This window comes from Gymnoscopelus braueri, assembly GCF_963280865.1.
Source record: "Gymnoscopelus braueri genome assembly, chromosome: 7".
Taxonomy (NCBI): Eukaryota; Metazoa; Chordata; class Actinopteri; order Myctophiformes; family Myctophidae; genus Gymnoscopelus; species Gymnoscopelus braueri.
In genome coordinates, this window is record NC_137608.1 from 38172705 (window position 1) to 38230869 (window position 58165).

Below are 58165 nucleotides of genomic sequence, written 5' to 3' on the forward strand. Positions count from 1 at the left end.
AAGAATAGTAGTGGAGACATATTTTAATTTAACTAACTAAGCTCTTAATAGTAACGCAAATCAACAACAGATCAACTATATATTTTTAAACTGTATTTTCTGGATTGTTTTCTATAATAGGTTTGTTTATGACAGTATTTTTGTAAACACTGGAGTAAAGCGTAAATATTTTATTTTATTGCACTCAGCAGGCATGAGACGCATAGCACGTGGTGTTAATATACAGTGGTAATCTACATTCTACAGTATAGTGAAATCTGTCAAGAATCAGCAAAACGTGCAGATTTGAATATGATTAAAAAAATGTTTGGCACCGCTTTTACACCGCATAACAAGAATGAGGTTCATATTTTTTAGAACACTGCTTATTCCATGTTATCATTCTCTCAAGCACACCATCCAGGGAGTCTACACAGTAAAATCCTCTGTTAATTTTACTTTGAGTGTACAGAGATTATTGCATCAGCGAAGCCAGCTGTCTTCAGTCGAGTATTTCTCTGAGAAACCCAAAACTGTGCCACATTATAGGAAATATAGTTTACTTTTCAGCACAGCATCTCCAATGGCTTCTAGATATGTCGTTCTAGAAGTCAATTATATTTTTGCTACAGTACACCATCTTAACAGCCTCAGATGAAAATCGATCAAATTCCCATCCTGATCACAAAGAGATTGTTGTTCCTTGGATGGACTCTGCCCAATAGTGCTTTGGTAAAGTGTTGAATAAATGGATCACCCTATGACTATGTCTGTGCCTAGTTAATCAGTCAGCTAAGAAACATGGCCATGCTTCAATTTGTGCAGGGTCACTTCAAGTTACTGGTTTCTCCAGGCCAATTCTCTTGTAGTTCTACGGAAACATACTGTAGTTTGTAGAGGCCCTACTGCTGTGTACGCTGTATGCCCAAATATTGGTGGTGAACAACCGCTTTAACTGGTACAATGGTTTATCCACTTGCAACCTGGCATCCCTATTATGGCAAGTCATTAGGCGAACATATATATATATTTTTTTAATCAATTCATAATCCACCCTTTGTTATTTTGAAATAGGGCTTAAATGGTTTAAATTTTGAACACACAAAACGCACAATACAATAGAACTCCACATCGTGGTTGCAACCAGTTGCCGTTTACATCCATGTCCGTCCAGACTCATATACTGTCTGTACCTGTACGTAGTACAGTATGTGGTGAATGAAGACTTTAAAGGAATTTAATTAACATTATGGTCACAGTGATTTCAAACTAAGGCAGGTGACCATCTACTTCTAATCAGTTCATCATTGAATGTGCCAAATGTAATACAATTCCCTCAAGAAATTCCTGAGATATCACGTTCACAAGAATGTGAGAGACATGGAAGTCACAGTGACCTTTACCTTTGACCACCTACTCCTACAGTACTTAATCAGTTCATTCTTGAGTCCAAGTGGACGTTTGTGCCAAATGTCATGAAATTTCTTCAAAGCGTTCCTGAGATTTCACATCAAGGTTTGGACTGACGGATGGATGGACAACCCAGAAACATAATACCCCAGCTGTTGCCAGCAGAGGAATAGAAAGAGAAAAAACTAGAAAAAGTGCTCCTCGGAGACACAGGTCTCTGCCAGGTCAGGTAGGCTATTGTGGCCTCCTGGTGGCGCTATAATAGGGCAACGTGAAAAGGGTACCATTTCTTCTTAGGCCTTGCACGACAATCGGACACTGACTGCATTCATGATTTGAGGCATTTTGTTAAAAACATTTGTTTCCCTAAATTAGACCAGCTGGTGGCGCTATAACAGGCCAATGTTAAAAGGGTGGCATTTGTTCCTCAACATAGTGTGAATGTGCGTGCAAAGTTTGACCGCAATCGGACTCATTGGAAACAAGTCCGCAAGGACTTTTATGAACGGACCTGTTAGACAAAGTATTTTAAATGTAACTGTGCTGTTTTACATTTTTTTGCCTAATAAAATATTCAATAATCAATCAAAGGACGGTGCGTTCATGATTTGCGGAATTTTGTTCAAAACAAGCCAATAATGCAAACTTTAGATGTCAATCTTAGCCAATCAGTATGGAATATGAAAAGTCAAACACATCCGTCGTGATCACATGACTATAGAGATCATGTGTACCGATTTGCGTGAAATTGTTTAATAAAATTGGAAGGAGTAGTATAAAATAATGTGTTTTACATAAGTCGGCCTCCTGGTGGCGCTATATAAGGCAGATGTGAAAAATGCAGGGCAAAGGTTTTTCCTTGACCTCTAGGGAGTGTGCATACAAAGTTTTACACAGATCGGTGCAGTTATAGGTAAAAACACAAATCGGCCTGTTATAGCGCCACCATGAGGCTGATTTGAAAAAAATCTAATGGTAGTTCTTTCTCTGCCTAATGGGAATGTGCGTGCAAAATTTCACGGACATTGCATGCTGTGTTCATGATTTGAGGCATTTTGTTCAAAACGGAGCACTCCTGCAAACTTTGGAAGACATTTTTAGCCAATCAGGATGGAATATGAGAAATCTGAAAGATCATTTTTGTTTAATGACTATAGAGATACTGTGTACCGATTTGCGTGATTTTTGGACAAAATCTGTAGGAGTACTGTCAAAACATGTGTTTTGCACAAATCGGCCTCCTGGTGGCGCTATAAAAGGCCCATGAGAAGAATTGGTGCAGAGGTTCTGAATTGGCATCCAGGGAGTGTGTGTGCACAGTTTCGCTGCGATCAAGACAACGGTGCCGGAGATTAGCTGGTCACAGACGGACGGACACACGGACGGACGGACAGGGGGAAAAACATACTCTCTCACCATGCCTTTTGGCCTGGCGGAGACAATAAGAAATACAGAGAGAAAATGAAAGACATTCCCAACTAGAAACGGGTGCACCACGGAGCACATATCTCCATTCTCCACCCGGCTGGGTTGCCTATACAGAGCTGTGCAAGTCATGGGTTGCAGCTGTCAGGACACGAGGAAGTGCAGGAGGATATAGCATTTGTATTACCTATACGGCAACGTTTCACATTTGTGGTGCCCGCTATGGGCAGAAGTGAAAGTGCTTTAGGTGCGCTCTATAGAGGGTCCTCAACATGCAATTCCGAAGCTATAGTGACTTGGCTGGGTGCTCCAACTAACACAATTGGCCGTGTTCGAGGATGGTAACCTGGACAGGGGGGTTGGGGGGGGGGGTCTCTGTTGCTGCACTAGCAACTTCTACAGGTTGGTCAACGTGCCTGTTCAGCAGGGAGAGAAACTGGGTCAGATTGTATGTTCCTCCGCATGCGTTATGCCCTCCTGGTGAAACTCCTCACGTCAGGTGAAAAGAAGTGGCTGGTGACTTCTTGTGTATTGAAGAAGACATGGGCTCCTTTAAACCACACACATGACTGAACTGTAGAGGTTAGCAGTGACATGACACGAGTGTGGGATAAATTGGCAAAACGACTAAACCGAGAAGAAAAATATAAAAACTATCACTATAACATTATAAATATAAGTGGGAATATAGTTTAACACCACGTCTATGTTTCAGAATCCACAGTATAAAGTCATACAAAGTCATAAGACAAGACGTATCGATCAGTAACGGCCGATCTACACCAGACTTTTCAAAGCGCGCGTATGCGTGGCGCGTAGAGTGCGTTTGTTTAGATCCAATTGATATCAATGATAGCGGCTACACCAGGCGCGCGGATACGCGAGTCCCGCATACGCAGGCTTTAAAATAGGACTGGATCTAAAAGTGCGTATGTGCGTGTGTGCGTATATGCGTGTGTGCGTGAAAAAAGTCTGGTGTGTTTCCACCGTAAGACAAAGTAACATTGATCACTTCCATTTTTATTTGAGCTCCAGTGTTACATACTGTAGCAGCATTTCCACAATCATTTAACATTAATTTTCTTAATTCCAAACATTCTTGAATTGTAAATGGCACTCACAACACCCAAATCCCCTATAATTGCAAATAGCAACATGAAGATGTGATCTTTCCTTTTGATCAATATTGTCATCCAATAGTGACAGGGCAAGTTCATAAAACTTGATCAAAATCTGAGAAGAATGTCTGAAAACAAAAATCTACAAAAGCTATTTGAGCAGTGTAAATCACTATGGTGAATTAAGAATAACGTCATAAAATGTATAGGGGAATGAGCACGTGTATGGTTAACAATTTAGATTTACTGTATAAACCAATGAAGAAACCATTTTAACTAGATTAGGCTAGATTTAAACATAGTCCTATCAAAACGTTGAGCACCAGCTTCTACCCACCAATACCAATTCTAATTATTATAATAAAAGGCCCCATGTAGCCCTTACAAATCATTAACCAAAATTTAAATTATTGTATTACTGTAGTATCAGATTAAATATTATGAATACCATGATCCATATTCAGCTATTTGATATGAAAGCTGAAATATTGTAAAACCTATAGGGAATGGATGGACAAGAGGAAATTGTTTTTTCATAGCAGGTACACAGTAATCTCCATTTATCATTTGTACACTCTCAGAGTTACAATTAACAATGAGGATTTTACTGTGCAGGCACATAAGCTCTGGTCCACAAACCAATATGTTTAAAAGTAAAATGCATAGAAAACAATGCAGATCTTTGGGATTCTAACATAACCTACCTTACAATAGTAACAACAAATCCTTTAAAAAGTTGTGAGTGATCTAAATCTGACAATGTGACTTTCACTAGTAAAAGACAATGTAAGCATGTAATTGTCAAAGTCAAACAAACAAATCTTGGTGGATTACTGGCATATCAATATCTGAAGGAATGTCTCTTGACAGAGTGGAAAACAAGAGAGCCAGGAGGTAGACAGGAAATGCACAACTAAAACGGGACAAAAATGTTGTAACACTGCTTGCTGGCCAACTGATTAGGACAAATTGACTGGCTTCGTGGATTGGAGATGTGTGCTCATCATGATCCATTTATACGCCACCATAGAACAAGGTCTCGCCAAAAATTGCAGATCTACAAGCTTGTGGATCGCCTGATTTTGGTATGTGACATGATCGTACGATGAATTATAATCAGGCATTAGCTGAGGGAGATGACACACAGTAAGAAAGGCCTACAGGCTGACTCATCATTGAAAGGGGCTGCTTTTCCAGGATGTATCTGCAAAACCTTGTCTCATAAAATGTTTAATGTACAAGACATGTCCTCCACCTTTACTTACGCAGACAAGAGAAACGGTTCACTCATACACTAAATATGAACACAATCACACATGTATCTGAATGCTGTGACAACTTACAAGGCCATAATCTGAACAGCCCTCAATGTCTGAGGTTTTAGGAACTGCATAATGAAGTGTCATTGAAACAGTCACTCAAAAAAGAACACATATATACACACACACACACACACACACGCACGCACACACACACACACACACACACACACTATTGCCTATATATTTATGTATATACTTATGTATAAAAGCTGCCTTCTCTCAGCAACATATAGGATTTTTTATATTATACAATTTTTGTGCGTGATTCAAGAGCATTGTAGTACTGCACTTAAACAAGGCAAATAATTGGACCGTTACGGTCTACACACTTTTGATTCTGAGAGAGATGATCTCTCTGGAGAGAAAAAAGTTAAACAAAACAAATAATGAAAGGGGAGGGATAAGTGGGGTTATGTGAGCTATGACTTATGAAAAGGGAAATAAATCTACTCCATTTAGCACTTATTTTTGACGGCTTATGCAATTAAGACATGGATCAGGAAAATCATGGGGCCTCATTCACTAACCTGGCTGTAAATTGTGTGTATAACCTGGTCGTAAATGTTGTGTATATCGCATAAATCAATTCTGAAGTGCGATTCATGAAAGGGGGTGTAGAGCCTTGATGTGTTCGGATTACAGGTGTATCTCATTTTTGTGCACTCCCGTGGAGATCATTTGCATTGTTCCAAGCCCCATTTAAGACCATAAAAGGTAACCGGAAACATCCAAAGTCAAACGAAAAACGCCATCACTCATCAAAATGAACTGATCTACAAGCTTACGTGTCGGAACGCACCCACTTGACAACTTGTAGATCAGCGTATTTTGGTAAGCAAGTCCCTCACGCGATGGATCCGCTGAACGTTAATAAAGAAGGCTAATAGCCGTAATGAGAATACGTTTACAAAGTTTAACCTCACGACCAATGGCTAATAAGTCCTTTCTAGAGAACAATTAATCGCTCACCTTTGCCGAGGTAAAAAGATTATGCCAATATCCAAAATAAAAATGATCAGAGCTTTATACTAGATTACAGAGGGGAAATCTGTTCTTTGGACGAACATATCCTCCACTGTCCTACATCGGAGAAATTGGAAATGGACACTAGATTTCATCCATAGTATACTGTATATCCTCATCAGATGTTAAGACTGCGTTTGTGATGTGGTCAATATTATAATTAATAGCGCAAGTTGGCATGAAAGCCCAATACGCAAAAATGGCCACACTTGCAGAAACGGAAAACACGCAGAGGGACCTAATAATTCAGCTCTAATGAGTCAACTGAAAATGAATAAGAATCGGTTGCATTTGCATCATGTCTGTAATATGCATCCAAGCAATAGATCGTTTTACATCTTTTCTGTGATGACAAATGTTGGGCACATGAATATTTTTTTATCAATTATAATTGATTTTGCATGAAGAATAAAGCATTCTAATGTCATACACAAGCTTTGGTTCCATATAAGTCTGCTCCCGAGCAGACGCGAGTTAGAGTGTACTTCCGTCAAAGTTCACGGACAAATAACGATTGATGAATCAGTATCTGAATGTGGAAAGTTGCGGAGATGCGCATAAGTTCAAATTATGAGCGGACCCAGCTTAGTGAATGAGGCCCATGGTCCCATGGTATTAGTGAAGCGCCACTATATTTGATATATTTCATCAACAGAAGATGCCCTTTTGATTGCAAAATTATAATTTCCCCAATATTTCTGTCAATAATGAGAGAAGAAAACAAACAAAAAATGTGTTGAAGCAGAGTTCAAAATTCAAGAGGCACTTTGAAAGTGCAATTCTTCTGTTTACTGTGCACCCAAACTAAGGAATGTGTCCTAATATTTCTTTATAAATACACACAAAAATAAAACAAGCAAACAGCCATGCATTTCTTCCACAACCATAAAATGCAAGCCTTGAAAAGCTAATAAAATAAATAAAAAGTTCCCATATTATGATAAACACATCAATGAAGGCAAACGTATTATTCATACATCCAGTCAAACATAAATGATGCGAAAAGGAGTGTTGGGAGTGTTCTGTATGTTATTAAGGGGTGATTTGGGGTGGGACCATCTGTGCTCTGCGGACATTACTGCGCTCTCTAAGCTATGGGGCTTGATGCAGCGGATGTATAGAACGGGCAACCCCGTCCACCGTCTGTCTCGACCTCAGAACTTTGCAGGAGCACAAATGGGTTTTTAGAAGGAACTGCCTAACTAAGATGACCTTTTGAAATTGTTTTGTAACTTAAAAAGAAATAACAGCCTCCGTTGCATTTCCTGTTTATGTTAATACTGCCATTCCACTAAATATTTAGGTACTGTAGGTCAGTGAGAACATACGAAGGCTTGGTGGATGGGTGGAATGTAAGGAGTGCTGCCCTCCAAGTGTCATCACCTCATCTCAGTGACTTCCCTTTGAGACAATACCCCCAGAGGTTATTACTCAGCAACACAGAGACAAACACCCACACACACAGCCTCCAGGCTTCGTGCCTTAATTCCAGTCAAGGAGTGACTAGTGTGACTGCCGTCAAGGTGCGACTAGTGTGTCTTTACCCCTCCCACCCTTTTCACACCTTCTGCAATTAAAGAGTGCGGGTGCCTGCCTCTCGCTCCAGCTGTTGCTGGGTCAAAAAGTACTTGAAGAACTCGTAGACTGACCAGGCAATGGCGGTGGAGGGCATCTGATAGATCACCCGAGCTTGGACCCCTTTGAAAAAGGCTGCCATACCGCCAAGTCGGTACACCGTCCTGAAAGCATTAGCCATCCCTGACAAATGGCCGCCGACGTGCACGGAGTTGAGCACTACGTTCTCCTGCGTATTGAGCAGGGTCTTGCAGACATCTAGTGGAGTGGTTAGGGCGGCCGAGATGGCCCCTGCCGCGGCGCCCGACACTATGTGGCTGCCGGGGTGGTAGTGTCTATGGGGGTTTAACTGTTCCTGCATCAGCTCATACGTGATGAAGTGCAACGCCTGAAAGGGGATGTTCATCGTCAGCTGTGTGCTGTAGCTGCGATAGAAGGCCCCGATGCCCTCGGTGTGCGTTATCGTCCGAACACAGTCCAACAGTCCACGATACGGAGAGTTGTACATCTGCATCCTCTGCTTCACCACTGCAGCCATGCAGGAACAGAGAGGAAATTATTTAGCAGGCAAAAGAACACACCCTCACACATTCTGCTCATCTCATGCCCTCTCTTTACTGGCAACATATTCATGGAGGACCCAGTGTGATGATTCCCTAACTGAGAGAGAGTGAGCAAATGATTAATAAGTTGATATGGAACATATGGACACATGAGTGACCATTTCATGCCCAGACACACAGATCCAGATCACGTGATCCCAAGGTTTATTCCTCCATACACTTCCTTGTTAATCGATTTAGAAAAAAGCCTGTATCTCGCCTCCCTGGTTTTACTCTGAATTTACTCTTTTTGACGAGACGGTGGTATATTCAACGGCGTATAACAAGCGAACGGGGGGTCTCGATGACATTTCTCTCTTTTTTTCGGGGAAGCACGGTGAAACCCTCCATGTTTAGCTACGATCGGGGGCTCGATCATACTGGAGATAAATATTCTGTGACTAGTTGAAAGATAAGGAAAACACTGATTTTGGCTGGCAGTGGTGTAGCAAATGATGTTTTATTTCTGGCAATCAATGACTCAATAATGAAAAAAACACCTACTTCTGCACACCTACTTCAGGGGACAGGTGCGTAGGAGCAGGCAGTCAATGCATGACAGGGAAAAATAATTAAATCCTGCACACCGTCTTCACTTACAGCAACAAAATAAACAATATGCAAATACGTTTCGGTCGCACTGACATTCATGGGGTACCTGATGAAGGTCAGTTCGACCGAAATGTAAAACTCAAGCATTTAACAAGCATTAAAAACCTTTTTTTGCTCTAAGTGAAGACGGTGTGCGGGATCTCAATGAAAAAAAAGCTGCCACTTATTTTGTCACATCACACGGTCAAAATAGTGTGACTATGTTCTTGGATCGGCTGTCTATCCGAAACATTCATGAATACTACTGTACTGTCAGTGCCTATAAAACAAGACACTGAAAAGTAGTGTGCATCGACAATGAGCAAGTCATTATTTTATGTACAGTATGCGCTGAAAACGAAGAATGAAAGACTGAAGCGAATAGTTTCCAGCAAGTGATCTTTCTTTGATTTTTTTCGGCGAACACTCCACTTTTCATTATGTAATACGTGGACATGTATGTAAAATGGACAGGTCCATTTTCTGCTTCAATCAAGGGAACACAAATTAAATCTGATTCCACCTCAGAGTCTTACCTTCAGCTGGGTTCATGACAGCATCATGGAGAACGGTGGCCACACTGCCTGCCATACCTGTTAGAACACAGAAACATGTGCTAGAACATTGATCATAATCATCAATTAATTTAAGACCTAGTGCCAGGTCATCATGTCTGATCCAAGTGTTTAATAAGAGTTTGAGCTGAATTGTGTATTGAAGTTGCAATGAGAGAATGACAGGCTACCATTAGCTAAATGGCTGTTGCCTCCTCCTTTATGAAGGACATCGCTTAGTGAGCGTTTGACCCGTTCATAGCAGGCGAAGTAGAGTGCATGAGCCGGTCCTGCTCCCAGCATGGTGATGTTGAGGCCTCTGAGCGGTCTGAAGATTCCCTCCGTCCGAATGATCCTTTTCAAAGCCTCGTACACACCACTGTACTGGGCTTTAGGGTCGGGCTGCAGACTCTGCATCCTCGTCTAAAAAAAACAAAATTAATACATGAACATGTTTTGTATTTTATATCATTTGGTTTAGCTTAGTCAGGGTGGGATGAGAGCTGGTATGTTTGTACAGAGCAGCATGTGCTTCCTAAAGTAAGTACTCAATATGAAAACTAGAGAGGCCTCTCTGGTTTGAGGGTGGTAAACGTTAATGTTTATAAGCAGTGCAAGTGATGGATTCTCAAGTTTAACAGCTGGCGCCAAAGGACTAAAACGATGGGCCTAAAGAAATAAGATGATTCTGAAGAAGGCATGAAAGCCTAAACATAAATGTAATAAAGTAAACCACTTTGGGAGCTACTTTGTAGTTGGGCTGACAACCCACCACAAGAAGAATAGCTTTTATTGCATCTCGGTCTGTGTGTTCTATCCAGTCTAGATGGTTCTACAAAAACATTAAGAATATCTAAAAATGTAGTGTGTGTGTGTGTGTGTGTGTGTGTGTGTGTGTGTGTGTGTGTGTGTGTGTGTGTGTGTGTGTTATGCACACACACACGAGACCTAACAGTCTAAATGCCCTGCTAGTGGCCCCTAGAACCCGTGCTGCTCCATACACCTTGTGTGACCCGAGTGGCTTGAACCTAGCAACAATGCCGTTCTTAGAGTCCTGCACTCTCACTAGCAGGGCTAAAAAAAAGTTACTGCAAATAGCTCCAAGTAGAAAGTAAGGCACCAGGAAGAAGCCAACTCATGACATCTTGCATGTATTGTTCACTGCAATGCTGTCACAGTTTTCTGTCAGCAAGTGCCGTTTGGCAGCACTAAGGTCCTCTCTGAGTGATGCGTCACTTCCAAGCCTGGGGTGAGGGAGGGAGTGCATGCAGCCCTCTGTTATACTCCAACTCTACCATGCCAAGTTATCTGGATAGCACAAAGCATGTTTTTATTTGCCAAAGTGGTACAGAGGCTGCTCCGGAGATAGGCCAAGTCTATCTCCCTCAGCATGTTCCCATGTGTTTCCTTCCTTCTGCTTAACAATATAATATCAATTTCATTTCCGTTTGATACAGATTTTGGAACTTGAGGGACACAAAGCTATATGCTATATGTGGTTACTTAGGTAGTTCATGTTTAAAGTATACAACCGAAAATAGTACAAAATGAATTTATTTTCTCCAGGCAGAGCATAGGTCTTGGTATGAACTTGAGGTCAGGTCTAAGACTAAATCATCCAATCCTCTTAAACGCCCTCTAGAGGGTTTATAGTGACGTTAAAGAGTTAACCAAGTTAGTGACTCATATTAATGCTTTGCACTTGAGATGAACTATACTGGTTCCAAACCAAACAGTCAGTAATTAAATCTTTAGTGTCCTTACAATTGGGCCTTGAAATGTTTGGACAAAAAACAATTAAGGTACATCATCATTATTAATATAATATATTCTTAGTTGGGGCTTTTCTGCTTTTATTGATAGTACAGTGGAGATTTGACAGGAAACGGGGAAGAAGTCAGGGAGTAATCTCTCAAGACAGATTGGTCGGGGAGTGACTCACAGCAAGGGTCCGACGGGCTCGGGAACTGTGACTGACTGACTCTTATTTAAGGTTATTGTTTTTGGTTTTCAAGCCAAAAAGAAATGCACCTGCCATGCATAACTGTCCCCTTTGTCACACCCCTTTGAACTACAGCCAGATAACACAAAATAACCCATACTGTAAGAAGAAGGGAAAACAATGCTATAGTTGCTTGTTACCCCAACTCAATATTCTTCAAACTAAGGTTGTACACAATACAAATGCAAGAGCAACTTTTGTGGGACTCAATCAACAATTGCCTGGAGTGCTGTGTTGGCACTAGATATAACAAATGCATTGTCTGCATATAAATGACCATAGTTGGTCTTAGCCAAGCCAATTAAGTATACAATTAATTATCAGTATCCCTTTTGGAATACTATTGTGGTAGATGGCTGAATCATATATACTACAATACTGTTCTACTACTATTTCTGCAATTCAGTATTAGCAGAAGTTAAGTGACAGTTTACTAATCATTAGTACAGGACAGCAATCATCCACACACCCTTTTTCTGTGTGAAGCTGATTCCAAGAGTGTGTGTGATACTGATAAGATCCCTCCTAGCATCAGTACAAGACACAGGCTACTCCCTGTGTCTTCTACATGTGGCTTTACCTCGTTGTGTTAGAAAGTCTAACTGAGGCTCACTGGTTGGTTTGTTAGGCCATTTGTACTATTGCTGTCAATGTCAATTAATACAATGAATCAACACCAGTCTTTTGTAATTGATGTTTTCTTATGTTACAAACTTCCCTACGCTATTAAGAAACACTGCAGGTGTAGTAAAAAGTAAGAAATGTATTTCAGGAAATACTAACATTTTCATAATCGCAAAATGCGTATAGCTAATGATTCTTTGTACATTTAATAATAACTGAGGTTGTGAAAATCTAGAAAAATGTTGACATCAGTGATCATTTAGATATGGACCTTAATGTTCCACTAAACCCATATTTTCACGTGCATCTTCATCATCTAGCTAAAATGTTATGTCCAGGGATGATTTAGCCTCTCAGTCGGAATTATTACATTTGAGGTGCATGTCCTTTTATTCAACATCAGTCTATTAGACTATTACTTTATTTGACTTGTTATGGAAATCCATTCACAATATTATGTCAGTACTAAATTATGTCAGATATAGTTTGAGAGTGAAAAAAACTATAAAATCCACACACCAGAATGCTGCTCTAATCGTGGATATAGTTTGAAGACCATGTAAATAGTATCCATTCGTGCAATTATTTCTTCAGCTCTGCTTTTCCTGTCATACACTGTAATTTCAACAAACTCAATCATCTAGCACACTCCTTTACGTCGTAAAAAAAAACAAATGAAAACGTAGAAACCTCAAGAGGAAATTGAGACAACTGATTGCGTAATGCTATCGAGTAGACCAAACACAGGAGTTAACTTACAATATGGCAAGATCACTGCATTGAGAAGTGGAGAATATCATGACAGTTTGTTAATGTATCAACGTTATTTGCATCAACGTTATTGTCAGGGTTAGCCAGCAAGCCAGAAATGATAAAAAAATACTGCATTGTTGGAAAACAATAGCTGACCAATATAGAGGGGTTTTCAGGGGCAAAGTTCACAATCAAGCAAATGGTTTGCACTTTCTTGTGTGCATACAAGCTTACTTCTGGTCATCTCAAATCTACCCAGTAAACCCATTTGACAAAAACCTGTGTCAGAAATAAATGTATTTATAATGAGCAAAATGTGTTATTGAATGCCTGGTGTTAGGTTTGAACAAATACTGTGAAATCCTAATTAGAATGTCTTTCATTGGCTAGTCAATTTCTTAAGGCTAGATACCTACACAAGGTATACAAGAGGCTATTACACAAGCTCCATTTGACAAAACAGTGCCATAACCTGTGTCAGAAATAAATGTATTTATAATGAGCAAAATGTGTTATTGAATGCCTGGTGTTAGGTTTGAACAAATACTGTGAAATCCTAATTAGAATGTCTTTCATTGGCTAGTCAATTTCTTAAGGCTAGATACCTACACAAGGTATACAGTACAAGAGGCTATTACACAAGCTTGACTATTGTTCTACATATTATTCCAAATATAGCTTTCCCTGGCCTTTAAGATGACCACAGGCATTCACAGTGACACAGTGGTTTGACATAAGAGATTAACATGACAACCATGCACCTGACCTTCAACTGTTTCAATGGCAAGAACAGGACACTAGGAACAACTAACTAATGTCATGTCATGTCATGTCAGTGAATACAAATCTAGAAAACAGTCAGCATTTGACAATTGCTCGCAAATTGCTAAACAATGCAGTTTAGTTAAGAGTTAAGTGTATATTTTAGTGTATATTTTAGCGCTCAACGTGACGAGTTTGTAGACGGCCAACGCCAGGCAACATAGCCTGGGTTTACTGTAGACACGCTATGTTCGGTTAAGAAAACGTGAGTGAAGCATCAACAAATTGGCCAAGTTCGGTGATTAACGATGAGTGGAGAATTAAGAGAAGGGACGTGGATAACTCGTGTGTATCGTCCCCATCTAAACGCGTTATGAGGTTCCATTTAATCCAGCCGTTTTGACTGGCTAACATTACATCTGTGGCCAGTTAAGTGAGCAACATGCATGCATTTTGTGTCGCGTTCAACTCGCTACAACGAAGGTTAGCTGAACCAGGCATCATCTCCTGTGTGTTTTTCAAGCCACCGTTAGCCTGGCGTTAGCATGTAGCAATGTATCCGAATGCGGACACGATGCATCCGAACTGACACATAGGAGGAATACAAGAACACTCGCCCCAAAACACGCTCGCCCCGGGCCAAATCCGGCGACCTCGGAACGGTCGCCACCAGGTATTCCTATACGTAACCTCAGTGAAACTATGCCTATACCAAACCTTATTCCTAAACCTAACCTCAGTAAAACGGTGCCAAAACCTAACCTTATTCCTAAACGTAACCTCAGTGAAACTACGCCTAAACCTAGCCTTAGTCATTCCTGACCTTAACCTCGGTAAAAAATGGTCCACGAAAAAAAGATGGGGGGGGGGGACTGTGTTTTGGGGCGAGTATTCCGGTTACCCATAGGAGGGCTGGCCGCGCCACTAGTAGGGTGGCAAAGTTTTGGAACGCTGTCGCTCACAAGCCTCGTTTCCCCCGGTAGCAGGGTTATTATACCGCCTCCGAAGACTCCCGTTGGCGTTTACCTTGACGGAGTCCACGGGGTACATGACCGTGTGCTCCAGGATACCAGCCACGGCGCCCGCTGTCATGTGGGTCATCATAGAGACATGAGGTGGCAGACTCTCGTAGTGGTCGCCGTCAGGGGAGGGTTCGCCGCCGCCGCCGTCCTTACTTTCAAGCTCCGACATCTCCTGTGTTGCCAGCACAGGGCGTGCACTCAACTCCATGCGTGGTACACAGCGTATCTAATAGACGCCGTTGCTAGAGATAACAGTCTACAACCAGCATGGACAACCACAACATCATCATCATCACCACCATCACACTGGGAGTTCCAGCGCCCATGCCGACGTCAGCAGCGTGAGCCTAGGACCTTGCCTGTCTTTGAACCAATCACATTCGCGACTCACGAAAAATGAGGCGGGATATCGGCCTCGGTTGGCCAATGAAAAGTTGTCTTATTGGGTTCCCTCTCACCAAACCTGACCAGTGTTGCCATGTCCGCTTATTATAAGCGACTTTGTGCTTGTTTTTCTGTGAAGTTGCTTGCAAATATTGGTAGTCAATTGATTGATTGATTGATTGAATGAATGCTTTATTAACAGTTTGCCAAAAAAAGCACAGAAAGTACAGTTTTAAACCCAAGAAAGCACTATGGCTTGTTTCCATTGGGGTCCATGTGTATTCAATTCATCGAAACATTTAATGACAGACAAATATACAATACTATGCAAAAACATCATATAAACGAGTAGTAACCAAAAATAAAAATATGTACAGTAAACAGTTCAACCCCTTGTTTGAGCCAAATCTGGGTTGAACGTGATTTGTGTAGCGCCCTCTGGGTGTTGTTTGTGGACGTCTTTGACGTTTTTGAAGTAGTTTGACAGGTACATGGGTGTCTTTGTGGTGTAGTGTATCTTGTAGAACAGGCCCATTGCAAGTTGCTGTACTCTGTACTCTACCCTGAGCCATCCCACCCTAGCAAAATGAGCAGGGGTTAGATGAGTTGTACAGTAGGTGTGAGACTATGGTATATCCAGGACTAATCTAAAGTAATATTATCATTTATTATTGGTTAATGACATTGTGGGAATTTGCAGGCAAGGCTGTGAACTTTTGGAGTCAAGAGGCTGAGAAAGCAGGATGGCAAACCCTTTGCCAAAGATTTGAATATAGATGCATGTCTCTGCTATTGATGTGTTGATCAGTCAACTCTTTAAGATCCTGGCCTTTGTCCTGGAGCAGAAGCTCCCAGCTTTAAGTGTGAACCAAAACAAGTCACAAGTCACTTTTGTCACCTAGCAGGCTGATTACAATACTATTGTCTTTATGCAAGGGGGATGGCTAAGGTGAATGCATCTGTTCTCTCTCTCTCTCTCTCTCTCTCTCTCTCTCTCTCTCTCTCTCTCTCTCTCTCTCTCTCTCTCTCTCTCTCTCTCTCTCTCTCTCCAAAAAAAACGCTGGTAAAGAAATGCAGACCCAGACTGAATTCATGTATTATTATTATTTCTTAGCTAAAGCTTATTTTGTAGTAAGTACACAAGTATGAACAAATGTGGTTGGGGAGAAACCAGCTAGTTGTATGTAACTTCTCTTCTTGAATCTAAGAATAATGCCATTCCTCTTAAATCATCTCTTTTTGTCTAAATCATTCATACAAGGTTGAATACATATATGTGTGGTCTTATATTGAAGATAATAAGATGTTAAACAAAGATTGCATAATATGACCTTGTGTAAAAGTATAGTTTTATAAATAGGGTTAAAGTAAATTGTCATGTGTCAGTGTAAAGGAGGCAGATCCATTGTGAAAGGCTGGCACAAGTAGTCTTTTGTTTTTAAAAACCTGTTTGTGAGTGGGCAAGAAGGAGGACTGGGAGGAGGTCCTATGTCAAATGTCTGTCTGTATAAAGTGCAATGTTTTGGTGATTCAGGTACACTCTGTGATTGGCAACACGCAGATGTCACGTCGATGGAAATAAATACATTTCTATGGACAAAACCCTCTTTCAAACTGGATTCTTGTTATATTCTTGCACTCAGGGAATAGTTATGGAATAGTGTTGTTTCCGCCTGATCATGGGACCATATACGACAAGACCAAGCTTGCAGCCTGACCAGTTTGTTTTGGAAGTCTGGAGCCTTGTTATTATGGCCATTATGGTGCTGAGGTACCATGAGGTGCATGCATAGTCGAAGTGACATTGGATAAGTGCTCCTGCTAGTCCTCAATGTATTCCTACTGACCAGTGAGGAGATCCTGTACAAAAATATTGTTATTTGGTTGACTTTATTGATGACTTAAAACTAACATAACAACAAAATAACATTGTCACCCACTTTTACTGTGAAGCCATCGGCCTTGCAGAGGTTTATTTTGGACCCACAGAGAATGGATTTAATTTTACCCAGGTGTAATGATAGTTTGTTATCAGCGAGCCAGGTGCAGATTTGACAGAGTTCAGAGCTAAGGGTTTTTTCGACATGCAATTTGTCCTTGTCTGAGACCAGGAGAGCAGAGTCATCCGCGAACAAGAACAAATTGCAGTCACAAGCTGATGTCATGTCGTTTACATAGATTAGGAACAGTAAAGGCCCTAGTATGCTTCTTTGCAGAACGCCACAGCTCACTGGAAGGGGGGGGGGGGGGGGTTCACCTCCACCACCTGTTCTCTCCCCTCCAGATAGGAATGCATCCAGTTCACTGATGTGCTATCAAATCCGATTGCTTTTAGCTTATCAATCAATATAGAGTGACTTACGGTGTAAAATGCCTTTCGGAGGTCCAGCAAGCATGACCATGCCGCTGTATTTGCCCGCGTCCACCTCATGTTTGATGTGGTCGTTCAAATGGAGTAGGCATATGTCAGTTGAATGGGATGTTCTGATTCTGAAGCCAGATAGAAACTTTCGAGATAGAACTAAGAAAAGAAATATGGCGGTAGTTGCCAGGGTCTAATTTGCTTCCTTTTTTGTACAGAGGGGTTACTCTCGCTAGTTTGAAATCTTGGGGGACTTGCCCCTGTTTGATGGAGAGGTTTATTATGTGGGCAATGATTGGAGCAATGGTGGCGGCTGAGTCTCTGAGAAATTTGGAGGGGATATTGTCATGGCAGTGGCCTTGTTTTGTAGCAGGGCGCTCAATTTTTGTAAACACCTCATTTAGTTCACCATGGTGAGTTTACAATCATCTTTGCGTACACCTATATTTTTGTTGAATGCTTGGATGTGCTTACACCATAAAGCCCAGAGTGAGAGTAAAATCGGTTGTAAAAAAGTGTTGTAAATTGGCTATTTTCAAATAGCCAATATATGTTTAAAGGCTAAGCTTCTTTTGGGCTTGTTTTCATATACCTGGTTGCTTGTTTCTCTCGCAAACCCTGGCAACACTGAACCTGACTGTCAGTTTAGTACACATGTGTTCCTCTTGCCCTGGGCCGCCACTCCTCTCTTCATACTTTTTGAATGGGTTTGACCCCATATATGAGGCTAATCACTCAGTCATGCATTGTTGATAAGTAGGTTTGGTCTGCTGCTTATCCAACAACATCTGTTTTGTAACAGTATTGTGGAGAAGATAGCCTACAGAACCGATACGGCTTCCATTTTAGTAGACACATGCCTCAGACCTTGTGACTTTTTGTATGCTTTTTCACAGAAACCCACCTTCTCTTCCAGGAAACTGTATAAACAGAACCTATATATATATATATGTATGTATGTATGTATGTATGTATGTATGTGTGTATGTGTGTGTGTGTGTGTGTGTGTGTGTGTGTGTGTGTGTGTGTGTGTGTGTGTGTGTGTGTGTGTGTGTGTGTGTGTGTGTGTGTGTGTGTGTGTGTGTGTGTGAAAAGGATAAAGGGATAGTTCATCCAAAAAAATACCTTTTTTCTATCGATTAGTCACCCCATGGAGACTTGAATTCATGGATATATTTGGGATATGTGGGATGCCACATTTGCCTCAAAGATAGAGCTTAGGCTAAGTAGTAGCTTATGTAATGGCAATAGCCTACTGTGGCACCAGGTTGTTTGTGTACTGGCCACACAGTATTGGTGAAAAGAACAGACTTTCCTTAAATAGTAACGGTTCTATAAACTGCCATTTGGCACACTAAGGATTTCTAATGACAGTCAACAGTGTTTGATTCTGTCTAAACGTTTAGACAGAATCGTTTAGATTAAAATTGAGTGTTTAGACTCTAAACACTGCAGCATTTCCTTTTTCTTTCTCTGCATCAAGGGTGGTCTGGTGGGGGCAGGGGGGCTACCTTTGTTAAAATTGAACAAATTATATACATGACTCTAGCCGTACTTGGTCATGTGAATGGTGGTCATATGAAAAAGCCTAGGGTTGGATAGAGAAGTCTTTCAGATTGTAGGAACACTGCATCAATCCTTTAGTTTCAGCTGTTTGAGGAGGAGACCATACCAATACGTTTCAAACCGTGTAGATTAATAATGGTGAAACAATACTTCCAAAGATCCTGAGACTCTGTGGAGACACCCACCTGGGATGGTTGGAATGACTTTGGATTTTTTTTCTCATTACATCTCTTACTCTTAATAATTGATAATCTGGCATTTAGTCAGTGTCATCCCCTGACTCTTGTTGCAACCCAGAAGTTTGAATTTCACCTTGAGATTAAAATTGAATGCCCATAGGCAACATTTGTCTTGACATAGCTTTTTCCCAATTCAGGGGCCGCATCCTTCAAAGGAGGTGATCCCTGATGGGACACAGCTATAGTCTTGACATTATGGCATCCTGACAGTGCCTTTACATCAGTGCTATTTTACCATGTAAAATTGAAACATAAAAATAATTCTGAGGGCCCGTATACAAATTATTTTCTACTGCATATTTGATCTCCACATCATGTTGATGTAGATCTTTATTGATGCATGATATGTATGATCATTGTCTTAATTAATTGGTTGTGAGCAGGATCTGTAGATCTGAGTATCCTGTGTCTCATTGGCTGAAACATAAGCCCCATTAACATTTCTCTCACAGACTGCAGTGTCGCTGTAGGTGTGTTCGCCAAAGCAGACATGACTCAGCACAAGCAACTTGAGGTTCTAAGCCGCCCACTTGTCCAGTGTTGTTACAGCTGGCCTTCACACTTTCAGTGAGTAAACTACAGCCTCATCTCTGCACTGCTACAGGAAAAAACTGAATTATTAAAGAGCTGTTGCTCTTATCCTTTTTTATTCTTCCATTTTGTTTTCTCCAAAGTCTTATACTAAGATACTTCATACGTATGACTCTATGGTGATATGTCAAGATTAAACCAGGTCACTAGATGACCCCAATGTCAATGAACCTTTTGAGCTTGACCTTTGAGCGCAAAGTTGCACCATATGTCATATACTGTCTACTAAGTAGGCTTCGTTAGTAGTAACAAAGTAGCCTATAAGTCAGGCTTCAGTGTCTGAGTATCCAGACTGAGGCATCTTTAGTAATCAGATTTAAATCACATTTCAAACCATCTAGAAACATCAAACATGTTTAAAATCTGGTATGCAAAAATCTGGTGACAGGTGGCAAATTCCCAAGCTTAAGCTTATTGACTGAATTCCCAAGCTTAGGGAACTAGGTGCCATGTCATCTGCTGGTGTTGGTCCACTGTGTTTTATCAGGTCGAGAGTTAATGCAGCTATTCACCAGGAGATTTTAGAGCACTGCTCTATGCTGACAAGCTGTATGGAGATGCTGATTTTATTTTCCAGCAGGACTTGGCACCTCTCTACAGCGCAAAAAATTATACGTAGCCTGCGAGTTAGTTCTGGCCAGCATACACTCGAGAGGTTACATGCATGTTCATTCTATGCGGCTGTTTACAGCGGCATGCAAGATCCTACGTCATTGTTAGGTTATTCCATGCCTTCGGCGCCTGTGATATTATTATGATTATAATTACGTGTGTATTTACTGCTTATTTAGGATTTCCCAGAGTGGTAGGCCAACATAGACAGAAAGGGGTAGATACATCTGCTTGTTGGAGGGCTGTAGGTCATAAATTCCGTACCATTCCCTTATCTCAAAGAGGAGAGAGAGAGAGGCTCAAATGACATGCCTGATGCCTATGTTATGGGGGAGGAGAAAGACACTTGCTAGGTGCTCATCGTATTTGCCCAGTGAGTAAAGGCACATACTGTGGGTCCTTTTCTGAGGGTCATAAAAATTCCTTAAAGTCTCTTATCTGGAAAGAGAGAGAGACCCAAGCATCTTGGAGGGTGGACATGATATCTGGTGGGAGGCGACATCCTTTGTGTGGGTCTGTGTTGCAGAGTCAGTGGGACATCAGTTTCGTTGAGGAGTTGGGACGTGGTATAAGTACGTTGAGGAGACTTGGTGACTATATGTGCTGATATGTTTATTGTTTATGTGAAAATTCATGTTGGTAATATTGTCATTGTGTTTTCTGTGTTTATTTCCTAGGTTTATAACCTGACCTGGTTAGATCTTGCTAGTAGAATGTGAGCCTGCTGGCAAGGTTGTAGTTGACTAAGATAGTAGTTAGCTGGCCGCTTAGTAGAACGATTGTCTGCTAGGTGTGTTAATGTATGTTTGTATTTGTAGTGAATAAAAACCATCAAAAGCACAGGTCTGAGCAATAACTACTTGAATTCCTCCCAAACTCCTGGCCTAGTCAGAGGGCTGTAGTCAACCAGACGCATGAGTAGTTGCGCCTGGTTGGATTTCTGAACAGTCATTCACTGACGTGGCAATCAGCTGTCCAATTGGGCGGGTATTTAAGTCTCTTGAATCGGGCATTCCATCCGCTTGTGTGGTCTAGCTTGTTGTCATGCGGCGTTTGCTCCCACCACCACCCCAGCACCACCAGTAGGCTCTGCTATTGGTCTGTTCCGCATGGGGGGGTTGTTATGTATATCTATCTCCCTGCTCTTAATGGTTAATGATGGCTGTATGATTGTGCTGAGCAGGGAGAAAAAATATAGCAGAGCCTGAACGCCAAGATAAAATATTACATCCACACTTGTATTCTCATTCTATAATATTGCTTAAATATATTCGGTCTATAATATTGGTTCAATCTATTCGCGAGTTATCTGACAGAACTACTAGTATAACCATGGTATTACTGTGCTTCATTGGCCAGCCAACTCTCCTGACGCAAACCCCATGGTGAATCTATGGGGTTCTGTCAAGAGGGAGGTGAGAGACACCAGTCCCAGCAATGCAGACGAGCTGCAGGCCGCTATCAAAGCAAAACTGGGCTTCCATAACACTGTGCCACAGGCTGATCGCCTCCATGCCATGTTGCATTGATGAAGTAATTTGTTCAGAAGTAGCCCATACCAAGTCCAGTGCATAAATGAATATACTTTTCAGATTGTTGACATATCTGTATTAAACATACTTTTTTTGATTGGTCTTATGTAATATTCTAATATTTTGAAATAGTGGATTTTTCTTTTCATGGGCCGTTTCATATATGCCGTAATCATGTAGATTAAAACAAAAAAAGGTTTGAAATATTTCACTTTATGTGCAATGATTGAATATAGAATATATTAAAGTAAACATTTTCTAATTATATTACGGGGAAGAAGGTTTGAATCCTACCCGCTGCACTCTTTTTCCAACAACCGCGGACAGTTATTTTTGGCCGATAAAGTATAGTTTTGGACCGTCTCGAGCAAACTTGAGTCACGAGATGCACCACAGAGCAAGCTAAAGCGAGCGAGTTGCCGTGATGATCCCGTTTGACAGGAACTGTTTTTCTGAAACGTTCCCCAATGGTGTCATTTTCCACATGTTAAGTAGTTGGCGGCTTCCCACCCTGGAATATCTTCTGTGTGGCCTTGTTCAGTGAAGATGGGAGATTGTAGTGGTCATACACTATATTGATCTTCCTATACTCTTTGGATGTGCTGTCCAGTGTGGCTGTGAAGTGGTCAGCCTACTGGGCACATGATACATGTTGGCATTCCAGTTCCCTGTACCACTGCCATTCCATCCATGAGAGTTACCTTCTTATACAGGGGATAATAATAACCATCACTGGTAGTATTTTGTGGTTGCTGATCAGCATCGCCAAAGTCATCAGTAGTCCTCTCCTCTCCTGGTTGGGCAGTTTCTGAGTATGGTCATGAGCTGTGCATAGCAGGCCACTCACTGTGAAGAGGGCACGTACGTGGGTGCTGAACTTGTGCTGGTCAATGGCTTCTTTCAGATTGATCTCTGACCATCCTTCAATTCCACCACCTGGTCAGCCAGTTTGTGCTGGCTATATACCGTAGCTAGTTCCTGGTTTCAGGAATGCCAATCATTTATGCCAATTATGCTAATGACAAAGGGTTGCATAATTTAGCTATGACAAGGTAGGCCTACGTCTGGACACGATCTCAGACTCTTATAGACTCTAGTAAGATCATCTCTCTAAGTTGGAAAAGGTCAAAAATGCAATAATTTCCTGTTTTGTATCGTATTTTTGCATCATTTATGCAAATTATGCTAATGAGGAGAGGTTTTACGACCGCATCCTGATAATAGATAAATTTGTGGACATCACAAACTAAGTCTTAGACTTGGATTATTAAGTTAATTAAAAGCAACATTATAACGATTTCCAGTAGAAAATGGAGAGATCTTTATTTGACTTTCTAAGAACCCCAAGAATCAAAATATACCACTCAAAATAAGTGACAATTACAGCCACCACAATCTGATGGATAGGCCTCCTGAAAAGTAATGTGGCCGATTTTATGGCCAGGAGTCATTTCTCTTCTTTAAAGAAAGAAAAGAAAAACAATTTGAGTAGCCAATAATTTTTTTACCCCTTTTTCTCCCCAAATTAGTCGTTAAGCCAATTGATTCCTCCTCACACACATTTCTGTTTTGTCACTGCTGTCATATCCTACTGACCTGCCAGTGAGGAGCCCCCACCGTACGTAGAGCCTTCGTCCTACTCCTCCCGCCCAACACTCCCCGCTGACAGGTGCATCCCCAGCCTGTAGGAGTACGTGCAATGACCAATATCACCCTCCCCCGAACAATGTGTTCATATAGACGCTCAACAAAGCCAGATGCACCACGGTGGATTCGAACCCACAACTTCTGTGGCGGTGGGCAGTGACTTTACCAATGAAGTTTCCCATGCGTTGGGTTAGAACAAATTGAGAGGTGCTATAGTAGACACCTTTGTGAAGAAAGCTATTGGTAAGCATATATTTTGCAGATTGGTAAATATTTGGGTTATTGGAAAATTGGTGGATTGCACCAAACCCACGGATGGGGTTTAGGATTTTTAAGCCTCATCATTTATAGTCAGATAATCCACTATAGTTAAACTTCCTTGAATGAACAGCTCCTCAGTCCATCTGATTCTATCAGCAGGCTGGAAATCAGATCAGAAATTGGGAAGAAAGATTGGAATGAAAATAACTCCCTCTGGGTATCTGCAGCCTGTCCACCCAAAAGGAATGCACAGACAGAGTGACTACAAAAACATGACCTCCAATAGTCAATTAGTACTGATGTGACATTAGTGATCGTCTGCAGCATGCAGTTGTTGATATATCAACCATCACTTAACTTCAGCTATAATCGCAGGATGGCAAACCGATTGTCGATACTGCATCTCTTTCCTAATGTGGAGGCACAAGTTCGTAATAAGAAATAGGAACAAATACCCAGTAAATAATGGCCTTCCAGTTTTAGCCATTGGGTCTAATAAAGCAACTGCCAGTAAATAGCCTTGCCCAAGAGCAGTTTAAAAGCATATGTGGAGGGCCTATAGATTGTTTCATGCATTTCTCCCATTCAGATTATCCAAGCCAATACAGGAACTTGAGCAAGCAACCTTCTGATCAAAAGCTTGCTTCTTTATCCAGTCTGACATGTTTTAGTAAACTAGAAAAGAAAAACACAGTATAATACATTTTTATTATTGAATTGCAATAGGGTTGCCAAAATCTCTTGTTTGTGCAAACGGTTAACTACACTTGAATAAAAATCATGGGATATGTGCTTGTATTTACCATCCCTTACAGCAGTGATCATGACAGCTCCAGAAAATGAAGCTCAGTATATCTGTAAATGCATGGAAGTGTATCAAAATATATCAAACTACATTCCATGACATGATGGGACGTCTACAGTGATTGACAGAGTAAATTAAACTGATGTAGTGTCTCCACAGTGATACGACAACAAGAAATATTGCACTGGTGTAGCTGTTCAAGGCTACACATTACATGACAAAATACCCTTCCTGCACAGCAGTACCATACATTCTGTTTCTCTTTTCCACACAAAGTGCTCCTTTCCACAATAAAATCATCATATTGCATTCGTGCCAGATTGGCAACGCATCTGTGATCAGACGATACTGTGGAAATGGTAGTTAACCTATACCATTTATGACACACAAAAAAGGAAACACACAAAACTTAAGTTATCATGCATCTAAAAAGGCAAAATAAAAAGTGCACACACACACAAAAAAGAAAATCCCCCAGATGATGCATCTTGAGTCATGATGATATTCACTAAAACATAGATTCCATGGAGAGTTATCTAATGCAGAAATTGTCTGCCAGCAAACTGCCAGAAAGAATTGTCTTTGACATTTCCATTTTCCATAGAAAATGGGGGCAGCTGCCATTTGAATGTCATGGAGTGGAAGCATATCAGGCTAGAATATGTATACTTTTTTTTATAACTCAATCACATTTGTAGTACATGAAAGGCATACGTTTCAATATCTTTCAAAATAAATTAACAAACTTCAAAATAAAATTCTTAAAAAAGGCAGAACCAGGTCTGAAAACGCATCATGCATAATGTTCTTCATCTCGGTGTCATCTCTCCCTTGAATGAACTTGATGGGTTAGGGCAGAGAAGACAGACTTTGGAGAATCAAACATATCGTCCATTGTGCCTTAAAGCCTCTGGAAACTTGCTTAAAATAAATTAGTAAAAATGAATATATTATGATATCAAACTTGAGTGTCATATTATTAAGTGTTTACAAAAATCTGAGTGAAAATAAACGTTCACAACAGTGAAAAGAAAAAGCAAATTCTGCTGTTTAGACCATTTCTGAACACTGTCTAGGCATAACAGACAACATTATGATTGAAATCTCAAGTCACACACTCAGCAGTGGCTACTTTTTCATGCACCTGAAGAAGAAACAGAATGTTTTCTTTGTAAAACTAGGGTTGTTTTAACTTGATTTTGTGGTAAACCTTTTTTAATTTGGACTGCATCATAGAAGCAAGGGATTCAGCTCGTAACGTTACTTAATGATCATATGGAAGACATACTTTATGTGATCAGCTGACGTGATGAGAGAGAGAGAGATGAGTTGGTAGACTCTAGAGAAATACTGAGTGAGAACAGAGATTTGGTCCACCTGAAGTGGATTTTTTTATGATTGGTTAGCGGAATTAATTGCATAATGTTTTTAATAAATATCCGAGCATAACCACACCCACCTCAAACCCAATCAGATAGATTATAAAATGACAATATTTCAAATTTGGATGGATACCAGTTTCTAACTTTTTAGATGCTTGCTATTATGTACATAAGCCCCTAAATTACATAGATGGTTATAGTGAATATGGGTTTCCAGTGGCTTTAAGGCTCTAGTTTCAGTTTTAAAGGGTGACAGGAAGAGAAGGGGAGCCCAGGCCCTCTTCCAACCATGGGACAGAGGAGGGGGTACAGCGCTGTGCTGCACGTCGGTGGATGCGACGAAGACGCCATAGATACAGCAGAATTGACAACAGCACAACTAGGAAACAGGCCAGGAATAAGTAGTGGTTGTTGACAAACGAGAAGCTATGCCGCCAATGGGAATGCACTCCTTTCAGGCTCTCCTGCGGGATGTCTCTGAAAGAGGAAATTCAAACACTTTTGTTAAGACAGGCTTAGCCTAGAGAGGTGATACTAACAAACTTGGCGAGTAAAGCTTGAAATGTACAAATCCAACGGTCTGGCGGAAATAGCAGAGGTTCAGAGTGTTGGGGATGCATATTTGCATATTTTCGGCTGTAGTTGGAACCAGCATAAGGGACCCGATTCATTTGAGCTCACATAAAGAGTTCGGGAGGCGTTTGCAGCAACAGGCACCAAAAGGTAAGATGCAATGCCACTAAATGTTAATCCTTCTTGGTGCTCAATTTTGAGCCAATAAGTGTTGAGTTAAGTTGGAAAGGGTGTGGGGCAGCAGCATTTTCCACTCAGAGAACTTTTATCATGGTTGACGCTCCGTCTGACAATTGAATGTTTTTGAACGTGTCGACCCTTACTGCTGTGACCCCCACTGTTGCCGACCAATAGTTGGCTTGGTCCATCACTGCCTTAAATATGTGTCTTACCTCAGTGGAAGAAAACGTGTTCTGTAGAGGATGGCTCCAAGTGTCCACTGCACCTCCTTTTCATATACCAACAGTGCAGTCTTCAGATTTTTATAATTTGAAGGGAAAGAGAATCCAGAGTGGAATACCTCATGCATCCAGGATGATTTAAAACACTGGTACCTGCACAAACAATGTTGATGACATAATGTTGAGATTGGATATAGTTGTAAGCCTATAAACCAACAAGATATTTGTTCTGGTGCAACTTACTTCAACCTGTGAAGATCAGCATGTGAGGCATAAAGGCCAGAGTCAAAGCGTTCCTTCAAGGTCCTCCACTGGGTGGCGCAATAACTCTGGGGAAGTAATAAAGGCATATTAACTTCTCTAATATTCTTATTAATTCCACAGCAAGTCCAAAGATTGTATGTGTGTGTGTGTGTGTGTGTGTGTGTGTGTGTGTGTGTGTGTGTGTGTGTGTGTGTGTATATATATATATATGTGTGTATGTATGTATGTGTGTATGTATGTGTGTATGTATGTATGTATGTATGTATGTATGTATGTATGTATGTATGTATGTATGTATGTATGTATGTATGTATGTGTGTGACACACACACACACACTTTTGACCAAAAAAGGAGAAGATTTTTCCCAGTCAGACACATACCAGTGCATGTATGTCGGCATTTCATTATTTTCAAGGTGAAAATTAACCTTATGTCACTCTAGTGTAGTCGGTTGCCTTTCAATTATGTTAAAGGCAGAAAACATACCTTATGTCACTGCTTTAGTTGTTTTGGCTTGTTTTAAAATCTGTATAAGGACTTAAAATGTTACTTAGTTAAAACACTTCCAAGTGTTGTACCTCTGTTTTCATTGAGTACTTTGTTCAACTTTGAGGCTTAACAAGCTTCAACAAGCTACAGCTGGAGAGACAAGACATCTCATCAGTGCAGTAGGCTTTATTATGTATTGATCCAGTCGTTCACAAAAGGTGGATGATCTACAGGCTCACAACATGTTGCGTGTTGTTTTTGGAAGCTGCTTGCTGCATTAATTGGCTGCCGTTGGCGGCCAATGCAATAAGAAAGTCATGGATGCTAACAAAAATAACAAAAAAAATCTGGGTATGTCATCAACACAACGCCAAACTCTGCTATAGAGCTTACCTTGGCAGCTCTGGCATATGTTGAGGAGTTATATTCCCCACCCATTCGTAGCACATCCTCAGTGCAGTAGTAGAACTCGGAGAAGCCATAGAACTGGCTGTTGTTGTAGTCAATAGGTGGCTGATAGATCCCATTAAGGGATGTGTGGGTCTCGTTGGTGTGGTTGAGAAAAGGCTGGAGAAGCTGTCTGCACTGATCGAAGTCCCCCGTGCCTCGCAGGTACAGCTTCTGGGCAGTCGGTCCAACCTCATCCTGTAGGTCTGTGGGTAGACATGGGTCCAGCAGGGGAGACTCGGCTGTCTCACCTACATGCTGGTTTAAGAACCTGGCGGAAGCAAGAATATGGAAAACATGCCATAAGGGATAACAATGGTAAGCTCCTACACAGTAAATGAAAGTTTTACTGTGTAAGCTGTGTCAGTCAACAGTCTTAAAAGAAACTAATACATAAATAATCTGGAAATCAGAGCCAAGAATGTTCTTACTTGTTTCGAGTCGCAGAATTTCTAACAAGGTTGTCTTCGTATCTTTTGCGTGCTGCGTTCCCACCGAAACCCAGGAAGGTGGACACGTACACACGATAAACATGCTCTGTGCGGTGTGCGTCACATCCCAAGTTGAACTCTGCCAGCAAGTTCTTGGCAACTTCCTCCTATAAGACATATAAATCAGCTAGGAAATGATGATGCAGGCCCACATCCAGGCATCTTTTTATCTCCATTAACTGTTAAGTTATCTATATTTCAGAAAGCCCACAAGCCTAATATACAATATATTTAAAAAATACTAAATTAGATTTACAACAAACTAAAGAGGTACAGGTGAAGCTGGAGTTGAATGGCATAAGGCAGCATTGTAGAGGGAGAAAACAATGTGCACAAGGAGGAGAACATGCAGCAAGTACACCATCAATGGATAAGAATAGAAATGCTGAACAACCCCAAATACCAATCTAGTGCGTCATGGATAACTTGCAATGTGTTACAGTATTGCCTTCAACAGTGTTGGATGAAGAGTACTGTACTTCATCTCCACAGGACAGAAATGATGAATACAGGTTTAACCAGGTAATGACAGAAGTTGGGGAGGGTGGGAGTGGGAGAAGAAAAGAAAAAAGGGGTGAGCAACAAAATCAGAAGACGGCACAAAAAACAGAATTGGTTGTGGATAATAACCTGTTGTGGAGAAGCAAAGCTTACAGTTTTGGGCACTTCGTATGCGATCTGCGTCGAGACGCCACCCATGTCCAGGACACCAGCAGTCCTTTTCCTCACCATCGCCTCATGCTGGTCGCTGCCTGGGACCTGCACCTCTACGACAGCTTCCCCTTCTGGTTTAGGAACCAGGAAAACATGGCACATGTTAATGCAAATTGAATGAGAATGTTTAGAAACGTATAATGAAGTGGGTGTGTGACGATAGCTTCAAACAACTCTTAGGAGATATACCCCCTTTACCACACTTAAAATGCCTAATTCAGCACAAAAGAGAATCTGTTAGATCATCATTGTGTTATACTGTAAATATATCTTTTGCATGCCCTGGATTTATTGTACCTATTTATGCATTAACTAAAGTGAATGTCATATTACCCAGTTGATTGATGGTGTGGTGAAATAATTATTTGAAAAAGAGGCCAACATTCTGCATAATACAAATGATTTATTTTTCCTTTAGCCACACAGCTTGTGTCAGTTCCAACTAATTAGTGACAGAGCAAACACTGATATGACTGGGACTCACATTGCCACACAAACTAATTTGTAGATTGTTAACTCCAGTTTGGGCACTTACCATTATGCACATGGTTAAATCTTCCAAGGACAAAGTTGATCCCAATCCACGCATACACACCTAAAACAGTAGAAACACATTTGGGAAGTTATAGAACATATATTAATTGTTTTACTATAACAATGTAATCTTACTCCACCTCAGTCAGATAGGATGGTCCCGTGTTCTGTTGCCCCAATTACTTGGACATTCATACAAATATTCTTTATGTATACATACATTTTGTACCTAGATATACGCTACAGTATACAAATCCCTGCCCCACCTACTGTATCAGCACATATTTGCGCTATTATGTCAAATTGTACACTACATATTTTTGTCCCTAATATTTTAGTTTGTTTACAGTTTTTTAGTTAAAGGTAGGGTAAGTGATTTGCAATTATTCAAATAATTGCAAAATGGGTCTATGTTCTGATAGTACTCGTTACTATAGTGTCCTGTCCATATCAAATGTTGACACCTACCTGAAAATGTACTATATTCTGTTTACTAAAGAGCTGGAGAGACCCCTGTGACCGAACAAACGCTCTGTAGCAATGATTACTATCAGAATATAGTACTTTGACCTTTTTAACAAAACAAAAAAAATTACATAAAAATATCACTTACTCTACCTTTAAGTATACTTATATTCTGCTGCTAAAATCTTCTTCCTTCAAATATGGTATTATCTGTATCCTGTTATTGGCTCCTAAAACAACCTAGATTTCCTCTCAAGATCAATGATTTGATCTTATTTCATCTGTCATTTTGCCTACCTTCCTGCTTGCCAGAAATTACTTCCACATGGGAATCAGAGAACAGGAAGTTGAAGTGGACTGGGATGTCCGTCCGAAGATCTTCAAGAAGTGCCTCTTGTTGGCTAAGAGAAAACATAAGGTAAAGTGAGCAGTGAGGAGCAGCAGGGCTAGGGTGCTCCTCAGGCGAGTAAAGCGGTTGTGGCGGGTCTCATTGACTGGGGTCCCCGAGGGTTCTATACTTTTCCCACTCTCTTTTCCCTGTACACCAAACGTATTTGCTGAAAATAGGCAATCTACAAGCTCACAACGCATTGTGAGCTTGTACATCTGCTATTTTCTGCAAATATTTGCCTATTATGACCTGCCCAGAATATGGCCATTAGGGTTCAACAGTTACTTGAGCATTTAATCTCTTCCCCCCTGCACAATTGACAATTTATACTTGAGGTTTTTGTAGTGCGATTATACATAGTAAAACTATTGCTATTTTCTTCCCTTCACGTAATGGAGCAGGAATTTTGGGGAGCGAGAAGGGAGTGAAAATGGTGAAACAAAAACATATGACTGATTGACACTTCCAAGTCACTTCACTGCGTCATTGGAGCACAAAACAAAGTTGAAGCCAACTGAACTTTGTTTGTAGCACGTCATGCCTGTCACACAGTAACAATTTAAATGTTGGGTATCAGTTTGTAGCTTCATGTGATGTCGCTTGGTTCCACTGAAAATGTCTTGTAGCCTGTTGCTTTGTTGCCACAAGTGTGAATGCAGCATCAGTATAAATAAGTATAACTGTACCTTTCTGAAAGGACTCTCATTCCAGCTGTGCACAAGATGTACAGGGGTGTTTCCTGGTGCTTGTTTTTGGGGATATGTTGGGCTGCAAAGCTAAGCAATGGATAAATGTAGTCACTGGCTTTCTCAGGTGAGGTGGCCAGTTCAGAGATACCTGTGAGCACAAACACAAAATAATTTGATATCGTTATGACAGGCTAACAACGGGTCCATCATTCTGTAGTGGGCTAAGTGACAGACTATCATTGACAGCCCCAATAATAACTTCATAATAACTTGATTGAATGGTGCTTTGAGGTACCACTGACCATGATGTGTGTAAGCACAGGCACACACTTCAACACTGTGTTCCCTAGTCTAGTTGCTTATTCTTTTATTAAATATAAATTTACAAATAACAGCACCACCTAAAATGTTTAGTATACTTCTATACATCAACTATCTTTTGATTTTAGAAAGTGTGGTCAGGTCACAGTGCTTCATACAAAGCCAATGTGAGTCATGAAAAACCTCTCACCTGGCTTGATCTTCATAACTACTGGCTTGCGGTTCTGATCCCTCATTTGTCGGATGTCCAGCAGTTCATGAGGATTGCCATTGTGCCTGGGCCAACAGTACACAAACACTCTAGAGCCACTGCTGCCACAGTCCACCACAAGACCATAGTTGAGATTGGGATTGCTGGTGTCCGTAGCCTCCACATCAGTGAGCCTGGCCAAATGCCTTATGACCAACAAAATCCAAAAATGAGTACAAATTAGGAAGAAAAAATAAACGTGCATCGTTGCATGCATTCTGTAAAACTCAATCGCATTTCAAGCACAAACACAGATTATCTTCATGTGACTCATCACTAATTCACCTGTGGAAGTGACTCTCCTTTCTGATCCAGCTGTCATGTCCCTTTCCAATGACAAGCAAGAGGTAAATGAGTCCCACCACGCCCACTGCCAGACCGATAAAGAACCACTGTCTGAGAGAAGGTAGCAGGATCCGAGGAAGAACCTGAGATGGTAAACTGAAATGCCAGGATGCTGGGAAAAGGCACGAGAAGCTGATCCTGTCAAAAGATGGAAGAGGGGAGAGACTGAACGCATTGATGGCTAAAAGTAATAATAAACTAATTAGCTTTTTCAAGCACAACTGAACTGGCAAAGTACACCTACCTTCCCATGTTGTGTATTGTCTTTCAAGTCGTTAGATCATTATAGAAGTCATGGGACAGCCAGCTGGAGGTTGGTAGCACCAGAGCCCCATCCTCTTTGCTTCTCTCTTAACTCTAGCCATGATCTTACCCTGTCAACACACAATAAGTAAACAAAATGAGCAAGACCACTATTAGTTCAAAAGTGGTGGCTACATTTAGGCCACCCTGGATGAATGCTGTTTTGGGAAAGACATGTTTTGAGCTGTGGTCAAAAATCAATTTAGGCATCGAAACGCAAACAATTTTCTTAGTAACTAATAATATGACGTTGCCTGAATGCATTGTATTCTTATTCTCATAAGGTTTTATGTCTGCAAGGGTGGTGAAGAGTCAAGACACGATTCAACTCAAATGCACATTTATTTAGCCAGCACACTGACAACAGCTATAATAACATCTACTGCTACACCTGTCTATCTGTATCTGCTATACAAATACACATTTTAAGATCACGGTCTGTAAAACTCGTGTCATACTTACGATTTAAGACCCTTTCGGGTAAAACAAGACAAGATCCAGGCAAGATCGCGGTGCCGTCCAGATACTAGTAGTAGCCGCTAGCGAAGCTAATCGTCAACGTCAACAGCTGACGCAGGTCTCTGCCAGCGTTGCCAGGTTTTGTGGGAGAAATAAGCAACCAGGTCTAGGAAAACAAGCCCAAAAGAAGGAACTTATTAGGCCAGTGGCCACATGAGCACTTTAAACCTATATGCATCGGCTATTTGTGAGCTTGTAGATCTGCTATTTTCAAAAACTCTTGCAATAAAATGTGGAATATTTGGAATATTTTGAAACATTCTAACAACACAGATGCTCTCCCGTGGCACAAAACATTTTCATGAAAATATTTGAGAAACACTGGTTTAAATAATTTAAAAAAATGGAAGCAAGCCTACACTTTAGAAACGAGCCCAAAAAAAAACAACCACCAATTTTTACAAGAAACTTCACAGAGAAAGAAGCCCAAAGTCGCTTATAATAAGCCGACATGGCAACACTGGTTTCGGCTGCTTAGTGACGTGGCAGTGGTGGGTACGTTTGTTTTTCACCTCTACGTCTCTATTGAAGGATTGATTGATTGATTGATGTAGTTTATTTAGAAAGACATGAGAATAGTACATGACAGTACATAACAGTACATGGAAGTACAAATTCACAATACAAGGTCTACTAAACTGGAAACCCTCATTAAGCATTACGCTTGTTTAAGATGAGAACCCCATGCACACAAATCATGATGAAATATAAGAGGCAGGCAGATATACACACTACTATACAGAATGTCATACAATCAGCTTTCAGGTTGCTGGTATGATGAGAGAAAAAATATATATATATATATATATATATACAAAAGAGGAAAATGAAGGAGGGGGGGGGGGGGGTAGGGAGGGGTAGGTTAAGACTTAGACAGGGGCCATTTTCGAATTGCAGCCTCCTGAAGGTGTATCTTTAGGGCAGTTTTGAAAGTGAGTAGGGTTTTACACTCCTTTACTCCTTTTGGTAGGGCATTCCACATTTTTTGATGAAGGAAATCATCCGTGGATGTGAATCCACCATTGCTCTTTATCAATGGTGGAAAAAGTACTCACATTTTTGTAAAAGTATCAATACTGCAATGTTGAAATACTCTGTTACAAGTAAAAGTCAGGAATTCAAAATAGACTTAAAGTACCAAAAGTAGAAAGTACTCATTGTGCACGTTCCATTTAATACGTTTTCAAATGTATAACATTATTTTGAAAATAGATCTACAAGCTCACAATTGAGCTTGTAGATCGTCTATTTTCAAATGGCCAAAATGTATTTAGGGTTTATGTGGTTAATGTATGTTTTGTAATAATCAAAATCTACAAAGTAACTAGTAACTAAAGTTTTAAAATAATTGTAGCAGAGTAAAAGTACAATATTTGCCTCTGAAATGTAGTTTGTTGAGTAGAAGTAAAAGTATCTCCATGAATTCAAGGCTTCATGGGGTGTGTAGGCTAATTGAGAGAAAATAAGTAATTTTTTGGGTGAACTACTCCTTTAAAAGGTAGGGTAAGTGATATTTTTTGGTTAAAACAAAAAGTATTTTGTTAAAAGGTTAAAATACTATATTCTGATAGTAATCATTGCTATAGAGTGTTTGTTCAGTAACAGATGTCTCCCTGTCTCTCCAGCTCTTTAATAAACAGAAAATACATTTTTCGGTAGGTGTCAAAATCTCAGCCAATCAGGAGAAAGTACCCATTTTTAAGCTTAATTTGTATAGTGCTCCAGTTCCAATTTTGCATGCTCATTTCTTAGTGTCATCACTTCCAATTTCACTTGTTTATTCTGTATCCTGATTGAGTTCTCTGTCCTGGTTGGATAAAATTGGAAATGAAACTGAAACTGAAACGAAAATGCATTTTCTGTTTAATAAAGAGGTGGAGAGACAAGGAGACTCCTAATACTGAACAAACACTCTATAGCAATGAGTACTATCAGAATATAGAGCTATTTAACAATTATTTTAACCAACGCAAATCACTTACCCTACCTTTAAGTACAAAATGTGAGTACCTCTTCCACCACTGCTAATATTTAATAATCTTTCTTGAGAGATTAACTGTTCTTTTTGGAAACCTTTTTGGTTCTTTTTTAATTTCTCAATTACATTGTAAACAGTTACGTAATTTTTTTTTTTTATGCAATACATTTTGACCAGTAATAAAGGTTAACATATATATATATACACACACACTATTACACATTAATGATGCACAAAATGACACAAAAGAAACAATCAACCCAGACACACATGTATGTTTAAAATAAACTTTATTTTCTAAAACATATTTGGTTAAACTCACTTACAGTGGGCTACTCAACACTTTCAGGCATTGCAGTAGGCCTATTTGTAGATGTATAATAGAATTTTGGCATGAATATTTATTATCGTAGTGTATATTTTATTTTTAGATTCAAAAGGCCACTTAAAACACGGTGTAAGTATTGTCCATGCTGGACATTTACAAACATCACACTATACATACATTTAACACACCATAGAAAAGACAAGCCTTCAAAATAATTTGAAAATATTACAAATTTAACTGTGATGGCAACAGAGTTAAAAACATGTTGACCTCCACATGACTTTAGAGCGAAAATAAAACAACTTTCAAGATGAGAAAAACACATACTTGTTGGCATGCCACCACGGCAAAGGGGATTTGCGATTTGTGATGAAGGAAAGTGCCATGAACAACCGTTCTCTCTCCGGTACCCTGTAACTGCTATTTTACTCTTTAGGATTTACGCTTAAGGATTCTGGCCATTTCTTTGTTTTCACCATCATTGCGCAGGCTCTAACCTCTTTGTTGGTGAAGACATTTCCTTCTGTTGAAAACCTAGCGTGTGAGACGAGAGAGAGAGCAAAATAGAGAGGGAGAGATAGAAAGGACCATTTATTACACAGCTGTGTGTTACAGTGGTACTGTACGTTATCAATAAATGTCCGTACACACCGGGGAGCATTTATTTTGTATGAATTAGAATTCATTTAAACTGCTGTTTGTTTTGAGTACATCCACACAGAACACAAACATAACACAGCGATGAAGCAACTTATTTATTTTTGGAAACAAGGTCGATTTCACCGTGAATAAAACCATCCACCAAATGGAACAAAAAAGAGAACAGCAAGCTAACCTGAATCTGCGAGGGTTAGGCGATTCAATTCTTTCTCCAGTTCCTCATCAGTAATATTGAAGGAGCTTTGAGGTACAGTAGGCAAAGAATTCAGCAGATCGCTGCTAGGGAGACCTGGTGATAGAGGGTTGGTTGGGACTTCAGGTAAACCTGAGATGCCATCTGGCTTTGAGTCTTCCAACAAAGATTTAAGCTCTTCTTCCAACTCATCTGTGTCCTCTGCATCCACAAAAAACAAAAGATTTACAACTTAAAATCAAACTGAAACACATTTTACTTGATTGTGTATAATTTAAAGTTAACATTTCAAAAACAGAAATACATAAAAGACAGCACACCTGAGCTGGACCCGCCACCAGCTATAATCTGGTTCACTTCATCCTGAGTATCACATAACTGCTTACATCAAAGGGAATAGAAAATATATGTTAGTGGTGTGAACATGAAAAGAAACAGCAAAATGTTATGATATAACTTGTTCCTTAACAGCAAGTCCGACCTCCTGGATTTGATCCACAAGGCTCTCAGCGCGCTCCACTGACACATCTTTAAGAGAGAGGCGCAGGGCAGCTACTCCAGACTGGTATGCTTGTAAAACCTACAAAAGCAATTTACAATTAAAATGTAGACATTTAGCAGACGCTTACAAGTTCGAAATCGGAATAAGCACTGTAAGCAAGAGCTTTAGTCAATAAACACGGTAAATAATAGAGGAAACTGGGATACCAGGTAAACAATGAACCTAGCATCTGTCTAAACAACATGCTTTTCTAGAAGAAACTAAATAATGAGAACAGGTAACCAAGATACAGTATATCTGCATTGTATGCTAGCAATATGAGGAGAGTGATGTGCTAGGGGGTGAGGTGGACTCTTAATTAAGTCTGTCCATTCAGCACAGCGAGGTTAACACTCAACAAGAACCAGGGCCGTCTTCAACAAAAGAGCGTAGTCAATTATTAGTCATCGACTAATCGATTAGTTAATGTAATCGACAAATCTGTAACATTCCCTACATGCAATAATGCAGAAGGACCTCTTTAAATCTAGTGCATGCCAGAGCTGTGTGAATAATGTTTTGGGAAATAACTCGTTCATTAATGCAGAAAATTGATTAATCAAAAATGAAAAGAAATTCTTGGTCAATTAAGACCAACTGACCGTTTAATTTACTATGAGAGGGCAGCCCTAACAAGAATTTAAAGTTAAGTTATGATGAACTGCTTGTGAATCAGACATCATGTATTGAATGGCCATGACTAAACTAAATACAAATTATGTTTTGCATTTATGTCACAGCATTTGACCAACATTATCACTGAATATTAATCACTGTTACCAGTTTATCGGTCTGTGACTGGGCTATTCTGTCCAGGATTCCTTTAATATTCTCCTGCTGGGAAAACAATTTGTCTGCTCCGTTTTCCACCCTTTTCCGGCCTCTCAAACACCTCAGAGCCTGTGGAATACACCATGGACATGACATGGGTTGAGTGCAAATGGGATTAAAAGGTGACAACAGTATAATAAATGGGTTAAGGGTTTAGCTATTGGACATTGGGAAACCTGCGATTTCTTCCCTTCCCGAAGCAGTGTTCTTGCTTCTTCTCTGCACCTGCAACACAGATAATACAATCTAGCATCAGCAGAAATCACACTCAAACCCAGACCTTGACCTGAATATCAGTCGAGGGAGTGTTTCAATGGTGATGCTACCAAACATCAAGTCCTACAGTTATGGCGCAGTAGGGCTGTTAATTAAATAATTGAGCCTAGAATAATTGTCGACCTTGGGAGGAAAATGTGCAATTGATTGTAACAATATATATATTTGATTAGTAGGCGTGGCTACCTCTCATTGTTTTATCAGGTCAATTCAACCAAAGCCGTGTGCTGACAGCCTTTGAATCACCACTAGTCCACAACACAGCCTACATTGAGTTTGAAACACTTCTGTCGCATGACAGTTACATCACTAACGAGTCTTTGTATCTTTATTCGAGCCTTTTCACTACATCCATGCTTGAGCGTGCTGTCACAACAACAAGCAGTAATTTTGACACTTGTGCTAGTGAAATGTACAATGTGCAAAGACCCATCATATTGCCGCAGGTAAATAATCAGTCAGAATCAGATTCAGGTCCTAAAATATACACAGTAAAACGCTCAGTGTTAATTTATCAATTTGTACAAATGTAACCAAATAGACCTTTAATTGTCAAGTCTCAAGTTTAGAATGAATATACTATATATAATATTATATATAATATATAAATATATAAATTCACATGATTTTGGTCACTGAGACAAATGTGTGTTCATTCTGCCTATTCACACAAAGGACGTGAATGCTGTCAATCTCTGTACAAATACTATGGAAACAGTACTAATAACACTCAGCTTTAAACAAGCAGTTGGGGGTGTGAAATTAAGCCCAGTTCACCTCCTTCGAGCCACCCTACGTAGCATCGCATCAATTGTATTGAATTTGTATGTAATCATGCCACAAAGAAAATGTCTTTGCCTCCTGTGAACACACCTTCAGAGTTAAATAAAGTGTAGAAGTTATCATCATGCAACAGAATGTTTATGTGTGAGTTTAGGTCTTTATGATCATACTTTTCAGCCTCAACACCCAGTGCTTCCACTCTCTCTCCAAGAAGTTTCTCACTGCACTGCAGCTGATAGATGCCTATATCTACGTCACTGACCGGAGAGACGCGATCTTGCCCAGGGCGACAAAACTTGACAATCTGTTATGGGTAAACGCAAAAAAAACACAATAGATGGAAATAAGATTACGAGTGTGACAAGACACTTATATATTACTACTTATAAGTATTACTAAATCTGTCACAGAGTAAACTCTCCCATCACCATTTGTCTTAAGATACTGTATGTGCACCTCACACCTCTATAACAACCTTGACTGTTTTCAGGCTACGCTTTACTGTACCTTCTCGCCTTCATGTAATGAAACTATGACTTGCTTTTCCCTCTGCAGTTGGAGCACAGCCATGCAGAGGGTACTTTCATCAGTGCAAACATGGGAGGATAGTGCACAAAGTTCTTGAAAGGACAGCAGAGAACGGCTGGTAAATGCACTGCTCTGGTAAGCAGCCAGCAATTCTGCTGCTTTCTCCTGTAAGACAGTGAAGAATGTACATTTTACATTCAAGTTGCCAAACAACTTCACTAATCTACTAAAATAATTTGTCAAATGGAGAGTCCATTTGAACACTCTCGGGGGTCCGTGGCCTAATGCTGGGGCAAAAGAATCGCTACCGTATTCTACATACGTACCTTTACTAGTTCTATGACAACAAACGACTCTTCCAAAGGTACACGACTGCTTCCCAGAAGGGTGGAGAAGGTCCATTTCAAGGGTTTCACCAGTAACAGGCCAACACCCCATGACAGCCAGCCCGAGTCCACATTTGCAGCAAACTCTGATTCTCGTTGTACCTTCCCAGCCCTGGAAAAGGTGAAACAAGGAATAAAATGTTATCTGTATGCACACTGAGCCTGAGCCATGCATGTTTCTTAAAAAGATCATTTTAGTGGAAGCACTTTTATGTTGCCCTTGTTGTATGTCCTTTGAAATGAATAGGTATTTTACTTAGATATTTAGCTTATTTGCTACATTCAAGGTATGTATTGTAGTAGCCCTGAAACATGACTGTATACAAGCGTCATGTGAACCATGGCTAGTATTGTAGCTATATTGTGATGTTTATCTTTCAGTGGTGTAAAGTAACTAGGTACATTTACTCAAGTACTGTACTTAAGTACACTTTTGAGGATTTTTTTTTACTTTACAAGAGCATTTCCAATGTTCAATACTTTTACTTCTACTCCACTATATCTCAGAGGCAAATATTGTGCTTTTACTACACTCCACAATAATCTAAGATTTAGATTATTATCACAAAACATACATTAACCACTTCAGATCTTAAAAACATTTCAGCCATTTGAAAATAGCCAATATACAAGCATCGCAACGCATTGTGAGCTTGTAGATCTGCTATTTTCAAAAGATTTGTATACATTTTGACATATTATTCTGCATAATGAGTACTTTCTATTTTTGGTACTTTAAGTACATTTTGATGCCAATACTTTTGCACTTTTACTCAAGTACATTTTGAATACAAGACTTTTACTTGTAACAGAGTGTTTCTACATTGCAGTATTGATACTTTGAGTACTTTTTCCACCACTGCTGTTAGTAAAGTATTCAATCAATCAATCAATCAAGAACTGGCATTTCCTACCATTGGATGATGTCCTTTGAATAGGTATTTTACTTTGATTTGTAGGATATCTAATGTATTTGCTATATTCAAGGTATTTATTGTGGTGTTGTTTATTTTGTATACCTGGCCATGGACTGGACGACAGTAGGCAAGCCCAGTGGCAGAGTGCCCTTCCTCCTGAAGACCTTGTTCAGATCTTGCAGGTTGACACACACTGCCCCCCTGCTCCTGCAGCTCTGTGTGACCAGGGACGACCAGAAGTCCATCTTACTGTCCCAGTCTGTGGTGTTCACGTCTCGGTTCTCTTTGAACTCGGAAAACAAGAAATTCATTCGCTCGTCGTCTTCCCACTCCTGTGGCAAAGCCATTTCCGTGGCATTATTAGACATGTTCCCCTCCAAATGCTGTAAAGCAGAGCCTGCTGTACACGTAACGGCTAAAATACCCAACGTTAGCCTGGCAGACAGCTTGTAAACAGAGTTGACAGCCCTCCTAGCTACTTCCAACAACAACATGCGCCATGTCAGACAGTGTACACACGGAAATAACTAGCAGTGTTGCCATGTCCGCTCATTATAAGCGACTTTGGGCTTGTTTTCTGTAAAGTTGCTTGTAAGTATTGGTGGTTGCGGTTTTTGGGGCTTGTTTCTAAAGTGAAGTTGCTTATTTGGGCTTGCTTCCAATCCTAATGTTGTTTAACTCAAACATTCTCAAGTCAAGAACCCCCAAATTAATATGTATTTGTCTACGGACCCCTCTGAAAACATTTTTATCTTATGCCAGGGACCCCAATGGAAACAAGCCATAGTGCTTTCTTGGGTTTAATCCATTTTTATCCATCCAATTTTACACTTTAAAGGGCAAATTGGGGCGCTTTCTTTTGGGCTTATTTTCATTAGACCTGGTTGCTTGTTTCCCTCTCAAAACCTGGCAACACTGAAACGTCAAAATAGCTATCGGTAGTTTACTCTGATAAGGTCAGAATCAGATGTCTCTTTAAAGATAGGTTACGATCTACACCACGATTCATGGAAATCAGGAGCGCTAACACAAACACATTAGCTAATGAATAAGCATATTGAAGCACAAATACACATGGTAGGCTACGTTTGGTTTGATCTTTAGCACAGAACGGTACGAGTACGCGGAGCTTGTTATTTCGTACTGTGAAGAAGACGTCGTGTCCACCGACTCCACCCGCCCAGGCAGTACGTATTAGCAGAATATGCGCACCTCCCTGGCTTTGTACGACGGAAATCACAGTTGCACAGTTTCTGCGCATCCAAGCAAACATGCGTGTTATTGGCAGTGGTGGAAAAAGTAGCCTACTCACATTTTTTACTTAAGTAAAAGTATCCGCAATTCAAAATGTACTTGAGCAAAAGTACAAAAGCATTGGTATCCAAATGTACTAAAGTACCACAAGAAGAACGCCTACTCATTATGCAGAATGTCCCAATTCACAACTTTTCAAATGTATAAAATCTTTTGAAAATAGCAGATCTATACAAGCTCACAATGTTGCCTCACGAGGCATTGTGAGCGTATAGATCGGCTATTTTCAAATGGCCAAAACGTATATAGGGCTGAAGTGGTTAATGTGTGTTTTGTAATAATAATCCAAATCTATAGTAAGTAACCTACTGGATACTCAAGTAAAGTAAAAAAAAAATACCTCAAAATTGTACTTGAGTAAATGTACTTTCCACCACTGTTTATTGGCTCATTCACTAATACATTGGCAAATTAGCAAACTCAAAAGTCAGGGGAGTGGATGGTTTAATTTGTATTATATGCATATACTGCCATTATTTAATACAAATTACTATCCGCGTGAATATAGCCTGGTACATATTCTACCAAATTGAAAGTGCATCAGCAGACCTCTAAATGGCAAGTTTCGGTGGTACCATTACATACTTTTTCAAAGGCAACAGGACATCATTACACATTTTACAGAAAGTTAAATTCAGAATGATGTGGTTTAAATTCCCTGTTGAACACAGTTGTATCGTAATCTTCAATACATATGAGTTACTTTGGCTACAGAGCCATGCATGCAGGCTACAGACTGCATCCACAGTTTTTAAATCAGCTCTTCCCAACATAGGCGATAAAACAAAGATTACATGCACATTCATTACATGTGATCACAAAAGCTTATGTTTAAATGCCACAGTCTTCTTAAGTTAACCATCATTGGGCCTGCCTCCAGGGTAACATAACAGATTACAGGATGATGGAAATGTAGACTACACAAATGAATATTGCTTACTGAGTTTAGTGCTCTATGAAGTCAAATGTCAGTTGTGAAGTGGCATGCAGACGGCTACACGGGTAACCTATACAAAACCTGCATAGTTTGATTCAATTAGGCTACATATGAAATACCATTCAATGTGAACAGTTCAGTAGATGCACAATGCACATGCACACCATATTCACTCCATTCCTCATGTAAGAAACATACAGCATGACAGTTTCCAAAAAGACAGGTTCAGCTAATTGAAAGCAGTGACATTGCACAGTGACATGATGCTGATATACTGATGCTGTATTCAAATGAGTTAACTTAAATGAGTATTGCTTAAGAATAGAACCATCATCAGAGAAGGAACAATTTAATAATAATTAGTTAGCCTCACTTAAACATCTGATAAGATAGCAGACTTTTAGTCTCATGGCTCCTTAGACAAGTTGCAGTCTTTTCCATATATGGCACATGTTGATAAATGCTTGCAGCAACACCTTCCTTTCCCTTTCAAGAGGTCTACTTAGCACTAAGATCTACCACCAGGTGCTGGTAGGCCAGCGTGCTGCCTTTGTAGCTGGCAGCCAGCAGAATGTCCTTGTTATCTACAGACACCAAACTGAAGCCCCTGGGTGCTCTCATGTTGAGCTCTTGGAAGGGCTGGAAGCGCTGAGTGAGGTCATCCCATAGGTAAACTCTGGAGAAGGAGAAATCACTCCCTAGGAGTAGGTACTGACGGAGGCCCACTGTAAAGGGATACGTGGCCATCGCGCCACGTGATGGCAGGGTCTGGATCTCCACGAAGCGCTGTCCCTCCCAGCGAAGTATCTTGGAGTCGCCGATGAAACGCGTGAGGCAGAGGTAAAGAACCTTCCTCACCCAGAAGTGCTTGACCATCTGCACGTCTGCTACTTCTGTGATCAGGGAGTGGAACATGAACTGCCTCTGGCTTCGGTTCCACTGGTAAACCACCGGGGGCTGGGAGGCACTAGACAGTATAAGGTGCTGCCTAGACCCAGCATCAAGGAACTCCACATGGGTGTCCCGATGCCAGGGATGGAGGGATTGGTGAGAGTAGAATCCATTGCTGTTCCACCGATAAATGCTAGTGGAGCCTGCCTTGGAACTGTCTGCCACCGCAAAGTACCACTCCCCATCCAGCTGGAAGGTTTCCACAAAGTTGGGCTTCCGCACCCGAGTGGTATCAATGTCTTGGATCTTTACGAAGCGCTGTGGGTCCTCTTCCCACCTGTAATAACATCATTATTGAAGTTAAATATCCACAATGTTTACAATCTTTGAATTGCTTCCATGGGTTTTCTGTTTAATAATTATGTGTGGGCAATTCAGCTGGACATTCGTACTACTAAGGATGAAATAGTCTCATAGACGTCTCACTTGTAGATGTGTGATCCTCCAAAAAGTTGAGCCACAACCATGTAAAGAGTGTTGTTTATTACAACAGGTTTGCAGTACACTGCAGAGCGAGCTGTGAGACACACATAGGAACATATCATTGAAAATTTGTTTCTAACATGTTGTGGTTGGTACAAACAATTTCACACAGGGCCAGCAAGGGCTTACTTACAGGTTATATTATGGAACATCCTGAAAACCATCTCCACATGATCCCATGTATACGTTGTGCAGAACCCTGACTCAGGCTGCGCGAAGGCTACAAATTGGTCTCCATTGAATTCATAGGACTCCACAGACACGGAGCGGAAAGGGAAGACTTCATAAACAACAAAATCTAGAAGAGAGAGACAAATCAGCCTAAAAGTGGTATGTCCTAACATTATGTTCAGCATCAATTTTAAATTGCGTATGAACAAACCTGCACTGTTGCAGTTGAAATCACGTGGGGTGAGCTCGTGGATCCTGCGACCTTGGAATTCAAACGGACTGGCACAGTAGATGGCTGGCACAGAGGTGTTGGTCTTCTCCATCCAATCCACCAGCCACTTGATTTTACAGTCACAACGGAAAGAGTTGCCCCGCAGGTCTCTGCGAGTTACATGTGAGAAACAAAAATAATTGTTCTTTGTCACAAATGTTGGACAATGAATTAAGCAAAGTTGTATTGTTAAAGGGTGGTGTGGCACTCAAAGCACTCCATTTTGAAAGTATACATACGGTACTTACAAATCTGTGAGGATGTCAAGATGTTTGAAAAGATCTCTTGGGAGCAACTGAAGGTTGTTATTTGACAGAGAGCTGCAACATTCCAGTGAAAAGATTCATGAATATGAATTGTATTGTTATACAGCATGTCATCAGTGTTTCATGGAGACCTCAGAGCTCTGTCTTCGCATTTTCTGTTCTTACAACTGACAGAGGGCATTGCACCTCAACTTAACAACACAATAACTACAATAATATAACCAGGTGATACAGAAGTTTTTACAGAAGAGGACACTGATAGTAATATAATACACCAAATACTATTAATCTGACAATGTAATATGCAATTTATCCATTTTATGAAAAGAAAAGTAACAATGTACTCACAGATGAGTCAGGGATTTTAGTCCCCTGAAGGTATATTTTGACAGAGCCTGGATGTCATTGTTCTCTATGAACCTGGGAGGAAGATGTCATTTTCAGAGAATGATTTACTCATATTTCACACATTGTTGGCAATCATCATGCAAAGTTTGTACAGAATTTCACTACTTGAAGGGTGGTATTGTTCTTCAATAAACATGGTGACTTTACCGGAAAACATTACTTTAGGGTCAGCAATCAAATTCTATTTTGTCAGCATTATTTGATCTTACTATGTCTTTGTGTTGTCTGTGGCTAGAGGACATGTACACACAGCCTGCTCTCAGCCAGCAGAATCTGCGATATAGAGATATTACTTTATTAGCAATCACAGTGGGTTGCCAAGGTACATGCTGGCAATGCAAAGAGCTTGGAGCTGGGCTGAAGCCAGAGCCCCACAATCACTTGATGGAGCTTGATGCATGGCCTTTTTGGAAAACTGCAAATGCAAGGCCATCAGCAAACTTACATTTTCTTCTTAAGACCATCAATTCACAAAATGGCATATTCAGCTCTATCAGACAACACAAGGCCATAAGTTTCTCTATAGATGTAGGATTAAATATTACATTTGGCCATGTTTCCCAGGCCTAAGACCCCACTGCTGTAATCTTGCAGTACTAAAAGCAGTGCCTCAGACATGTCATGTTACAGATTCGCACTCCAATTTCCTACATTTGTGTGGGATGGTCACCAGTTTATTTCTGATCAAAATGTGGTGCATTAGTTGTTTACACATGACGGCATGAAGTGGGACACTTACAGATATTGCAGTTGAGACAGACCAGCAAAGGCATCATCAGAAATCACATTGAATGTGTTGGAGTTCAACAAACTGCAAAAAAAATCAAATCAAAGTTTACAAAAAAAGTGAAAACGTACATACAAGGTCATATACGTACAGATAAGGTCATACATAAGGTTGTGATTGTGATTCAGAAGACACTAAACATTGGCACAAGCACACACACACACACACACACACACACACACACACACACACACACACACACACACACACACACACACACACACACACACACACACACACACACACACACACACACACACACACAAACACTCACAAACACTCACACACACTCACACTCTCTCTCTCCATTGCATCGGAGTAGACAATTGAGCCTTTGTGTTTGAGAACACAAGTGAAGGCAGTCAGTCATTGGTAATGACACTGATACAGAGGCACTACTCTTATTACTGCTATGTCACCACTGTTTTCAATAACCATTCATTTCTAGTGGCTGCAGTCCTTTCATTGTCTCTGCAAAACAAGACATATGCATGTATTGTAATATCTTCTACAAGCAAAGGAGGAGAAGGAGAGTGCCCACAATAAACACAATAAACTGTGAACTTTTACAAAGTGTGACACATCTCATAAAACGGCCCAGGCAATGTTTTCAGCCCAAACTGTTCAGAACTACCACAGCCTGAAGAATGCCTACAGTATGTGGTTGAAACATATCATGTACTGTATGTTCTGTCCTTGAGTTCTTCAACTTTGCCTGTACTTACACAGATGCATTATACATTGTAAAACTATTGCATACTAAAAGGACACTCTCCTTTTCTTCTTTTGTTTATAAACTGCATGCTAAGTCTCCCTTCTGTGGACCACTTTTCCTTGACAATTGATTTCACCAATGGTTCCGCAGTCAAGTGTATAGACAATCTAAGTTTAAAAACAGAAAGAAAATGAACTCCTCATGGATATTATGTCATCATCATCATTATTATTATTATTAAGCGGCGTACTCGGGCATCACATAAGTCGGGAACGATGCAAGTCGGGAATACATGCCCACCCGTGTGCAACACTCTTTCACCTGATGTAGTCGTTGAACATGTTGTCTGATTTTGCTTATCTCACATTTTCTCACACGCCGCCACTTTGCATGTTGGCAAAGCGGTACAAATGTGACGCAAAGCTCAGCCAATCAGTGAAGCCAATGGGTCTGGTTAGCCAATGAGGGAAGCCGGTGCCCACATAACAAACACATTGGTGAGGCGGCACAAACGTTACGCAAAGTTCGGCCAATCAGTTATGCCGACAGTTTGGTTGGCCAATCAGGGAAGCCGGTGCCCACACCCGCCCTCCCAAACACACAGAGATTTGGTGCGTTCTCCTCAGACCTGCGGACAGACAGATACAGACATTTGTGTTTTTTCGGTTCTTAGAAACCATCGGTCAGACCAAATTGCCACTTGGCACTACTGCACAGTGCACACCCCCGGGTAATATAGGACATACGTCAAGTTTGAGGCCGACAGAGAGACAGATAGACACAGGTTTTCGTGAATTAGTCGATAGATTATTATTATCATTATTATTATTATTTACTTTTGTATGCTGCACATGTTTATGGTATTTAGTCTTTATTTCACTCTTAAGTGACATAGGCCTATTGCCATTTTCTACTCACTAATTGATGGACATGGTTATTTGAATGTCAGTTCTGTGATTTATCAGTGTAATCACCTCAATTCATCACACATGTGCCACAATATCCAATCCTATTTATAGGATATGTCTGTGAATGTTATCTATGGTTATTTCTCTGAGGACCAAAACATCTGCCTCATCCATTTCTTTTAAATGACAAGTGGTCCATACTGAGATTAAAAAGTTGGTGATTAGTGATCTGTGTTTTCATAACTGCGGTACTGCCATGACAACTATCAATAAAGGTATATCTATGGAGGCCATGTTAGGCCAGAAAACTCACAGGAACTGTAGCATGTGTAGATGAGAGAACGCTCCTTCTGGAATGGCTGTGAAAGCAGCATTCACCATCGTCCTGAAATACACAGGTGATTGTATTATAATTAGCCTACTGGCTGTCACAAAGTTCAGAGTGCTGAAGTCATTAGTGGTTCATGGTTGCAAACATAAACATAACACATAAACAATGTTTGAATGGGATTGTCAGAGCAGAATAACATTTTCAGAAATATTTTGACAATGCCTCAACAATTAGGGCCACTCTTTTTAAACCAGGGCACACAACTTCCTTATTTACTTGTTCACATCTTCTGTATTGAAAATGAGGACACCACCACCTGCCTGTGCTCTTGAGTTCCCTTCCCTTCCCTACAGGCACGACAATGTTAAATCCCATTCATCCCATTATCAATGAGGTCAATAGCAAATGAAAGCACGTCCTTTACAGCACTCTCAGCAAATTGTAACTGCGTCCCATTCGGTGCTCAGCTTTTTATTTCATTACAGGCGCTCCACTTACAGACAATCTACTCTCCTTAAGATTAGATCTCTCAGAGGACAAGTAGGTCCTCAGCTGTGAGATATGAAATCTATTGTTAGTTTTACTCCCTGGAGTTCAGTCCACAGGGTTTCATTGCTGTACTTTCATAACGGTGGCGCTCCTCTCTGCCAGGGTTTGTTGACTCTCGTCCAGGAATGAGAAGAGAGTGCTGGGTTGGAGACACCAAAGTGCCTATTTTGTAATCCGTTAAAAGGTATACAAGTGCTGCATAGGCAGAGCCTGTTCCATAACAAACATTCACCCTGGGTAACATCGATTTAATTTGTTCTACAGTAACCATACTGTAGCAGTGCATTGTGGTTACGTAATTCTCTCTTGCACTGTTCTATGCCAAGATACATCAGCTCAAACAGCAATGTGCAAATCTTAAAATCACAGATGTTATAATATTATAGATATTAAAATTATATACATTATTTTGTGTGGTGATGTAAGTAAAACAAATTACATTACATCTTGCATTAATTCATACAATAAGAGCAGCCAGAGAGATGAAGCAGACCACGCACACAGATCTCATCTCATCTGCTGACCCTTCATAAATCAGAAATGGATGGAGTGATTGGACTTTCCTTTATGTCTTGGGGAATGACAAACATGGTATCAATTTACTCACAGAGAGATGATTCCAGGGGGGAAGCTCTTGGGTATAGCCTTGGTGTCCACGCAGAAGGCACTGTCTTTGGTGCAGGAGCAGGTACTGGGGCAGCGGGGTATCTTGATGGGTTTCCTGGCCTCTGATTCCCCCAGGAGGCTTAAAAACATGCACAAGTTGGACAAGAGGAAGAGCGTCCGCCATCCCGGAGCCCTTTTCAATCCCACTTCCAGCATCCTTCCTTCAGCACCCGGCGGAAGAACAGGGTGGGACGTGAGAGAGCTTCTAGAAGTTTGGGTTTTCTTTTCCCCAAGTGGAGAGACTACAAGGAACAGCCAATGCCTGCAGCCACAATAGCAGCAGCAGCGCTTTAATGATGCTGAGTGAAGAGTTGAGGGAAGAGAGAACGAGTGAGAGATTGTTGGTGTGTGTGTGTGTGTGTGTGTGTGTGTGTGTGTGTGTGTGTGTGTGTGTGTGTGTGTGTGTGTGTGTGTGTGTGTGTGTGTGTGTGTGTGTGTGTGTGTGTGTGTGTGTGTGTGTGTACGTGTGACAGAGAGAGATCGAGCGAGAGAACGAGAGTGAGTGAGAGAGAGAGAGGGAAGAGTAAGGGCAGTCTCCTCTGTGGGTGTACTGTGGATGCTCTGCAGCTTCCTAGGAGCTGCTCTCTCTCTCTCTCTCTACCTCTCTCTCTCAATCTCTCTCCCCCTCTGGGAGAACGTAGGTCTGCAGGAGTGACGAACCAGGGCTCTCACCGCACCAGGACCTGTATGCAGCAGCAGCCCTGACACTGAATTATTTACTATCGCCCATACGGAACCCTTAAAACGATGGCAGGCAGCAGAGGGGGATGGGAGAGCAACAAGGCAACGCCTCATGTCAGTATTGACTGAAGATAACACTAAGGGTACATCCAGTCAGTACAACTCTCTGAACCGCTGCAGGTGCAAAGGCAATGCCAAGCAGTCAGATATGGATGAGGGGACACTGCCTACATATGAAGCCACCTCCATCGTATTGTGATCTGATGTCATGCAGTTCGTCACACAATGTGTCAGTCAGCTGAGCTACTTTTTTTTTTTAAAGTTTTTAATTAAGCAATTAAACAAACTGGGAGACAGGGCTGGGTGATATGGACAAAATCAAATATCACAATATTTTGTTCAAATACCTCAATATTGATATTATGACAACAGTGTGGGACTGTGGGTATTGGTGCTTTCACAAAATATTTCCACAATACAATTTTTTACTGATTATTGATTATTATCAGTAATGCGACAGGGTTCGATTTGCTGGTGAGGATGGGGGAGTCTATGCACAGTGACAGTCTATGCATCTGCATTTGATAATCCCATAATAAGTGGTTCAGAAAATGCAAATCGATCCCTATCATAACTTAGTTGTTAAGGGCAAATAATAGAACAACTAAAACAGTATGGTAATCCCAGCTGATGATCTATGACAATATCAATACCACATTGATAGACTGCCCAGCCAAGATTACAAGTTATGCAGCCTACCCATTAACCTCAACACCAAAGATTTCCAATGATGTTCAACAAATCATTCTGAGAATTTTAGCTCTTTAGTGCCCACTTACATCATGTGAAAACATTCAGAAAGATTGTTCAGGCTGTGTGAAAAGCAGTGTCTTCTGTGTTCCTCTAAGGCCTACTGTCAGACTGTGACTGTCTCATACAGATTAAATGTATTGTACATGGTCCGGGTACTAAAGTATAACCGAATTATACTTTAGTACCCGGACCGTACATCATATCATCATTGATTCAAAATCTTACTTTTCACTTGGACAATATAGGACTACCAGCAGCATCACATGACTCTGTCAGGTCTATGCATGTGACAGAGAGTGTGATCAGGGGTTCCATGGTGCTGAGTCTGCTGACCACCTTTAAGAATCTTGCCCAGTCACTTGGTAAACAGGTGACAGGTTTTGTTGTTTTTACAGAAAGCTACAAAAATGGCCACGTGGAGGACTGCTAAAGAGAAAACAAGCATAACAAGGAGGACACACATTTCGTATTTCTGATTGACATTTCGTCTAGATTGACTTATAACCTAATTGTTGTCAATTATCGGACACAATGTTTCTCACCAAGCATAATCATATATTCATATATCAACCCGATATCAACCCAAATTCCAAAACACGCTACAACGCTGTGGCGAATCTGGCCAGGCAACTCGGAAATGTACATTCTTACTACCGCCTCTCAACACAAGAGGGTGCTGTAGGTCATGAAATGAAGTCCATCAGAGCTAGACCAGCGGTTCTCAACCTGTGGGTTGGACATTAACTCTATGTTGGACATGATGGAGGGGAGGGGGGGAGGGTACAAGTTCACTGTCAGAAAAAAAGAGCATTGCTGAATCAAATGTAATCAATAAACTATACAATAAAAACTGGTCAATCATTGGCCAAATTGTCAAATAATATTAGAAATAGGCAAACGTGAAAATAGCTGATCTACAAGCTCACAACGCGTCACGTTGCCAGCCAGGCGTTGTGAGCTTGTAGATCTGCTATTTTCCCACAATATTTATCTGTGGAACCAAGTCAAACTAAATTGAATGCCTCAACTCCATTCCAAGTGCTTGTCAGGGTGGGCGGTCCCCAGTTCACTTCAAATATGATTATTTTGGGGGGTCACGACCTGAAAATGTTGAGAACCACTGAGCTAGACGACGTGAGCAGACAGCATCTCTACGGCACACAATGTGACGGCAGCTGCCAACAGACCCAGCCTCAGTGCCAGGCACAGCCAGCTTTCACTAACAACAACTCTCTCTGTTGTCGCAGGCGGATCAGCCACTATCTTTCAGTACGCAGCATACTGTCGTGCATTATCATTCTGCCTATGTGTCTCAGAACATTGTTCTATTCGAGAGACACACACACGCACACGCACACGCACACACACACACACACACACACACACACACACACACACACGCGCCATGTGGCATTCATTCAACAGACAGTGTTCTTCTCGGGGAGAAGATCATGGCAACTGCACTTTGAAAGTTTCTCTGTGTAAAATACATGTAATGTTTTCTTTTTGACATACTGCATTTTTCTGACTAAGAATCATACATAGCCTACATAGGCTATATATATATATATATATATATATATATATATATATATATATATATATATATATATATATATATAGGCCTATATATATATATATATATATATATATATATATATATATATATATATATATATATATATATATAGCCTACACACAGACACACACGCCATTTGATAGCATCCAGCTGGGTCTACAACAGTAACCACCTTCACTTTCTAAATGAGATTAACTGAACATTTTAACAGGAATTTAAAGGGTTAATCAAGCATGCATGAAACAATTCAGTGTGCTTCTCTGATATTGGGCTGTATATTATTAGTCTCTATATTCTTTCTAGATATTCACCAAGAGACAAATCCCAGTATACGTAGTAGCCTATATGTTCCCATGAATGATTAGGAGAGCAACTTCATGGGACACAGTAACACTTCCATTAACAGGGATGTAGGGGCACTTTGTAGCACACAGCCATTTGCACAATGTAGCCTAGTCTACAAGGTCGAATGTTCCAATTCATTCTCATTGGAGCAGTTCCAGTTTTGTCAATGACATTAGAGACTTGGTTCTCTGCCACAGGTTTTTAGTCTCATTTCGTGATTGAACCATCTCGGTGAACAGCAATAACACACATTTTGTTGCAGTCTGCACCACTGCATCATTATTATTATTATTATTATCATTATTATTATTATTATTATCATTATTATTATTATTATTTTTATTTTTATTTTTATTATTATTTTTTTTATTATTATTGTTGTCCTTATTATCATCATTATTTTATGTATTTTTTTATTTTTTTTTGGCTTTATCAGAGTAAAACAATACAAATAGAATAAGTGAATAATAAACTGATTTGACATTCAAACTATACTTTATCTTTGCAGTGATGTTATAGGCCCAACATTGGTTCTGGTTAGGTATGGTTATGACAAAGAGCAGTTTGGAAGAGCAGCTTGTCCTTGCTAATACTTGGGCTTAATCCTTGTTGGGCTCCACCCAATCTACACCTCCGGTGGGAACTGAACTTAATTTAATTGCATGGCATGGACAGCAGAGCATGCAGGAGCAGCTGGGAATACTAACTTGCCCTCTTCAAGGCAGAAATGTTTGAATTGCTGAATAAATATCCACTATTATTACTTGTGAATAGACATTTGTCAGCTAAGCAAATTTTAAAGGTTAGTACACAGTAAAAAAAAAAAGAGTTTTAACAACCCTCTATACTTAGTAAAACATACCTGAGTTGCAACTGTACTTTTTTGTGCTTATTTCACTCTACACCAAATCCCTTAGTGAACCCCCCCCCCCCCCCAAATAGGGATTCTGGGGTTCAAGCCTCTATGGGTTCAAGTGATTAATTCAGCTAGGAAAGTTTCAAAATCGACCCATGCATGCATTATTTTTTAGGCAGCCAAAACCCTGGCATTGGAAGGTTGAAAGGCTGCGCATGAACACTGCCAAAACAAAACAGGAGACTAGTGTAGAGAACTGCAGCAGTCAATGAGGAGAAACTTTTGAAGATTCAACATGTTCCTACAAGTACTGCAGCCTCAGCACGTTTTTCCTGGCTATAGCAATAACAGCTGTGCCTCTCTGCAATGGCACTGTTTCATTTCCACATTTCAGGTAGTGAATGGAACTCAGGCCATGTAACCACTCGCTCACTATGGGAGCTTTAGCATTAGCAGCAGCGCGCCATGCTGGATTTGGCAAATCTGAGTCATCGAACGCCACAGAGCCCCTCTTTCCTTGTATACCAGACTAACCCTCCCACCATATCCTCTGCCGTCTGCACACGTGTATTCTGAATCAGAGCTATTCACCTCTCCTTTGGCCCAGGTCCCCCCCCCCCCCATCCCGGGCTACCTATGGGGATCAGCCATGTTTGGACAACCTCTACTCTATGTCACAGACTACTGGGCCCTTCGTTCTTTAACACAGCCTATGTTCAGTTCAGTTTTAAAACCACATCCCTTCCTGATTATGGGCCAAAGAGCCTGAAAAGAGCTCTCTGTCCCCACTCCCACATCTGTTTGGTTTTCACGGTTTGGCCTCTTTTGGCTGCACTGAAGTAGGAGAAAATATAGAAGGAGGAAAGACACGATCCGTTTCACCTCGTACTGTTCAGGGAAAATCCCAGCCACCCCAGGTAATGCATTTATACAGGAGTCGCAACAATGTTGAGCTGCTTGGACAAGTACATACACGTCCACCTACCTATAGCTATACTACGGTATGAAGACACTAGCCATATCTCTACCCAGAAAACAGTTGCAGTGGAAGCACTTCATCACACAAAGTGATTATGAGTAGGTTGAACAGGGTTCAAATCAATTGGTGAGTCTTATTTGGGACCTTAAATCATTATACATCATTGACAGGGGTCCCCCAGGGCTCTATACTTCCCCCGTCTACAGCAGAAATCTCTGCCGAAAAACAGCCGATCTACAAGCTCACAACACATGCAGCGCGGTGCCAGCACGCAGTGAATTTGTAGGCCTGCTATTTTGGAAGAATGTTTGCCCCCAGAATAGGGACACCAGGGTTCATGTGGTTGAATTGATATTCATTATCTGTATTTCCTCATGTAGCCACGAGCTCATGGAGTTTGACTAAACCAGGGGAGAAAATGACATCAGAAGCCTGAAGCCTCCATCATCCCTGGTGAGTCAGGAGCAAATAATGCATTCAGCCCCAGCAATGAAACACGTGACTGAGAAATTCAATAAGGTAAGTGTTTGTCACAACAAGACTCGCCGAGCACAAATCTGTCAGGTTTGATGAGTCTGCCTTTAACAAGCAATTTCGGTGTCACATACATGACCGTAACGCCCACAATTATTTCATATTAGACTATAAAGGTGAGGGTCCTGGATAATATACCTTGAAACCTTGACAGCTGCGTGCCACAGAGGAAAACATATGAAACATTGTCACATGTCAAGGCTGGGCTGTAACGCCAGCCATAGGGTAACACTGCAATTTTTTTACCAATCTCCATCAACAAACGAACCAGCCTAAATTACGATTTCTTGCCACACTCACTGTCGCACAGATACAGGGAGGGAGGTATGTCAGGCAATCTCATCCAAACCCCAATTCAATTAAATAGAGTACAAAGACATATGGCTCAGGGGGAGCAAGCGATATGATTAGATTCCTGTGCGCAATGACCCTGCTTTGATTCATACCTCGACTTATCTCGTCACTCACAGCACAGGGACTCAAGAGTGGGAATACTCAAAAAGCTGGGAAATAACTAAGTCGAGAATTTCTCCCTTGGGGAAGGATATAGTGTCCTCTGGGGGCTCTGAAACACAAACGTGCCACCAATCTGTCACATGATCAATAATAATTGGGTATTCATTCTTTAAAAATCACAGTGACAATCATGGACCAGTAGCACCCAAACTGGCAAAACACCACTATTATGCAAGATTAGATTGATTGATCCATTTCAGATATCTCTATCTATGTAACATCTCAGATAGGGATTTTCTGTTGATCAGCATTTTGACATTTTGAAACTCGAGGGAGCAGAGAAAAAATGCCTCCCAACCAAAGGCTGCGTTGCTATCTTAGTTTCAATCAGGACAATGCAGAAGAGCTACTGTGTCCCCCCCTGAGGTGAGTTGCCATAAAAGATAGGTGATATGCCTCTTGGGACTGGGATGTGTTGGTGGAATGTGTGTGCAGGTATCCTCCCGCCTGTGGGGACTGTGGAGAAAGGCTTGGCACACCAGTTGATCCTGTTTGATAAAGGTCCTGACAGGCCCAGATTATATGTCTCAGCCTGGAGGAGGTGTCTGCGTCTCATTCCTCCACTGAAGAAAGTCGATCTGGTGGGAAAGGGGCGGGGCCATGCCTGCAGGCGTCAGTTTTTGTGTGGGGGCCAACACGCCTCGTCAAACAGACGCGGTCGTCCTCGCTGCAGCACCCTACCCCCACCTTATAGCCTTTACACCTCTCTACACCCAACACCTTTCCTCATCTCATTTACCTGACCACACCCATGCCTCCAGACACCATAAATACTCTTACCACAGTGGGTTTGTTTTCCTGGCGGAGAAGTTAATGACTTTCTTTACAAAAGTTTCATAAAATGTGAGCCGTTTTCTTTTTCCAGATTAACTTCCAAGTTGTGAGTTGACCGCTGTGCTGTGAAGTGAGCTACATAATCACACATATATATAAATATATTGGTGCACTGCGCTACTCAGATTGGTTGGCCTTTTGTTTGCAACATGTGAATGCTGAGGCTACATTCTTCTTGTGCACAAAACTATCTGAAATTATGGCTTTGTATGAAGTGGAAAACGGGAAGAAGGGGGGCAGGAACTAAAAGACAATAGCAAGACGTGTAGTGAGTGACAGGCCTTGCCCCGGGCTCAACCCCATCTGTCATGGCTGTCCCAAAGAGCAGACAGGGCACCGTGGACCTGTCATCCCCCAGCCAGCCCAAAACCAGGGGCCCCGGCTCTCAGCTGGAGACAGTCCCATCAACAACCAAAGAGCACGGACAAGCAGAGGACGGTCACGGCCAATGTCTGTCATATCAACTGACGCTTGGAGAGACCTCACCCTCAAGAACTCATTAACATATTGCTGACAACAATGTTTACATCATTTAAAGGCATTACATATTTTGTTCCACTGCAAACGTTTTTTTGCCAGGAGTGAGCTACACCCAAAACCACAGTGGCCACATTTGGATTAAAAACAAATGTTCATCAGCTTAACCGCTGGTGAAGGGGGTGGGGATTTGCCCATCGCCATGAGGAAACAATAGTTGTAAAAAGATTCCTCCACTGTTTTGCAATCAACAACAATGCAAACTGTGGGATGGCAGTGGTCGTAGGCAGAGCCTGCTTGTCTGTTCTGTGTATGCAGATGCACAGACGCACGCACGCACGCACACTCACACACTACTGGTGAAGCTGTCTCGGCTGTAATGACCAAACGTCCCTCTCTTTCTGCAGTCACAGCATGAAGGGTATTGCTCTCTATGTTTAACTTCATGCTTTGTCACACAATGGAATCATTCAAAAGTAACAGATTTTCAAGCGATGATCGCTTGAAAATCAGTCTAAGCAATGTGCAGTTCAAGCGACTATACAGTGACGTGCACAAAGTATTAATTAGGCTCCTGCCTCCTCCAGGACAAGAGGCAAGTCTCCTCCACGTAGCAGATGGACGCTAGCCAGACTAATAATATTCATGAGTTCCTGTATTGCTCCGCTGTCTTTTGTAACCCCTGTCTCCATCCCTTCGTGCGTATATTGACATCTCTACACTCCACTCCACTTCTCCCTCTTTCCCATAAATAACCAGCTCATTTGTGCGGTGACAGAGGCACCCAACAACAGGCTGATGTCACCAGTCCCTTCTCGCGGCTCGAGAGCCACGATCCCCAGTGAACAAGCACATTGACGCACATCCCGTTGACACACTCACACTCACCATCACTGGTGCCACCATCACCCTCCCGGGGCCACCTCTCTTAGCTGAGGCTGGGTAATGATCTTTGATTGACGATGTGTCTCAGCAAGGTGAAGGACAGGTCATCTGTCAGTCCTCCTGACACAGCACAAAGTGATGAGAATAA

The 58165-nt window shown here is 41.0% G+C and overlaps 4 protein-coding genes across 5 annotated transcripts; all 4 read right to left on the reverse strand.

Moving 5' to 3' along the window:
* Positions 1-5568: 5568 nt before the first annotated feature.
* Positions 5569-15762, reverse strand: slc25a37 (solute carrier family 25 member 37). Its single transcript, XM_080432331.1, has 4 exons — positions 14767-15762; positions 9791-10022; positions 9582-9638; positions 5569-8380 (listed from the first exon to the last, which is right to left on the reverse strand). Exons 1-4 carry the CDS (start codon positions 14968-14970, stop codon positions 7851-7853), a joined length of 1023 nt encoding a protein of 340 aa, XP_080288457.1. The 5' UTR covers positions 14971-15762; the 3' UTR covers positions 5569-7850.
* Positions 15763-24645: 8883 nt separating this feature from the next.
* entpd4 (ectonucleoside triphosphate diphosphohydrolase 4) lies at positions 24646-33397 on the reverse strand. 2 transcript variants are annotated; one of them, XM_080434269.1, is made up of 13 exons: positions 33284-33397; positions 32763-32892; positions 32459-32656; positions 32114-32319; positions 31600-31750; positions 30820-30923; positions 30059-30118; positions 29464-29594; positions 28750-28916; positions 28265-28589; positions 27361-27446; positions 27109-27270; positions 24646-26620 (listed from the first exon to the last, which is right to left on the reverse strand). In XM_080434269.1, exons 2-13 carry the CDS (start codon positions 32768-32770, stop codon positions 26386-26388), a joined length of 1833 nt encoding a protein of 610 aa, XP_080290395.1. In that variant the 5' UTR covers positions 32771-32892; positions 33284-33397; the 3' UTR covers positions 24646-26385. The 2 variants fall into 2 exon arrangements, with proteins under 2 accessions (XP_080290395.1, XP_080290394.1); XM_080434268.1 differs by having other exon boundaries at positions 29440-29594.
* Positions 33398-35591: 2194 nt separating this feature from the next.
* Positions 35592-41266, reverse strand: chmp7 (charged multivesicular body protein 7). The gene is made up of 10 exons (XM_080432703.1): positions 40864-41266; positions 39785-39956; positions 39438-39623; positions 39101-39234; positions 38048-38096; positions 37821-37940; positions 36981-37079; positions 36820-36877; positions 36482-36700; positions 35592-36180 (listed from the first exon to the last, which is right to left on the reverse strand). Exons 1-10 carry the CDS (start codon positions 41253-41255, stop codon positions 36125-36127), a joined length of 1485 nt encoding a protein of 494 aa, XP_080288829.1. The 5' UTR covers positions 41256-41266; the 3' UTR covers positions 35592-36124.
* A 2206-nt stretch (positions 41267-43472) lies between these two features.
* lgi3 (leucine-rich repeat LGI family, member 3) lies at positions 43473-49674 on the reverse strand (the record flags this gene model as incomplete). The annotated part of the gene is made up of 9 exons (XM_080433592.1): positions 43473-44240; positions 44390-44480; positions 44580-44744; positions 44829-44998; positions 45137-45208; positions 45503-45574; positions 46302-46373; positions 48286-48357; positions 49460-49674. 9 exons carry the CDS (start codon positions 49672-49674, stop codon positions 43511-43513), a joined length of 1659 nt encoding a protein of 552 aa, XP_080289718.1. The 3' UTR covers positions 43473-43510.
* Positions 49675-58165: the final 8491 nt, after the last annotated feature.

What these genes read in the sequence shown, in the direction of transcription:
- slc25a37 (XM_080432331.1), bottom strand. Translation starts at nt 14,970, where the DNA reads ATGGAGTTGAGTGCACGCCCTGTGCTGGCAACACAGGAGATGTCGGAG. An exon ending in ACCCCGTGGACTCCGTCAAG is followed by an intron (nt 10,023 to 14,766) that starts GTAAACGCCAAC and finishes TGTTTTTTTTAG; the next exon opens with ACGAGGATGCAGAGTCTGCA. An exon ending in CAACAGCCATTTAGCTAATG is followed by an intron (nt 9,639 to 9,790) that starts GTAGCCTGTCAT and finishes GTGTTCTAACAG; the next exon opens with GTATGGCAGGCAGTGTGGCC.
- entpd4 (XM_080434268.1), bottom strand. An exon ending in AAGGAGAGTCACTTCCACAG is followed by an intron (nt 32,320 to 32,458) that starts GTGAATTAGTGA and finishes GTTGGTCATAAG; the next exon opens with GCATTTGGCCAGGCTCACTG. An exon ending in AGTTATGAAGATCAAGCCAG is followed by an intron (nt 31,751 to 32,113) that starts GTGAGAGGTTTT and finishes TTGTGCTCACAG; the next exon opens with GTATCTCTGAACTGGCCACC.
- chmp7 (XM_080432703.1), bottom strand. Translation starts at nt 41,255, where the DNA reads ATGTTGTTGTTGGAAGTAGCTAGGAGGGCTGTCAACTCTGTTTACAAG. An exon ending in TTGTGGATCAAATCCAGGAG is followed by an intron (nt 36,878 to 36,980) that starts GTCGGACTTGCT and finishes TGATGTAAGCAG; the next exon opens with TTATGTGATACTCAGGATGA. An exon ending in TGGTGGCGGGTCCAGCTCAG is followed by an intron (nt 36,701 to 36,819) that starts GTGTGCTGTCTT and finishes TTGTGGATGCAG; the next exon opens with AGGACACAGATGAGTTGGAA.